Source organism: Hyperolius riggenbachi, chromosome 4 (genome assembly GCF_040937935.1).
Source record: "Hyperolius riggenbachi isolate aHypRig1 chromosome 4, aHypRig1.pri, whole genome shotgun sequence".
NCBI classification, from domain to species: Eukaryota; Metazoa; Chordata; class Amphibia; order Anura; family Hyperoliidae; genus Hyperolius; species Hyperolius riggenbachi.
In genome coordinates, this window is record NC_090649.1 from 35845899 (window position 1) to 35917987 (window position 72089).

Here is a 72089-nt window from a genome sequence, read left to right on the forward strand (position 1 = left end):
TCAACAAAATTGTAATATGCAAATTAGAGGAGTCGGAGTCGAGGAGTCGGTGGAATCCTAAACTGATAGTCGGAGTCGGTGGATTTTTGGACCGACTCCACAGCCCTGCTGGTAAGTCTATAGTAAAATATCGGTAATAGGGCATTTGCTTAGACTACCGATATTGAACTCACGGCACCACAATATGTTCTCCAAAGGACTGTATCTGTATTATTTTTATTTAGTATTATATAGCACTGACATATTCTACAGCGCTGTACATAATGTAAAGCCTTGTCACTTAACTGTCCTTCAGAGGGGATCACACTCTAATCCCTACCATAGTCTTATGTCTATGTATATATTGTGTAGTGTATGCATTGTAGTAGGTTGTTGCAGTAGTCAAGACGGGATATGCATCTACAAGCATTTTGGTTGCCTCCTGTTAAAAGAAGGGACACATTCTGGAAATATTTTTGAGATAGAAGTAGCAGAAGGTAGTTAATGTGTTAGTATCAAACCTGAGGTGAGTTTCCTCACTCTAGGTTTGCTTTAAGGTGAACTCTGGGTGAGTGTTATATGGAGGCTGCCATATTTATTTCCCTTACTTGCTAGTTTCTGGTGTGATTCAGATACTTCTGCAGCCAAATAGATCAGCAGGGCTGCCAGGCAACTGGTATTGTTGAAAAGAAAACATATATGAAAGCTTCCACATCACCCTCATTGGTAAGACATTCCCCCTTTTATCTCTTTCCTGCTCTCAGAAGCCATTTTCTGCTAGAAAAGTGTTTTATAGTTGGAATTTCTTATCAGTGAGGGCCACACTGTAGTCACTTCCTGTCTGAGTCAGGACTGAGTCAGCCACTTACATACCTGATATTTAACTCTTTCAGGCAGAGAAAGAATAAAAGGAACACAGCATAGTTATTTGTGTGCAAGGCACTGTACATACACATGTCTATCTCATAATGTTACATGTCGCTTCGAGTATCCTTTAACCTTTTTTCTTTCCACCAGACCTCATCCTATCCCATGAAGGATGGCCGGAGCCTCGCACTGCATCATTCAGGACGACAGCTCTTCAGACTCCGATGTGTGCTGGTAAGGAGAGTCTGTGGACAGTTCTGCCATCAGTTTCTTACTGGAATAGCAGCCTAGGCCGCAGTATGACGCAGCAGTGTATTCTGGGAGTCAACAGCTTACCCTGAGCCTGACTCATGCTGTTTCTTAAAGTACATCTTTAAGTGAGAGGGATATTGAGACTGACATATATATTTCTTTTTAAACGATACAAATTACCTGGCTGTCCTGCTGATCTTTCATGCATCAGTAGTGTCTGGATCACACACCTGAAACAAGCATGCAGCAAATGCAGTTAGACTTAAAGGGATACTGTAGGGGAGTCGGGGGAAAATGAGCTGAACTTACCCGGGGCTTCTAATGGGCTTCTAACGGTCCCCCGCAGACATCCTGTGTTGGCACAGCCACTCCCCAATGCTCCGGCCCCGCCTCCGGTTCACTTCTGGAATTTCTGACTTTAAATTCAGAAAACCACTGCGCCTGCGTTGCCATGTCCTCACTCCCGCTGATGTCACCAGGAGTGTACTGCGCAGACGCAGACCATACTGGGCCTGCGCTGTGCACTCTTGATGACATCAGCGGGATCGAGGACACGGCAGCGCAGGCGCAGTGGTTTTCTGACTTTAAAGTCAGAAATTCCAGAAGTGAACTGGAGGCGGGGCCGGAGCATTGGGGAGTGGCTGTGCCAACACAGGATGTCTGCGGGGGACCGTTAGAAGCCCCGGGTAAGTTCAGCTCATTTTCCCCCGACCCCTCTACAGTATTACTTTAAGAGCAGCTGATCTGCATGCTTGTTAAGTGTCTATGGCTAAAACTATTGGAGGCAGAAGATCAGCAGGACAGCCAGGTAATGTGCATTGTTTAATAGGAAATAAATATCGCAGCTTCCATATCCATCTCACGTCAGGTGTCCTTTAAGGTGCCCGTTAAAAGTACAATTTTTAAGGAACAATTCAGATTTTAGATCACATGAAAATAAGCTGATGGGTCCAATCAATCCTGAACAAACAAATTACTGATAATTTCCTTAACCTTCTGCCGCCCGCGTCACGCCAGTAGGCGTGGCCGCGGCGGCAGCCCAAGGACCGCCTAACGCCAATTGGCGTAAAGTCCTGGGGCTCTGTTTAGCATGAGATGCGCGCGCATGGTGCGCGCGCATCTCATGCTCGGAGGGCGGAGCTCCGCCCCGCCTTCAGTCTCCGAGCAGCTATTGCCGCTCGGGAGACTGTTAGACGGTGATCATGCCGTCTATTTACTAGGTGCAGCGCTGCGATCAGCAGCAGCGCTGCACTGGGGACAGCCGTGCCCATGGGGGACAAGAGAGCGATCGGCTCTCATAGGCAGAAGCCTATGACAGCCGATCGCCGTAATTGGCGAAAAAAAAAAAAACATGGGGGGAGCGATCAGACCCCACCAACAGAGAGCTCTGTTGGTGGGGAGAAAAGGGGGGGGGGATCACTTCTGTGCTGTGTTGTACGGCCCTGCAGCTTGGCCTTAAAGCTGCAGTGGTCAATTTTGCTAAAAATGGCCTGGTCACTAGGGGGGTTTAGCCCTGCAGTCCTCAAGTGGTTAAAGAGGAACTGTAGTCAGAATACCATAATGAACTATTTTATTTTATTTTTTTACAGTATTCCTGTATACATTATTTAGTGAGTGATTGCCCCTTGTAAAATCTTTCCTCTCTCTGGTTTACTTTCTTAAAGGGGACCAGAGACGAAGCATAGGTGAAAAATGGAAAAAGATTTCATACATACCTGGGGCTTCCTCAAACCCCATAAGCCTGGATCGCTCCTACGCCGCACTTCTCCGCTGCGCTACCTCTATCGCTGGTACCGGGTCCCGTCACTTTTGCCGGATGCAGGCAGTTGTACGCATGCGCAGGAGCTCCCTCCGGCTCTTTACGCATGCGCCTGCGCAGTACAGAGGGAGCGCGCTGCGCTTGCGTCGACTGGCCGAAAGTACGGGACCCGGTACCGGCGGACAGAGGCAGTGGAGGACGGCGGTGTGGGAGCGACCCAGGTTAATGGGGCTAGAGGAAGCCCCAAGTATGTATAAATCTATTTATTTTTCGTCTCTGGTTCTCTTTAAATTTCTCACTGGTGGTCTTTAGTAGCGGCAGGTGATCTCTGTGGAATGTGTGTTTCTGTCAATTTCTAAAGTCAGTAGAAAAAGATCTCTGGTCTCCCAGAATGCTTGGGGGTGGATCATTCCACATAATAAACAGCCTAGGCAAAGCTCAGTGGAGGGGAAGGGCTGCATAGCAATATACAGCAAGAAAAAGGCTATAGGAAGAGTTCCTGATGCTGAAACCAGGATACTTAACCTAAAAGTGGGTATCCTGAATGATTTACTGTATTCTGCTATGTGTTGTTAAAGAGACTCTGTAACAAAATGTTCAGCCTTATTTCTTTTATCCTATAAGTTCCTATACCTGTTCTAATGTGCTCTGTCTTACTGCAGCCTTTCTTAGTTGCACAGTGGCTGTATTATCTCTGTTATATAATCTAATCTTCTTTCCTTTGTCAGTACAGGCAGGAATGTGGAAGTTATACACACCCTCTCCACGCCCCCTCCAGGCTCTGTATGAGTTACAGACTGAGCTTCCCTCAGCCTATCACACTCTGGTTAGCAGCCATGTTTTTTGTTTGTAAACACTGCCTAAAACTGGCAATTACAAGCCAGGATTGCAGCAGGGAGAGGCAGAAACAGCACAGAGGGGCACAGGAGAACATAAGGAATAGAATGGTATGCTTTTTATCGTAAGAATTTAAGAGTACAGATTCTCTTTAAGGTTCCTTTTTAAAAACAAATGGTAGAGCTGTGTTTGTTTTTGTCTTTTTTTTCTTATAAATATGATCACAACGATTTGTGATTGCAAATTGGAATCTTTAATAGTGGGGCTGTGCCATGTGCCCACCCTCCTATCAGACTGCCTTTGCTCCAGTGCAGAATGATATATCATAAGGACCTCTTAAAGTGCACCTGAACTCTTGCACAGGACAGAAGGAAAACAGAGAGAAATGCACCCGATATGTGTTCACAGAGTTTAGCCTGTCTAATTCCCCCTCATCTGTGACTAATCACAACTGTGTCAGCTGGCTGCCTCGGCAGAGCAGCTAAATTGCAAACACGGGATGTTAACCCTACGCCTGCTTTCGTGAGAGCAGGAAGTAGACACACTGCAGATTTATTGCAGGATTTGTATCAGCTGTAACAAAAAAAAGGTTTTTCTGTAAAGGTTATTATGCTGTTGCTTATCTTTTCAAGCAGAGAGGAAGTTCTGAGTTCAGGTCCGCCTTTAAAGCAGCCCGACCAATGACCCCCCTGCAGAGATTTCCTGGCGGCCTCTCCTGTAAAGTTCTTGACTCTGATTCTTCTCATTTTTAGGATCGGACCTGCCGACTTCCAGCACCTCCCCAGTTTCAAATCAGAAGATATTCTGGCTGTTTATTCACCGCGAAGCTCTTTTAATGGGACGATACATTCCGGTATGATTATCCTTCTATTAGCAATTAAAAAGTCAGCGCAGATCGTAAGTGAATCCACTGTTTCACAATATATCGTCTTTCACCAAAGTGGTCATAAAGGTCACATATCCAAGTGGTAGACCGTCCCCCAAAGGATTAGAGGGAGCTTACCAACTGCTGACAACCCACGTTATAAGGTTGTATGTGTCGCATTCAGTGGTAAAAAGGGACCAGGAACCACCCAGGATCCAAGACTTCCAGAAATCCTTATGTTAGTTCAGGTACACCATACAGAAGATCAAGGCCAATAAAACATGCAAATAAACGGTAGATCTAAGTGTAACCCGTTTATTAAAAAACATAGCACATAGCCATAAAAAAAGAAATAAGTAAAATTCAATAAAACTTACATACGGGGTCCAAGCAATGGGAAGCCCGAAACAATATTGTGCTTGTATGCTGGTCCACAACCAGTAAGAAGGTGTAAAAGGTGCCGCCGGTCTCTTCCCCAACCGGTTTCGCAGTCTTGCGTCTTCAGGGGATCAGGGTTGTCAGCAGTTGGTAAGCTCCCTTTAATCCTTTGGGTGACGGTCTACCACTTGGATATGAGACCTTTATGACCACTTTGGTGAAAGACGATTTATTGGGAAACAGTGGAATCACTTACGATTTGCGCTGACTTTTTAATAGCTTTTATATGTGTGGACTTTTGGACTCTGTCCTTTCCTCGGCAGCGATCGAATTATTGATTTCCTTGGCGCTGATTTTTTGCTTTGATGATTATCCTTCTGCTGTGGATTCGGAACTTTGATAGTGTCCTTATCCGAAATGAGTTGCATGCTGAGACAAGCTGTCAAATCCTAAGTCAACAGCGCAGCTCACACTTATCAGGCAATCGCTAGTTGCATTTTATTCGTGTCACTGAGACGACACTGCATTGTGTGGTCTGGATAGCAACTAGATCATCATTCAAACGGAGGGCAGATTTCAGGAGGGTCTCAATGCAAAGTGGTATTCCAGTAGCAGCGAGTGCAGTGATTGGCCCTAATGGTTGAGCCATGGCTCCGCCCTTGAGACCAGCTGCTCCTATTAAAGATAAACTGTAGATCTAAATTAAACACATTGTTTCACTTACCTGGGGTTCCCCAAGCCCCCAGCAGCTGTCCTGTCCCGCGCCGCTCCTCAACGAGTCTCAGTTCCCCCGCCGCTGCTCGGGACCGTACCTCGACTTGTAAGTCGATGCCAGTGCGGCTCTGGCCAAGCGTATCCTTTCTTCGCATTCTAATCTGCAATAGCGGGGAATGCGAAGAAAAGATACGCGTGGCCAGAGTTGCGTAGGCGTAGTGGCCCGGCGGCGAAACCGAAAGTAGCTGGCAGCGGGCGAACGGAGGCTCGTTGAGGAGCGGCACGGGACAGGACGGCTGCTGGGGCTTGGGGAAGCCCCAGGTAAGTGAAACAATGTGTTTATTTTAGATCTACAGTTCCGCTTTAAGAGGCGAGCAAGGAGCAGTATGTGGCTGTGACTGGCGGTGGTCTGGGGCAGAGCCTCCTGCTTGATTCGTAGTTTGCTCTTGAAAGGCTATAGTGTCGGGGTAGCGGTGGGAATGTGCGGTGGGCTGGATGAAATCTACGCCCTGGCAGGAATAACAGATCCCAAACAGGCCATAGATTTCAATTAGCGCACTCCAGAACCGGATAGGGAAAAAAGTATGCGTGTTTGTTATGAATATGTAGTACTACCCACTGGGCGGAGATCATGTACCCTTATAAGACAACAGACATGAGGAATATGGCGACTGACATATTTATTTCCTTTTAAACAATACCAGTTGCCTGGCAGTACTGCTGACCTTTTTGGCTGCAGTAGTGTCTGAGTCACACACCTAAAACAAGCATGCAGCAAATCCAGTCAAACATCTGATCTTCGTGCCTTTTTAGGGTCTGTGGCGTAACATATTAGAGGCAGGACAGCCAGGCAATGTTCCTTGTTAAAAGGGAAATAAATACGGCAGCCTCTATATCCCTTGCAGTTCAGGTATCCTTTAAATTGCTACAGTTCCTCAATGTTAACAAGCTATGACAAAATGCAGACATCAAGTGTTGATTCCGGTGATACCTGTAATGACCAACTGCACATGGTTTATTGCAAGCTTTCGAAACTAAGTGTCTTCTTCAGGCATTATACAGAACTGTACTGTAAGCTACGACGAAGGACTCACTCGTACCCGATATGCGTGAGCTGTGCGGTTGTTTGATGATTTAAAGACATCAATAAATTATAGACTTTTATAGCATTCAGTTGAGTGGATTCTTCTTCTTTACTATATATGGATGGTGTTGCCGGCCTATTATTAACTCCTGAATGGCTGGAATGGTAGAGCGGTTTAATCACAACATATAAATGTATAGCTTGGCATTGAAGATAACTAGAATTTTCCTTTATCTGTTTGTTATTGTTTTATAACTCTGCACAAAACAGGAAGTAAAAATTATTGTTCTTGTACTGCTTACATGTACCTGACTCACCTAGTAAAAAAGAGCCAGCAGTGAACATTGTTGCTCCCCTACAAGTATTGGTTATTGTATAGGTTAGGCGCCATATAGGAGGGGTGGTGTTAGGGGTAAGGGCTAGGGGTCGTCATCAGGAAGAAGGTTTCTTCAAGAAGGGATTAAGTGGAAGTTTAGACTTCAGGAACGGGATAACATTGAGGTTAGGGCAGAATAGGGTTTGGTGTTATATTATGACAGAGATAGGTAACGAATAGCTGTGCTTTGAGGTAGAAAAGAAGAAAACACGATAACACGTTGTATGTTGGTGGCGGCATTAAAGAAAACCTGTAACAACAAAAAGTTCCCCTTGGTAGGGGGAAGCATTCGGATCCTAATGAGGCTTCCCCCGTCCTCCTGTGTCTCCCACGGCGGTCTCACTCTGACCCTCCGAACGGCGGGAATGTAAATATTTACCTTCCCGGCTCCAGTGCAGACGCAGTATCGGCTCTCCGCTCAGAGATGGGTGGAAATAGCCGATCGCTGTCGGGCCGCTCTGCTGCGCAGGCACAAGTCTTCTGCACCTACGTGGTAGAGCGGACCCAACGGGCTTCCCCCTACCGAGGTGAGTACCCACCAGGGGAACTTTTTTTTTTTTTGTTACAGGTTCTTTTTAAGAGAAACAGCGCTAAATTTAAACCTGAAACCCAGTAGATGAGTATGATGGGAGTTTTAGAGAGACCTATTTAGTGTTGGGTGGAGGCCAGGATGAACGAAGAAAAACAAAATCTTGGAATTGGTGTTTAAAGTGAACCTCCGGACTAAAAATCTACTCAGCAGAATTGAAAAGGCTTGGCGTTTCTTTTAACAGTTTCACAGCATCAGAACTTTGTTTTTCTTACCAAAGCATCATTTTTTGCTGTATTTTTATCTAAGCTCCACCCGTCGAAGAAAAAAAGCCCAGGCTTTTTTCCCTGATGCTGTGCAGAGCATGAAGGGATTTGCTATGTTGTTATTCACGTTGCTTAGTAACTGGGAGGGGTGATCAGGACACAGAACAGTTGGAACTGTGTCTCATGCTCCCTGTCACCTCCTTTCAACCAAAAAGATGGCTGCCATCATGAAATCAAACATTTGCCTGTTCTTTTAAAACAGGGTGGGTAAGAGATTATATTACCTATCTATTTTAATAACATAAGTAATGTAACTTAATGAAAGTATGTTTGTTTAGGCTGAAGTTCCTCTTTAAGTATTAATATGCACATTTTTTGTATATTTTTGTTCAGCAGATGAGATGGGAACAGACTCCATGCTCTTTGAAGACATTAGCCCAGTTGACTCCCACAGTCATTCACTGCAGTCGAGTCCAGGCCATAGGCCTGTAGAAGGCAAGCGTGGCCGTAGACCCTACAAACCCCGTACTTCTGACAGGATCTCCCCAGAGAAATCTATCACGAGAGAAAGAAGCACCGTTGACTCCTCCGGTAACATCACCTTAATGACCGAGACGGTCTACAAATGTAACAAGTGCGACAAAACCTTCTTCACCCGATCGGGGTATCGGAAGCACCAGAAAAACCATGCGGATGATGACAGGAACATCTGTGGGGAGTGTGGAGAGGCCTTCGCTGACCAGGCTAGTTTCAATCTACACAAAGAGACCCACTTGAAAGACAAACCTTGGATTTGTTCTGTGTGTCCAAAACGGTTCAGGCTCCAGTCTCATCTGGCCAAACATGAGCGGACCCACACAGGACAAAGACCTTATATATGCAAAGTCTGTGGAAATTCTTTTAGCCAGAGTTCCAATCTGGCCACTCATATGAAAACCCACTTTGGAGGAAAGTCTTACAGGTCCAGAGAGGTTGACCACTCCTTTATGCATGACTCTCAGGTGGTTGCCCTAGAGACTACGCCCACTGGCAAGAGAACTTACCCCTATTCAAAACGTGGTAGAGGATTAGGAAGAAGCTCTCCTCTGGCTTCTCACCGCACAACCTATTCTGTGAAACAGGAGAGAGGAGATGCTGGGCAGATGTCCTTTCCATGCGGTGGTTGTGGCCAAGACTTTAGCAACTGTGACAGTTATATCAGCCACTCTTGTGTCCTTATAAGTTAAAGGATAACTGAATTTACAGCATAACTAGGCTTAGTCAACCTCAGATTGTCCCCAAGCAATGATGTAAGTGTATTGCATTACTGATGTGGCTTTATAGAGATGTGAGGACCCATTGGCTGCCCAGTGTTTACCTAATCAGCCGGTTATACACCATATATAGCAGTGCTGTGGCTGTCTCCAGTTGGATTATGAGCTTTCCCTCTTGTTACACTACAAGGTCCTATGGTATATTTGTGCCCTTCTGCCTATAAAGCCTTTTACATTTAGGTAGAGAGACCACACTCTCTGGCTAGCACCCAGATATGGGAGAAGCTTGCAGACCACCGTTTCCCGGGTATCACAGGATCTTCAATGGAAAGTAGTTTGTTGAGATCCGCACCACTTCTAGTATTCATCTTAAGTTTATGAAATAAAATTAAATACAAACATCAAAAAGAACTGTAAGGCACAACAGTCCACTGTTTCAGGCTCTAGATCTTTCTCAAGTATCTGTTGTGCTTTACTGTTCTTTTTAAAGGATACCTGAGGTGACATGTGACACCATGAGACAGACGTGTGTATGTACAGTGCCAAGAACACAAATAACTATGCTGTGTTCCTGTTTTTCTTTCTCTGCCTGAAAGAGTTAAAAATCAGATATGTAAGTGGCAGTTCCTGTCCCAGTCAGGACTGGGTCAGACTACAGTGTGACCCTCACTGATAAGTAATTACAACTATAAAATACTTTCCTAGCAGAAAATGGTTTCTGAGAGCAGGAACAAGTTAAAAGCGGTCATTAGTTTATAGATTTTAGCTCTGGCATACTTCAATGGATGTGTCGTTGAGCAAAAACAATAAAACAGTAAAAACTTTAAATAACTTTAAATATAAATAAAACTGGAATATCTTAAGTCATTTTTAGGAGGAGGAAGATGGATACAATTGTTTATTTCATTAGTTTATTTTCACCTTGGGTGTCCTTTAATGTTTGTATTGAATTGTATTTAGTAAACTTAAGATTAATACTAGAAATGCTGCGGATCTCAACAAACTACTTTCCTATAAAGCCTTGTACACATATATGAGGCATGTCACATGGCAGGGATTGGACCTCAATCCCTGGGGCAACAATCCAGGGCTGACATTGTACAGATGTGTTACCAGCCTTTAGGCTAGTGAAGTGTTCTGTAGCTATGCGAGGGGGAGGTGGTGCAAGAGTGATGTCACGCGCCGGGCAGGCTGAGCGGGAAGAACAATGCTCTCAAGCGGCACTCAACTTACATGACTGTTGTGCTGATATCGTGCATTTGGCCGCATTTGTACAAATCGTTTGAACGTCTTCTATTTGAATGTGGCCACATTGTGCAGTCTGTCGTTCACTTGCGTGCGCAGTATGCAGAGAAGTTGGTTGCTCGGTTGGTGCACGGAAAATACAGGTCATGCAACCGCTTGGTCGTGCGGTCGGTCATGTCATCGGGTTGCACTTGTGGAAAAGTTAGACATTTGTACGAGCCTTACTTAAAGTCATTTGGGAGTCATTATTAAGAAAAAAAAAAGTCAGATACTCACCTAAGGAGAGGGAAGGCTCTGGGTCCTAATTAGCCGTCTCCCTCCTCTCCCGGCGCTCTCATTGTGGCGGCAGCTCCTCTGTTTGAATCCCCCGATGCGGGGGACTTCAGGAGCCGAGTCCTTCCAATGACAGGCGGCTCCATACTGCGCACACGCGATAGAGGGTGCTCGTACATGTGCAGAATGGAGCAGCCCGTCTTCCGGAGCACTCAGGCTCCTGAAGTATTCCGAAGCCTCTCTTTCATGGCGAAGACAGCAGCATTTGACCAAATTGGTTAAATACTGCTACGGGGATCCTGAGCTGGAACAGGCACTTGGAGGGGAGAGGGAAGGCTCTATAGGACCCAGAGACTTCCCTCTCCTTAAAGAGAACCCGAGGTGTGTTTAAAGAATGTTATCTGCATACAGATGCTCGGTCTACCTATAGAGCCTAGCCTCTGTTGCTATCCCAAACCCCCCTAAGGTCCCCCTGCACTCTGCAATCCCTCATAAATCACAACCTTGCTGTGCGGGCTGTGTTTACATCTGTAGTGTCAGTCTCAACTGCTCCCCCGCCTCCTGCATAGCTCCAGTCCCTGCCCCCATCCCTTCTTTCTAATCAGCGGGGAGGGAAGGGAGGCAGGCGGGGACCGGAGTTCTGCAGGAGGCGGGGAGAGCAGCAGACTGACACTATAGAGATAAACACAGCCCGTGGCTGTGATTTATGAGGGATTGCAGAGTGCAGGGGGACCTTAGTGGGGTTTGGGATAGCAACAGAGGCTGGGCTGTATAGGCAGATCCAGCCTCTGTATGCAGATAACATTCTTCAAACCCACCTCGGGTTCTCTTTAAGTATATGGCTTTTTTTTTTTTAACGATTCTCAATGACTTCAAGTTTCAGTCTGATCTGTGCTCTTTGTTATATCTTAGATAAGACCTTCTGTACAGATCTTTAAATCTTTAGTACAGTATTTTAGAATAATGAGATGGTTTAATAAGATACAGGTTGGTGGAGATGTTTGGAGGGTAAAGGGATAACTTTATTTAAACAACTTCAGCAGTCCAACATTTTGAGATGTAGCAGCTGTGGCAGAGCTGGGGACATCAGCAGAACAGGAGGGGATCCTGAGGGAAATCGAGAGTGCTGAGACCACCTGTATAGGACCGATCTTGCAGGTCCACGAATGCTACATTTTGACTTCATGGGTAAAATAAAATATATTATTTGGCTTGCCCCAGTTAAAATGATACCACACATGCCATATTTCATCAGTAGTTGGGCATGTAGCGAACCATTATAGCCAGCCTGTGCATCTATAGTGATTGGATGCAATTTCTAGGGTGCACAGTTTAGGGGACCCCAGTGCTGTATATATACATTGCTAGGCAACAGTACACCAGTGGGTCCCCGACTGTCGCCCTAGTGATCGCATCTGATGATCTGATCACTATGGGTGGCAGTCATTGCAGGTGTCCACAAATCGTAAAGCTTACCCCGAACTCTTGCACAGTTGTTTATTTCAGAGGTAGTTGCTTAATAAATCCACTTTACTGTGTTCTGTGTTGGTTTAGCCAGATGAAACTGTCTCATCAGCAGCTATGAATAGACTGCAGGAGCTCTGCCAGGATCTCTGCTGAGGCAGCTCTCATACAGTAAACCCTAAGGCTTAACACTTTCAGTGCCTTCTGCAAAAAGTGAGAAGTTAAAGTTGTTTTAGGATTTCCATAATCTGTAATGAAGTATTTTTTCCCCTTAAATATTATCATGCTGTGGCTAATCTTTTATGGAGTAAGTTCTGAGTTTAGTGTAAGGCCAAGTATAGATGGAACAAGGAGTCAATAAGGTAGAGGTCAGTACATCACTACGCAGGGAGGGTGGGGGGATGACTAACACTTTATTTTTTTAGTGTGACTGTCACGTTTATCAAAATTGTTTTGTTTTTTTTTCTTTGTAACTTTTATTTATTTATTTATTTTAAATAAACGTTATTGAGTTTTAATGTATATTTCCAACAATACAAAGATATCTGATATCACACACAGCATCAGACGAAGTGATGAAACAAGCAATGCCCTTTTTAATTTTTAATGAATGATTGCTGCTATTTGCTACAGCAGCAAGTGTTCACTTTTAAAGGATACCCGAGGTGACATGTGACATGATGAGCTAGACATGTGTATGTACAGTGCCTAGCACACAAATAACTATGCTGTGCTCCTTTTTTTCTTTCTCTACCTGAAAGAGTTAAATATCAGGTATGTAAGTGGCTGACTCAGACAGGAAGTGACTACAGTGTGACCCTCACTGATAAGACATTCCAACTATAAAACACTTTCCTAGCAGAAAATGGCTTTTGAGAGCAGGAAAGAGCTAAAAAAGGGTCAATAGTTCATAGATTTTAGCTCTGGCATCCTTCAATGAATGTGTCATTGAGCAAAAACAATAAAATAGTTAAAGCTTACAAAGTAGATTTAAACATAAAATAAAACTGTGAGATAGAAGAAAGATAGATACAATCGTTTATTTCATTCGTTTATTTTCGCCTCAGGTGTCCTTTAAACTGGGTGACAATTGCTGCGCGCATTTGCAAGAGCAGTGGCGGCAGCTTTCAGTGAGTCCCTCGTGCCTTTAAAATCGCAAATAGTTAGGGTAGTAAGCTGGTGTAGTGATTAGCGCTCTCGCCTTGCAGCATTGGGTCCCTGGTTTGAATCCCAGCCAGGTTAAGATCTGCAAGGAGTTTGTATGTTCTCCCCGTGTCTGTGTGGGTTTCCTCCGGGCACACAGTTTTCCTCCCACATCCCAAAAACGTACAGATTAGTTAATTGGCTTCCTCCTAAATTGGCCCTAGACTATAATACATACACTACGCAATACATAATTAGGTTAGATTGTGAGCTCCTCTGAGGGACAGTTAGTTACAAGACTATATTTTCCGTACAGCACTGCGTAAGATGTTGGCGCTATATAAATATTTAATAATAATAGTTAAACACCCCCTACCTGGCCGATATCCAGAGTTTGGCTAATGAGGTGAAGTCCAGAACTGTTACCCAGTCACTGTCACCCAACTAAAGCGCTCGGTGCACTGTAGCCACAAACTTACAATGTGGTCTAAGCTGGTGGCTGGTGTAGCCGACAGGCTGGGCGTCCAAATGACCTGATCTGATTGCTGTCTGCGCAGAGGAAACACATTGGGCAGCTACAGGGTCCTCACATCTCTCTGCATAATTGTTCAGGGGACAATCTGGTGTTTATTTAGGGTAGGTTTTACATCCTCTAGATTGTTATGCAGTTTTGAGAACTAGAAGTTGAACCTAATCCTCCTGTTAGAAGAGGACACATTCCATACGAAGGAGGGAGCAGATGTCACCTGCTGTGCTTCGTCCACTCCTGAAGTCTCCTGCCCCTCCGTTCCTGCCTTCAGTCATTTAAAGAAGAACTCTAGGATCCCCTTAGTTCTGTTTGTTATTGCAACAAGCCTCTTGGTACCATTTCTCCTTGCTTACAATATGCTTTTAAATAAATATGGTTGAAAACATAATTTCAGGTCCTTAAACACTTTGGACCTTGCAGTGAGTTTAAATGGACTTTTAGATTTTTTTTTTAACCCCTGATGTCTAATATGACAAATATCTAGTCCTAGGCAAAGCTTAAAGGGAATGTCCAAGCAAAATAAAAAAAATTAGTTTCACTTACCTGGGGCTTCTACCAGCCCCATGCAGCCATCCTGTGCCCTCGTAGTCACTCACTGCTGCTCCAGTCCCCCGCTGGCAGCTTGCCGACCTCTGAGGTCGGCGGGATGCATTGCGTACATTTTTCCGCATTCCCGCTAGTGCAGGAACATTAACACATACATTTTTACGCATTACTGGTTCAATGCGTAAAAATGTACGCATTGAACCAGTAACGCGTAAAAATGTATGTGTTAATGTTCCTGCACTAGCGGGAATGCGTAAAAATGTACGCAATGCGTCCCGCCGACCTCAGAGGTCGGCAAGCTGCCAGCGGGGGACTGGAGCAGCAGTGAGTCACTACGAGGGCACAGGATGGCTGCATGGGACTGGTAGAAGCCCCAGGTAAGTAAAACTCATTTTTTTATTTTGCTTGGACCTTCCCTTTAAAAGAAACCTAAAGTAAATTTTTTTTCAAAAAAAATTAAATAAATAAAACTGTTTAAAGGGGTTCTGTGGGGGGGGGGGGGGTTGAGGAAAAAAAATGGACACTTACCTGGGGCTTCTACCTGCGCCCTGCAACTGTCCTGTCCTCTACGATCCGCCATTACCTGCCGCCGTTACCGGTCAATTATTTGTCTAACTAGACAAATACAACTGCGCGCATCCTCGCACGCGTCTCCGGGAGATTACTGCGCAGGCACAGTATCCTCTCGGGGACAGGCGCGAGGACGCACACGCAGTTAGCTCCCAGAGGCAGGAGCGTAGCCGCAATTGTATTTGTCCAGTTAGGAGAATAATTGACTGGGGACGGCGGTGGGGAACGGAGGATCGTAGAGGATGGCACGGGCACATGACACCTGCAGGGGGCCGGTAGAAGCCCCAGGTAAATGTCCATTTTTCTTTTCAACCCCGCCTTCCCCCCCAGGACCCCTTAAAATTACCTGGGGCTTCTGCCGGCCCCCTTCAGCCACCCTGTGCCTGCGCCCTCACTGAGCATTCTTCCGGTCCCCCGCAGTGACTCAGTTTTGATTTTCGCGACTGAGCCAGTCAGAGGGCAGGGGGTTGGCCGAAGCCTGGATCTGAGTTAAAAAAATGTTGTTTGTTTCCTTTTTACTTCAGGTTTTCCTGTAGTCTGTGGAGTGCGCCATCACTATCCGCAGCGGCCGCAGTTCAAAGATTTGGCGTATGGAGCGCTCCCGGCCGCATTGCATGCTAGGAGATGCATGCCACAAAGTATTCTGGGAGATGCATGCTGCAATTCATGTGAGTACATCTCCTGCCTTATGGACTAAATGCATTGAGGCAGAGTCTTTGAACTGCGGCTGCTGCGGACTATGATGGCACAATCCACACAGACGGGCTTCCATGAGTAGCCCCTTTTGCCCCGCAATGGAGTCCGCTATTCCCCGGCCCCTCAACAGCATGATTTGTTGCCAACCTCCCTTATGGGGAGGTTCATTGTCAAATGCTCAGTGCCCCTTAGGGCTCATTTCCACTATCGCGATTTCGCAGGCGTTTTTCGCATGCAAATTCGCATAGCAATACAAGTGAATGGGACTGTTTCCACTTGTCAGGATTTTGCGTTTTTCTGTGCAGAAAAAATTCGCATGGCAGAGCCATCAGAATTCGCATACCGCTATGCGAATCGCATACAATGTATTTAATAGGAAATTCGCATGGGGTTTGGGTATGCAAATTCGCATAGAAACAATGTAAAAGCACACCAGCACTGCCATGGTTAAATTCGCATGAAAATTCGCATGGACCCGCATGCAAATTTCGCATCCGCATGCAAATTTTTACCGCGGCGATTCGCACCGCGAAATGCAGCCTTACAGCAATCCTGAAGTCTTTAAGAGAAAAAAAAGATAGGTCTAAACTGTGGTAGTGGAAGTCCAGAGGCTTCCCATTTCTTCCTGCACACTACCATTTTAGGGCTCGATTTTCAGTGCATAAGTTTGACAGTAGATGAGTGTGGCTGTACGGTCTGTGCAGGCACAGCACAATGATGCTCTTGCGCATGACTGCCTTCATTCTTCTGGTTCTGCGTAGACCATACTCGTGTATGCGCAGTACGGACATGCTGGTCCATGACTCGCTGCATCAAATGCGTTTAGAGGGATCCTGCGCTGGACTGTATAAAAGATACAGGAAGCCTCGGGACAAAGCAAGGGCTTCAAATCACTGTAATAATTTTTTATTTATTTTTTTAGCCACTTCCGGATTAACTCTAGGCTTATATATGTTACGGCAAGAACCCGAAGTCTGGCCACTTCGGGTTCTGGCCGGTCAGAATGTGAAGTGGCCAGCTCATGCGGCCAAAGTAAGAAACGTCTATGAATTTCGGGCTTTGGCCGGCCAGAACGCGTTGTGACTTAACGTGGCCGGCCAAGTCCCGAAGCTCACCTCTCCCCACTGTTGCAAGCCTCTCTCAGCTCCGCTACTACAGTTCCCCGCTGTGTCCCTGCTGCTGCCGCCGCCTTCACCGTAGTCGTCCTCATCCCTCTCCTGCATGACCCGGGGCTGGCCTGTATGTTGCCGGCTGCAGCCTTCCTTCTCCAACTTTTCCCCGCTTGGCCGCTCCATCTATCCCCGCTATGCTCAGCGCTCTTCAAGTACGAGCTGTCCCCGCTGTGTCCCTGCTGCCGCCTTCCCCGAAGTCCTCCTCACACCTCTTCTGCATGGACCCGGGGCTGGCCTGTATGCTGCCGGCTACAGATGATCCCACCTCCGCCCTCACAGCTCTCCACGCCATGGACCTGAACTCTTGGACAGGGTAGAAGGAAAACAGAAAAGCACCCTGTATGTATTTAGGAAATTTAGCCTAATTCCCCCTCCTCTGTCACTAATCACCCCCCCCCCCCCCCCAACAAAGCACCCACAGCCATGCACAGCCCCCCAGCAGAGCACCCGCAGCCATGCACAGCCCCCCAGCAAAGCACCCACAGCCATGCACAGCCCCCCAGAAAAGCACCCACAGCCATGCACAGCCCCCCAGAAAAGCTCCCACAGCCATGCACAGCCCCCCAGCAAAGCTCGCACAGCCATGCACAGCCCCCCAGCAAAGCACCCACAGCCATGCACAGCCCCCCCCCCCCCCCCCAGCAAAGCTCCCACAGCCATGCACAGCCCCCCCAGCAAAGCACCCACAGCCATGCACAGCCCCCCAGCAGAGCACCCACAGCCATGCACAGCCCTCCAGCCATGCACAGCCCCCCAGCAGAGCACCCACAGCCATGCACAGCCCTCCCAGCAGAGCACCACAGCCATGCACTGCCCCCCAGCAAACACCCCCCCCAGCCATGCACAGCCCCCCAGCAAAGCACCCACAGCCATGCACAGCCCCCCAGCAAAGCACCCACAGCCATGCACAGCCCCCCAGCAAAGCTCTCACAGCCATGCACAGCCCCCCCAGCAAAGCACCCACAGCCATGCACAGCCCCCCCAGCAAAGCACCCACAGCCATGCACAGCCCCCCAGCAGAGCACTCACAGCCATGCACAGCCTTCCAGCCATGCACAGCCCCCCAGCAGAGCACCCACAGCCATGCACTGCCCCCCAGCAAAGCACCCGCAGCCATGCACATCCCCCAGCAAAGCACCCACAGCCATGCACAGCCCCCCAGCAGAGCACCCACAGCCATGCACTGCCCCCCAGCAAAGCACCCGCAGCCATGCACGTCCCCCAGCAAAGCACCCACAGCCATGCACAGCCCCCCCAGCAAAGCACCCACAGCCATGCACAGCCCCCCAGCAGAGCACCCACAGCCATGCACAGCCCTCCAGCCATGCACAGCCCCCCAGCAGAGCACCCACAGCCATGCACAGCCCTCCCAGCAGAGCACCACAGCCATGCACTGCCCCCCAGCAAACACCCCCCCCCCCAGCCATGCACAGCCCCCCAGCAAAGCACCCACAGCCATGCACAGCCCCCCAGCAAAGCACCCACAGCCATGCACAGCCCCCCAGCAAAGCTCTCACAGCCATGCACAGCCCCCCCAGCAAAGCACCCACAGCCATGCACAGCCCCCCCAGCAAAGCACCCACAGCCATGCACAGCCCCCCAGCAGAGCACTCACAGCCATGCACAGCCTTCCAGCCATGCACAGCCCCCCAGCAGAGCACCCACAGCCATGCACTGCCCCCCAGCAAAGCACCCGCAGCCATGCACATCCCCCAGCAGAGCACCCACAGCCATGCACAGCCCCCCAGCAGAGCACCCACAGCCATGCACAGCCCCCCAGCAGAGCACCCACAGCCATGCACAGCCCCCCAGCAGAGCACCCCCAGCCATGCACAGCCCCCCAGCAGAGCACCCCCAGCCATGCACAGCCCCCCAGCAGAGCACCCCCAGCCATGCACAGCCCCCCAGCAGAGCACCCACAGCCATGCACAGCCCCCTAGCAAAGCACCCGCAGCCATGCACAGCCCCCAGCAAAGCACCAACACCGATGCACAGCCCCCCAGCAAAGCACCCACAGCCATGCACAGCCCCCCAGCAAAGCACCCACAGCCATGCACAGCCCCCCCAGCAAAGCACCCACAGCCATGCACAGCCCCCCAGCAGAGCACCCACAGCCATGCACAGCCCTCCAGCCATGCACAGCCCCCCAGCAGAGCACCCACAGCCATGCACAGCCCTCCCAGCAGAGCACCACAGCCATGCACTGCCCCCCAGCAAACACCCCCCCCCCCCAGCCATGCACAGCCCCCCAGCAAAGCACCCACAGCCATGCACAGCCCCCCAGCAAAGCACCCACAGCCATGCACAGCCCCCCAGCAAAGCTCTCACAGCCATGCACAGCCCCCCCAGCAAAGCACCCACAGCCATGCACAGCCCCCCCAGCAAAGCACCCACAGCCATGCACAGCCCCCCAGCAGAGCACTCACAGCCATGCACAGCCTTCCAGCCATGCACAGCCCCCCAGCAGAGCACCCACAGCCATGCACTGCCCCCCAGCAAAGCACCCGCAGCCATGCACATCCCCCAGCAAAGCACCCACAGCCATGCACAGCCCCCCAGCAGAGCACCCACAGCCATGCACAGCCCCCCAGCAGAGCACCCACAGCCATGCACAGCCCCCCAGCAGAGCACCCCCAGCCATGCACAGCCCCCCAGCAGAGCACCCCCAGCCATGCACAGCCCCCCAGCAGAGCACCCCCAGCCATGCACAGCCCCCCAGCAGAGCACCCACAGCCATGCACAGCCCCCTAGCAAAGCACCCGCAGTCATGCACAGCCCCCAGCAAAGCACCAACACCGATGCACAGCCCCCCAGCAAAGCACCCACAGCCATGCACAGCCCCCCAGCAAAGCACCCACAGCCATGCACAGCCCCCCCCCCAGCAAAGCACCCACAGCCATGCACAGCCCCCAGCAAAGCACCCACAGCCATGCACAGCCCCCCCCCCCCCAGCAAAGCACCCACAGCCATGCACAGCCCCCCCCAGCAAAGCTCCAACAGCCATGCACAGCCCCCCAGCAGAGCACCCACAGCCATGCACAGCCCTCCAGCCATGCACAGCCCCCCCAGCAAAGCTCCAACAGCCATGCACAGCCCCCCAGCAAAGCACCCACAGCCATGCACAGCCCCCCCAGCAAAGCTCCAACAGCCATGCAAAGCCCCCCAGCAAAGCACCCACAGCCATGCACAGCCCCCCAGCAGAGCACCCACAGCCATGCACAGCCCCCCCAGCAAAGCACCCGCAGCCATGCACAGCCCCCCCCCCAGCAAAGCACCCACAGCCATGCAAAGCCCCCCCCCCCCCCAGCAAAGCACCCGCAGCCATGCACAGCCCCCCCGGCAAAGCACCCACAGCCATGCACAGCCCCCCCAGCAAAGCTCCCACAGCCAAGCAAAGCACCCAGCAAACACCCCCCAAGCCATGCACAGCTCCCCAGGTCAGAAATAACGATCTGATTCCCATCGTTTGGATGGGAAATTGCATTGTGTGCTCCCAGCATTAACCACTTAAGGCAGTGGTTCCCAACCCATGTGCCGCGACACATACATGTGTCGCGGCAGCTTCGGGTATGTGTTGCGGCTCTCTCTGAGGGGAGCAGGGCAGTGGAGGGAGAGCTGTGGGCAGCAGCGGAGAAGGGGGCCATCTCCCCCCCCCTTCTCTCACCTTATGGTGCTCTGCCTCCCTCGCTCTCCCCTCCGATACGAAGTGTGGCGGCGCTTTGCAGCGGGCGGGACTTACCTTCCGTGTCGCTCCAATCGCCAGCCGGAAGTTCTGGTTCTGCAGCCGCTGCTCTGGTCTGGATCAGGCCAGAGTAGTGGCAAATCATCCCGCGGTGGCGACGAGACCAGACGGAGACACGGAAGGTAAGTTCCGCCCCTCTGCCAGCCACCGCACTTCGTTCCGGAGGAGAGAGCGAGGGAGGGAGAGCACCCTGAGGTGCCACTCTCCTTCCCTCGCTCTCTCCTCCTGGGGGGGCACCTGGCTACATATACTGGGCACATATATCCCTGGCTACATATACTGGGCACATATACCTCTGGCTACATATACTGGGGACATATACCGGGGACATATACACCTGCCTACATATACTGGGGACATATACCCCTGCCTACATATACTGGGGACATATACTCCTGACTACATATACTGGGCACATATACACCCTGGCTACATATACTGGGGACATATACCCCTGCCTACATATACTGGGCACATATACCCCTGCCTACATATACTGGGCACATATACCCCTGGCTACATATACCGGGGACATATACACCTGCCTACATATACTGGGGACATATACCCCTGGCTACATATACTGGGCACATATATCCCTGGCTACATATACTGGGCACATATACCCCTGGCTACATATACTGGGCATATATACCTATGGCTACATCTACTCGGCACATATACCTCTGGCTACATATACTGGGCACATATACCCCTGGCTACATATACCGGGCACATATACCCCTGGCTACATATACTGGGCACATATACCCCTGGCTACATATACTGGGCACATATACCCCTGGCTACATATACTGGGCACATATACCCCTGGCTACATATACTGGGCACATATACCCCTGGCTACATATACTGGGCACATATACCTCTGGCTACATATACTGGGCACATATACCCCTGGCTACATATACTGGGCACATATACCCCTGGCTACATATACTGGGCACATACCACAGCTACATATACTGGGCACATATACCCCTGGCTACATATACTGGGCACATATACCCCTGGCTACATATACTGGGCACATATACCCCTGGCTACATATACTGGGCACATACCACAGCTACATATACTGGGCACATATACCCCTGGCTACATATACTGGGCACATACCACAGCTACATATACTGGGCACATATACCCCTGGCTACATATACTGGGCACATATACCCCTGGCTACATATACTGGGCACATATACCCCTGGCTACATATACTGGGCACATACCACAGCTACATATACTGGGCACATATACCCCTGGCTACATATACTGGGCACATATACCCCTGGCTACATATACTGGGCACATACCCCTGGCTACATATACTGGGCACATATATCCCTGGCTACATATACTGGGCACATATATCCCTGGCTAAATATACTGAGGACAACTGGCTGTTTGTCATTATGTGCATTTACTGGTGAAAAGCTGTCTCTTATTATGTGCATTTACTGGTGAAAAGCTGTCTCATATTATGTGCATTTACTGGGGAAACGCTGTCTCTCATTACGTGCATTTACTGGTGAAAGGCTGTCTGTCATTACCTGCATTTACTGGTGAAACGCTGTCTCTTATGTGCATTTAGTGGGGAAACGCTGACTCTCATTACATGCATTTAGTCTACGTGTCACGGAGATCTGAACGTTTGGTTTGATGTGTCACGACTCCAAAAAGGTTGGGAACCACTGACTTAAGGAGCACGGGCTTAAACCCCCCTAAAGACCAGGCCATTTTTTACAAAACGGGCCACTGCAGCTTTAAGGCCTAGCTGCAGGGCCGCAAAGCTCAGCACACAAGCATGTTTTTTTTTTTTTTTTGGTTTTTTTTTTTTTTTTTTTTTACACAAATATTTATTCCTTTAATTTTGTAATAAATGTTACTTTTCTTTTTTTTTTTTTTATACTGTTCCCTCCCTCCGCCAGCCAATCAGTGCGATTGCCTGTCATAGGCTTTAGCCTATGACAGCGGATCATATCCCAGCCTCCAGAGGGCCCCTTTCCGGAGCTACCATAGGAAAAAATAGGCAGTTGCCCCAGGGCCCTAGAGCCTGTAGAGGCCCCCAAGGTGTCCCTCCCCATCTTAAATGTTGCTCCCCAGGGACTCTGCAGAGTCTGTTAAGTTGGGAGGTGATTGGGGGAGGATCAGCAGCCACCTCAGGGGCCTAGGAGGGAAATTTGGCTGCAAAAAAGGGCCTCTAATGGCACTTTTTGGTTGGGGGGTGTCTGTTTGGGGGCCCCCAGGCTAATTCTGCCCTAGAGCCCAATTGTTCCTTGAACCAGCCCTGCCAGAGGGGCAGCCGTGTCACACACTGTTACAGTGTCATACACTGTTATTAGACAGCAGTTTCGCCGTCTAACAGTCTCCTAGCGGCGATCGCCGATGGGAGACCTGATGGCAGAGCTCCGTCATTCAAGCGGAGTTGCGCACGCGATCTCCTGCAAAACACGCCCCCAGGACTGCTCGCCGATCGACGTTAGATGGTCCTGGGGCTGCCGCTGTGCTCACGCCAATTGGTGTGAGGTGGTCCTTAAGTGGTTAAAGGAATCCTGAGGTGAAAGGGTGAAAGTAAACTGATGAGATTGTTACTATCATCCATAATATGAGATTGTGTGTGTGTGTGTGTGTGTGTGTGGGGGGGGGGGGGGTTAGAATCCCAGAGTTTATTTTCTTTTTAAAGTGAACCTCCAGACTAAAAATCGACTCAGCAACACTGAAAAGGCTTGGTGTTTCTTTAACAGTTTCACAGCATCAGGACTTTGTTTCTCTTACCCAAGCCTCATTTTTAGATGCACAGAAGAAAACTGCCCGGGCATTTTTCCCCTGATGCTGTGCAAAGCATGATGGGATTTCTGATGACGTTGCTCTCGTTCTGCTGTTTTGGTGCAAATTTCTTTTTCTTACATTTTGAATTTGACAATTGAAGCCTAGCGTGTGCAGCTGGGAGGGGTTATCAGGACACAGAACAGTTGGAACTGTGTCTCATGCTCCCTGTCACCTCCTTTCAACCAAAAAGATGGCTGCCTCCATGACAAACTAACTAATGTAACTTAATGACAGTATGTTTGTTTAGGCTGAAGTTCCCCTTTAAAAGCTAAAAATGTACGTTTAATGTTGTATTGTCTGATATGACTGATATAGTCTTCCAGTGACCCAAAAGCTAAAATATATGAACTAGTGACCTTTCTTTATCTATGCCCTGCTCTTCGAAACTGCTCTCTACCAGGCAACAGTTTAATGGCTGTAAATTCAGTGGGGGTTATGCTATAGTCGGACTAGGTCCTGACTGGAGAGAAGCTGTCACTTGCATGTCTGATGTTTAACTCTTTCAGGCAGAAAAAGAACAAAAGGAATGCAGCCTATTTATTTGTGTGCTTGGCACTGTACATACACGTCTACAGTGGGGTGCGAAAGTTTGGACAACCTTGTTAATCGACATGATTTTCCTGTATAAATCGTTGGTTGTTACGATAAAAAATGTCAGTTAAATGTATCATATAGGAGACACACACAGTGATATTTGAGAAGTGAAATGAAGTTTATTGGATTTACAGAAAGTGTGCAATAATTAATTAAATAAAATTAGGCAGGTGCATAAATTTGGGCACTGTTATTTTATTCATTCCAAAATCTTTAAAACTAATTATTGAAACTCAAATTGGCTTGATAAGCTCAGTGACCCCTGACCTACATACACAAGTGAATCCAATTACGAGAAAGAGTATTTAAGGGAGTCAATTGTAAGTTTCCATCCTCTTTTAATTTTCTCTGAAGAGTAGCATGGGGATCTCAAAACAACTCTCAAATGACCTGAAGACAAAAATAGTCCAATATCATGGTTTAGGGGAAGGATACAGAAAGCTGTCTCAGAGATGTCAGCTATCTGTTTCCACAGTTATGGAACATATTGAGGAAATGGAAGACCACAGGCTGAGTTCAAGTTAAGGCTCAAAGTGGCAGACCAAGAAAAATCTCGGATAGACTGAAGCAACGAATGGTGAGAACAGTCTATTGCGGTTCGCGAAAGTTCGCACGAACCAAACTTTTGCGAAAGTTTGTGTTCGAGGTTCGCGAACCGAAAATTGGAGGTTCGAGCCATCTGTACTGGTAGGCTGTGAGAAACAATGATGCAATGCTAGTGGGGTGGACACTGGTCACAGAAGACATGCTGATTGACTGATGTGTGCTGCAGCAGGCCAGGTGGGTGAATTTAACTGCACTCTGCTGCTGCTGCTGCTCTGCATTGGGATGCAACAGGAATGGCACACAGGGGCTGCCTAATACTACTATTTGGAAGCTATCATACATGGCTATCTAATACTACTCTATGGGGGTTCACATGGCTACATAATACTACAATTTAGATGCCTATTACTGCTGTTTAGAGTCACACATGGCTACCTAATATTGCTATTTGGAAGGCACACATAGCTACCTAATACTGCTATCTTGGGATCACATGACTAACATACTGTTACCTGATACATACATAGATACTTACAGTGGGATGCGAAAGTTTGGGCAACCTTGTTAATTGTCATGATTTTCCTGTATAAATCGTTGGTGGTTATGATAAAAAATGTCAGTTAAATAAATCATATAGGAGACACACGCAGTGATATTTGAGAAGTGAAATGAAGTTTATTGGATTAACAAATAGCATGTAATAATTGTTTAAACAAAATTAGGCAGGTGCATAAATTTGGGCACTGTTGTCATTTTATTGTTTCCAAAACCTTTAGAACCAATTATTGGAACTGAAATTGGCATGGTAAGCAAAGTGACCCATGACCTACATACACAGGTGAATCCAATGCTGAGAAAAGAGTATTTAAGGGGTCAAAATTTCCCTCCTATTTTTATTTTCTCCGAAGACTAGCAACATGGGGGTCTCAAAACAACTCTCAAATGACCTGAAGACAAAGATTGTTTACCATCATGGTTTAGGGGAAGGATGCAGAAAGCTGTCTCAGAGATGTCAGCTGTCTGTCTTCACAGCTAGAAACCTATTGAGGAAAAGGAAGACCGCAGGCTCAGTTCAAGTTAAGGCTCGAAGTGGCAGAACAAGAAAAATCTTGGATAAACAGAAGCGACGAATGGTGAGAACAATCAGAGTCAACCCACAGAGCAGCACCAAAGACCTACAACATCATCTTGCTGCAGATGGAGTCACTGTGCATCATTCAACCATTCGACGTACTTTACACAAGGAGATGCTGTATCTGAGAGTGATGCAGAGGAAGCCATTTCTCCGCCCACAGCACAAACAGAGCCGCTTGAGGTATGCTAAAGCACATTTGGACAAGCCAGCTTCACTTTGGAATAAGGTGCTGTGGACTGATGAAACTAAAATTGAGTTATTTGGGCATAACAAGGGGTGTTATGCATGCAGGAAAAAGAACACAGCATTCCAAGAAAAACACCTTCTACCTACAGTAAAATATGGTGGTGGTTCCATCATGCTGTGGGGCTGTGTGGCCAGTGCAGGGACTGGGAATCTTATCAAAGTTGGGGGACGCATGGATTCCACTCAGTATCAGCAGATTCTGGAGACCAATGTCCAGGAATCAGTGACAAAGCTTAAAGGAATACTATCGATTGAAACTACTTTTTTTTTTTAATACTCTATATTAGTGTACACATTACCACTAGTGCTAGGGGCATTTTATTTATTCACCCAGGTCTCTCTCCCTCTATTTCTGCTTAAAAATTCATTTCTCACACAGCTCATAGTAGTTTGGGTCACCCTGAAGCTGCTTGGTTACTCTGTCACACAGCTCACAAATATATTTCACTGTGTCACTCACAGCATGCAGCAGACATGAGGAGAAATAGGCTGATCTGAGGTGGTAACAGGTAACTAAATGAGCTGGAATATTGCTGGAATATAACTAGCTATACCACTAGTCTGTGTTTACACTCAGACTGGCTGCCTGCTTGAGGTGATTCACTCCAGGCTGCATCCACTTCACAAGCTGCTGAGAGGGGCAGACCACTGTCTACAATTAGCATTATTAGTATCTTTATCAGTCAAGAGAAGCTAAGATAAAAAACACACATTGCTAGAATCTTTAACCCCTTACCACCATATCAATAAGATTCTTTCAGCAAGGTGATAATTAAACTATAAACTGAGGAGTTGATAGCATCTCCCCTTTGCAGAGACATGGTCTAGCCCTCTGGGAGCAGTCAGTATTAGATACATTTTGTATCCAACACTGACGCCAAAACTGACGGAGGATTTTACAGCTGAGAGGAACAGCTGTGTGAGGAATCAAATTGCTCCTAGTACTTATCCTAATGTGTGCTACAACATACAGCATTTAAAAATAAATGCATACATCGATAGTATTCCTTTAAGCTGCGCCAGGGCTGCATCTTTTAACAAGACAACGATCCTAAACACTGCTCAAAATCCACTGAGGCATTCATGCAGAGGAACAAGTACAACGTTCTGAAATGGCCATCTCAGTCCCCAGACCTGAATATAATTGAAAATCTGTGGTGTGTGTTCATTCAAACCTGAATGAACTAGAGATGTTTTGTAAAGAGAAATGGTCCAAAATACCTTCAACCAGAATCCAGACTCTCATTGGAACCTACAGGAAGCATTTACGGTGGGTTGCAAAAGTATTCGGCCCCCTTGAAGTTTTCCACATTTTGTCACATTACTGCCACAAACATGAATCAATTTTATTGGAATTCCACATGAAAGACCAACACAAAGTGGTGTACACGTGAGAAATGGAACGAAAATCATACATGATTCCAAACATTTTTTACAAATAAATAACTTCCCGGTAGATAATGTCGCCCAGGGATAGGGATGACACCTCAAAGAGGTGTGGAGTATACAAGTGAAGCACGTTGGTGGAGGCGCCCAAAAGTATGTTATAGCAACAGCTAGATAATTTTACTCATAAAATTGGATAAAAATAAAAATAAGTAAATAAAAATATATATGGTATGATGAAGAGGTCTCTTACCTCCAAAGAAGGCTCAAGTGGGTAGAAAAATGAGTCTTTATTAAAATAACGGTTTTACTGTAGGCAACACGTTTCACGGGACTCAGGTCAATAAAACATATAACCTAAAATAAAACATTTTTTTACAGCAATTTGCTCATAAAATTAAAACAAAACTCTGCACGAGTGGAGATAACTTAGTCGTGCAGAGTTTTGTTTTAATTTTATGAGCAAATTGCTGTAAACAAATGTTTTATTTTAGATTATCTGTTTTATTGACCTGAGGATGCGGGCTGAGTCCCGTGAAACGCGTTGTCTACAGTATAACCATTATTTTAATAAAGACTCCTTTTTCTACCTACTTGAGTCTTCTTTGGAGGTAAGCGACCTCCTCATCATACCATACATATTTTTATTTACTTATTTTTATTTTTATCCAATGTTATGAGTAAAATTACCTAGCTGTTGCTATAACATACTTTTGGGCGCCTCCACCAACGTGCTTCACTTTTTTCAAGATGGCTGACAAACAGTATCGGACTGGGAGTTGGTAAAGCGGAGGAAATCCACTTACTGGCCAAGCAGCAGTAATCAGGTGTTGCTGCTCACAGTGAAGACTTGCTGCAGGTTTCTATAAGGAGTGATAACAAAGGGTTACTGCTGCTTGGCCAGCAGGTGGGTTTCCTCAGTTTTTCTAGCTTCCAGTCCGACACTGCTGACAAAGGCCTCGATTCATAAAGCATTTCCGCATGAGGAAATGCTGAAAACGGCTCACTTTACCGACCACACAGCCAAATCTGTATTCATAAAGGCTTTTTCCGCATGAAAAGCCGACATCCACGAGCAGAGTGATAAATCACCGCCTTGCGCGGTGATTATCACAGCAAAAGTAACAAATGTCAATTCATAAAGATTAGAGGTAGCGGTATGCGGACGGGTATTACCGCTACCTCTGATGTGGCGAGAAGCGTGCGGAATCCGTTGCAGTGAATGGGACAGACCTCCCAAGCAGCTGCAGAGAGAACACTGCACGGAGGGATTCCGCCTGCTTCTCCTGTTTCCGCATGTCTCCCGACAGCCTAACGCCTGCCTACAGCGGAGTATCTCCGCACGCCTGTCACAACTAGCTACATTTTTATGAATTACCACCCTGAAGGCGGAAATACCGACAGCGGTGTTTCCCCGCTCGACTTTCCCCGCTCGCAGGCACTTTTATGAATCGAGGCCTAAGTCTATGCTGCAGCAGAGTCCCCGGCAGCGGCCGGATACATTTGCTTGCCGGTTGCTTGAGCAACTGGACGGAAAAGCACAAACCTCCCTCCATGCTAAATAAATACAGAATGTCCAGAAACCTGTTCTAGCTTTCCTGTTGCTCATAGCGGCATTCCATGGTACTCCGTGCACGGACGCCGGAAAGCAGATAGGAGCGCCATGAAGGCTAAAAGATGGAGATGGACACTCGCTGGAAACTGGGTAAATATTTTAATCATGACAAATCCCCCCAAAACAGTCTCCGATATGCCCTCAGTCATGCCGGTTAGTTGAGACCTCCGGTTGCCTGAGTTCTGGATAACAGGGACTTTGCTGTAAACGACTCCACATTAACCACCCTGGCGTTCTATTAAGATCGTCAGGGTGGCTGCGGGAGGGTTTTTTTTAAATTAAAAAAAAACTATTTCATGCAGCCAACTGAAAGTTGGCTGCATGAAAGCCCACAAGAGGGCGCTCCGGAGGCGTTCTTCTGATCGCCTCTGGCGGCCAAAAGTAACACGGAAGGCCGCAATGAGCGGCCTTCCGTGTTTTGCTTACTTCGTCGCCATGGCGACGAACAGAGTGACGTCATGGACGTCAGCCGACGTCCTGACGTCAGCCGCCTCCGATCCAGCCCTTAGCGCTGGCCGGAACTATTTGTTCCGGCTGCGCAGGGCTCAGGCGGCTGGAGGGACCCTCTTTCGCCGCTGCTCGTGGCGGATCGCCGCAGAGCGGCGGCGATCAGGCAGCACAAGCGGCTGGCAAAGTGCCGGCTGCGTGTGCTGCACTTTATTTGATGAAAATCGGCCCAGCAGGGCCTGAGCGGCACCCTCTGGCGGTAATGGACGAGCTGAGCTCGTCCATACCGCTAAGGTTGTTAAAGTGATGCTGTGCATTCTGTCAGCTGTGACTGGATTTGTGACGTCGCAGAGTGGCTCCAGGTGGAGGAATTCCAGTCAAGCTATTGCCAAAGAAGTAAGTTATAATTGTCCGTGTTTTCAATGGCAAACAGGTAAAAATGTTCGAGTGGACAGCAGGCAGGTCTTGATGTGTTGTATAATGGACATCATAATGAGACCCCTAGATAATATTGTCTTTAATGTGAGTTATTTTAAAATCTGCACTTAGTGTTTCTTTTCTCATAGTTCACATCCTACACATGAACTGTTAGTGGCCACAGCAAGGGGAAGGGCTTTAAAGCTATTTGGATAAACCCTCTAGGGGACATTTTAAAGAGGAAATTGAACCTAGGATTGAACTTCATCCTAATCAGTAGCTGATACCCCTTTCCCATCAGAAATCTATTCCTTTTCTCCAATAGATCATCAGGGGGGTGGCTGATATTGTAGTGAAACTCCCCCACCTGCGATGTCAAGACCATGACCCCGATAGTTTGTGGTCTGTGAACCTCGTTGCACTGTGGGAAAAATATTGATTTTTCCAACTGCCAAGGAAGCAATATCTCACTCTGTTCATAGAACTCTCAGTTACAAACATTCCACACAGATCACTCGGCAGAACTAAAGATGTCATTGTCAGTGAAAAATTTCATAATGTAAAACAGGGAGAGGAAAGATTTCACAATGGGCAAACACTGACTAAATAATCTAATAACTAAAAAATAAACAATTGTATTAACTGTTAACTCTAACTTACAAAGCTCTCCACAATCTCTCTCCTGTGTACATCTCCTTACTAGTTTCCAGATACCAACCCAACCACAATCTCAGATCTGCACATGACCTTCTTTTGTCCTCTCTAGAATCACCTCCTCGCATTCACGTATACAAGACTTCTCATGTGCTTCACCTCTCCTCTGGAATCCTCTGCCACAACACATTTGCCACTCCTCAACCTTTGATATCTTTAAACATGCCCTCAAAACTCACTTTTTCCTTCAAACATACGCTCTACCTTTGGCCTAGGACAGTTCACCTGTTGACCCCTGGCCAAGTTGTACTTCTTAACAGATAACCTAAAACTGCCTCTAGGTTTGAATATTATAAACTACCCCCCTTCTGTTCCCCCCCTTATTCCTTTAGATTGAAAGCTAGCAGGGGAAGGGCTCTTTCACCCTTTGGTGTCTTGGATTTTAAAACACATTTATTCATATTAATTATGTCACTGTTATTAATAATTCTGTACTTTGGACCAACTCTGTATTTTGTATACTGGTGTATACCTTTGTCTGTATTATTATGTACCCCATATTTCTTTCTTACTTTGTACAGCACCACAGACTATTTTGGTGCTTTATAAATCAATAATAACAATAATAATAATAATAGTTATTTTCACTACAGTTACTCTTTCAAGCAATATCACAACCTTATAATGTGGGCCATGTGGTGAACGCTGTTGCTGGTCTATATTGGGTCAGCCTATTAATCTGGTGAGTGCAATCTGTTTTTGTATGTGGATACTGTGCTTCACTATGCTTCACCATAATTTAAGAAGGTATTGAAAAGTGGATGGTAGAGACTGAACTATGGAACAGAATTGAGGCTTTTTATATATATTTGACTGTTGAGCGTTGGGCTGATAATGAACTTTTGCATGCGGTTAATCTAACACGTCTTTTGCACTGTCATGGTCTCCTCTCTCCCCGCCGGCTGCTTCTTAGTCCTGGGGTGCATGTATGATTTAATGCAGAGGTCAAACACTAGGGGCACTGTGGCACATACCTTTACGTGACCACAATAGGCCTCTAGTATTTGGCCTCTAGCATTTAGGAGGTCACACATATGCCATGGGACACAGCGGTGAAGAGGGAGAAGCAGCCAGCAGGGAGAGAAGAGAGCAGAAACACGCCATGGACAGGTGAGAGTAGCTTTATTGGCCATCAAACACCGCAAGCGACGTGCTCCCGATCCCTCCGCTGATTTTACCGAAATTTTCTATGCTGTGCCTATTATGACCAGAAATTTGTCAATCGGGAATCGCTTGCAGCATCGATTTCTAGAAGATGCGATCAAGTGATTGATATCAATGCAAAAAAATCTGGGAGATGTGTGGCCATGCTACATCTAAAATGAAGACTTATCTGGACCTTCTGAGCCTGATGCAAAAACAAAGGGTAGACCAAAGTTGGAACAATGTCCTCTCCAAAGAGACATGCAGTGGACCAAGTGTTTATAGACCCACAACATTTATTTTTTTATTATTTATTACTCCAATGACGGCCCTGCTCTGCTTAGTTAATCTCCCTGGTCGTTTGACTATTTCCAGATTTTAGAGTCAAAAAGCGGTTACATTTTTTAGCATGCTTTTTGATCCTAAAAACAGGAAAAAAATCACACCACAGAGAGATCAGCAGTAGCCCAGCATTTACTCACCTCCTGGGATCCAGCACTGCACTTCTCTCTCTGTCCTCCGGGTGGCGATGCAACCCTATAGTAAGATTGCCAACTGTTCTAATGATGATGAACGGCGATCTCACCAGGGGGATGCAGAGCCTCTGAAGACGAAGGAGAATGGCTGCCGGCGTCTGTATCCCGGGGAGGAGAGTTAAGACGCTCTCTGTGCGCTGCTCTGTGCATAGAGTGCCCGGCAGCTACCATAAGGCAGGCTCGGGGTTACCACTTCCGGCTGCTTTTTTCCACCCCAAGCCTGACTCGGGGATACCGCCAGGGAGGTTAAAACAGATCTCCAGCCTAAATGTAAAATCTAGCAGCCATCCTGTAAAGAAAAGTTATAGTTACCTGCGCTGCCTTGTCCCTCGAAGCCGTCCCAAAGACCCCGAATTGCCCGACTTCTGGCACGTAGCTTCACCTCCCCAAAGAAAAACACCAATATGTTTACTGCAGTAAACATCTTGGTGTTTTTTTTTTACCGGGTAGGGAGGGAAGGCGGGGCCATGCTCCAAAACTTGGGTGATTAGGGGTCTTTGGGATGACATCAAGGGACCAGGCAGCGCAGGTAACGAGGGCCGGATTTACTATAAGGCACTGTAGGCTTGTGCCTATAGGCGCCTTATGTAGGAGAGGTGGCTTCCCTCCCCAAATGTCCCCCTACCCATTTGGGGGGCTAATTAATAATGGGGTGAGGGTTAAAACTTGGGCAGGAGCACATCTGGCTCCTTATACTTGGGGGGGGGGGGCGCACCTCTACTACATAGATTAATGGGGTTACCATGTACTTAGGGAAAATCTGGCTACCTGGGGTGTGGCCTAAATTGAGCAGCGGATTAGGGTACCAGAATGCCTGTGCCTATGGGCTCCTGAACTGTAAGTCCAGCTCTGCAGATAACTATAACTTTCTTTAACAGGAAGGCTGCTAGATTTTACATTTAGGCTGGAGGTCCGCTTTAATATTTGGTGTTTGACAGATACAGCATATCATATCAACACAGAAGGTCTGCGAAAATGAAGATTCTCAGATAAAACAAAAGAGTGACACAGAGATCCCAAGTGTAGTATGTACTGGTAGTAAAAGAAGAGAAGAGGTTACCTCACAGGCAACCACTGATAATGCAGGTGGGGAGATTAGACCTGACCCCACTCAGGAGTAAGAAGTCGCTCTCTGTAGATAGGAAAAAATGGGGGGAAAAAACTCCCCTCCACCAAGGGTGTCCTTGTACAATGTTATAAGAATACAGAGGCACCAAAAGAATAAAAGTATCTAAAAAGTTTAAAAATAGAGGAGGCAGTGGTGGACTTACCTCCTCCAAGCAGATACAAGATAATATTGACTTAAAGAGTAACTGTCAGGCTGCAGAAGCTAATTTAAACCTCTATTCTCCTGTGTTAAACAGTTTAGACAGAAGCCAAAAAGACATTACTAAAGATAAAAATCTCTCTTACATTTAATGTGTTCTTATCAGCAAAGCTAAGCTCCTAAGGAGGACGCAAGCCGCATTCCATACTGCAAAGCATTCTGGGGCCCTCCCCTCGGCTGCTAAGGAGAAGACGGGATCAAGTTTCAGCAGCTTCTAACTCAGTCCAGCCACAGCACAGATAAATCTCCGGGGCAGAGTACACTGCAGGAGTCAGCTATTGTTCCTAGCCACATGGCTCATTAATATTCACTGCACACTGTGTTATTCTGTACGAGCTGTTCTGTGATCAGAAGCAGGCAGGACATGACGACACATTTGGCTTCACAAACATGGAACCTGCCATGGGCTGTCAGGAGCATCATTCTCTGCATATACTATATAAATATTCTGTGAAATCCAAACGTGGACAGTGAAATGCATATGTAATGTAAGTACAGCCAATCTTTAGCTACTGATATATGTGTTTATTTTCTCTGAGACCTTATACCTAACAGCTCCTCTTTAATATCAATAAAGCAGTTTATTTATACACTCCACAAGATCCTACAATGCGTTTCGAAGGATTGACCCCGCTTCTTCAGATCTGTAACTCAGCCAAGCGCCTCTGCGGAAATTAAGAGAACACACTCGGCATATGTTGCTGCATGGCATTTTATTGCGTTGCTCATAAGCAGGTTATATGAAAATCATAAGGTTACAGATTACATTGTAGAATGAGAAAAGCCCATTGTAGCAGTCATTATTTACCCATAATCAGATTTCACTACATAAACTCCCCTATGGCTGTGGATGGGGATGAGCAGGGGTGTGTAGGGGGCTCGGGCTGTCTATGTGGGGGACCTCGCTTAAGTCACCACCTCTCGCTGCAATTTTAGGGAACTATCGACCTTCCGATTGAAGAGATTGGATAGCGTTGATGGATTCTATTTGAAATGTTCAAATTGGTTACGTTTTCTTTTCCATGTATGGGCCTGATTCCTCCCGTAGGATTCCTTCCGATTGGAATTGTCAGATCAAAAAGTCGATTGTTTGCTAAAGTTGTATCGTTAATGGCCACTTTGAGGCATAGGTAGGGGAGGGTTAGTGTGAGAGTACAGGTTAGTAGACTATCAGTATAATTACCAATATTCTACTATCAGTATTATTACTATTGGTGCCCATTTTTCCTAATGTACACCGATTGGCAGAGTTTAGTGCATACATGGAATGAAGGCACCTAGAAAAAAAGGGTGCAGGGGATTGCCGCTAGAAAAATTTTGGTAAAATTACCGATATTCTGCTACTGGATTTTGATAGTAAAATATCTGTAATATTTACTGATATTTTACTATGGTTAAATGTAACCCTCTCCCACAAAACCCTCCGCTGGTGGTGCCTAACCCTAAGCCCCCTTGGTGGTGCCTAAACCTATGACCCCCCTACCCCCTGGTGGTACTTAAAGGGGCACAATAGCGACATTTTTTAAAATGTAAAATATGTGCAAGCATTTACAAATTAAAAAATATGTTTTTTTCCAGAGTAAAATGAGCCATAAATTACTTTTCTCCTATGTTGCTGTCACTTACAGTAGGTAGTAGAAATCTGACAGAAGCAACAGGTTTTGGACTAGTCCATCTCTTCATGGGGGATTCTCAGGGATTTATTTATTTTCAAAAGCACTTAGTGAATGGCAGTTGCTGAGAATCCCCTATGAAGAGATGGACTAGTCCAAAACCTGTTGCTTCTGTCTGATTTCTACTACCTACTGTAAGTGACAGCAGCATAGGAGAAAAGTCATTTAGGGCTCATTTTACTCTGGAAAAAAACATTTATTATTATTATTATTTGTATATGTTTGCACACATTTAAAATTTTACAATTTTTCGCCAAAGTGCCCCTTTAAAGAGAACCTGAACTGAAAAGAAAAATCAAAATAACTATACACACCACAGAACTGGAAGGGATCACTGTAAGAATAAAATGGTGAGCTTCTGAGAGGAACTGACAGTGAGGTTAGTATTTAATATTCATTTGCAGCTACGTCATGTGTTTATTTTAAATAATTGTGCTCGCTGCAGGTTCTCTTTAAACCTAGACCGATCAGCCCCCCCCCCCCCCTGGTGGTGCATAACCCTATAACCCTAAGACCCCCCTCCCGATAAGGCCTAAACCTAACCCCCCGGTTACATCTGGTTTTAAGACCACTGGTGGTGCCTGACCCTAAACCCCCTTCTGGTGCCTATACCTAGCCCATCCCCCCCCCCCCCCCACCACCACCACAACCACCCAGTGAATTTTGGCACCTAAATGCACCAAAATTTACCTTCAAAGCTGCATATCACGGCTAAAGAAGGTAAAATTTGGCGCTAGCAGCAATCGCCGTATGCCCAAATGTCCCTATCATGCCACTTAATGTGGCTTTTATCATAGGCGCCTATGACAGCGCTGTTTTTTTCCTTAAGGGCTCCTGCGCCCTTTTTTCCTGCTTTGGAGTTTTGTACCTCCCTGTCTGAGCTCTGACAAGGAGTGTGCAGAGAGTGATGGATGTGCACCCTCCCAGTTCTTGAGTCATCAGAATGTCTATTAATTGGATACCGGAAGGATGGGGGCTGACAGTGAGCTGTGGGGCAGGAAGCTGCTCGCTTGCACTCCGTCAGGTAATGAGGGGAACTGCAAAGGCAATGGGCTGGTTCTAGCTAAGTAAAGAAAAGACAGGAGATCCCCATTGGAGTGGAAAGTAAAGGACTGATTTGCTTTTGGGGTACCTATCCACCTAAGAAGTCATGCCCCATTATAACTGTATGCCTAGTGTTTGATTACTACAGAAGGGGTTGAAGCCATCTTTGTTGAAGCACCTCCGGCAATCATTGTAATTATGGTGGTGAAAGCAACGATAGAGTGGCATTATTCCATTTAGATCTCGCCATGCTGGCAACACATTAGACTGCAGCTCTCCATCCACTAAACTGACATCATTTTTATATGGAAACCTATAAACAAAAGCCTTGTCCTGAAGAAGGCCAAAGTGTTTCGTGAGACGGTTGAGTATGCTGTATGGTCCATTTGGTTTGATGCACCTGTCCACACACGGGGAGAGTAGGGTATAAAATACCACACAACTTGCTTTTGGGGGCCGGTTCAGAAAATCCTCCATTGGGGAAACCTTCTGTCCTTGTGCCCCCTGCACAGGGGAGACATTCTGTACTTTTGTCTTCTGCACAGGGGAAATATTCTGTCCTTTTGTCTTCTGCACGGGGGAAATATTCTGTCCTTTTGTCTTCTGCACGGGGGAAACAGTCTGTCCTTTTGTCTTCTTCACGGGGGAAACATTCTGCTTTTGAGCCCCCTGTACTTGTGTCCCCGGCACGGGGGAAACCTGCTGTTCTTCTTCCGGGAACAAGAGACGGTACTCAGCATGGTCTCGTAGATCTGTTCCGCTCTTGTCAGTGAATGCGGTCAGTATTATGCGATCCCCAATGTATATTTCATTGTTATCTACAGCATTCTTCAGATAGTAATAGTTTTCATTATTAATTGCAGTAAAAAAACTATCTGGTATACTGATTACAACATTTTTGTCTTTTTTGTCACGTGGACATTCATTCTCTGTCAGTTTCACAACGTAGGCATGCTGGGGGATGGAGCTGAAAAGTTAGAAAGTATGCTGTTAATGCCAGTAGGAACTAGCAGCAGATTCAATAAACATTCAGTGCTTTATGTAGTTCAGTGTAGTTCAGACATCACAAGGGACTCAGCGAACCTGCATTAGGTGTTCTTTTTTCAAATGTACTGCTGGGTAAAATATTTCCATTCTTACCTGGGCCATATTGAAAGGTGGTTGGAGCAGGGCAGTTTCTAGGCCATAGAGCTCCATAGAGAGTATATAGATTGTGCCCCCCCCCCCCCCCCAATAGACGAGGGCACACTATTGCAAAGTGGTAGCCAGAGAAGCCCCCAGTTATTAGGTAGCCCCAAATATAGCTAGCCGGAGATGGCACTCAGCTCAGTATTAGTTAGCCAGAGGAACCCCTGCACCCTGTATAGGTGGCAAGAGAGGCCCCTGGTATTATAAGTAGGGATGCTCGCTAGATTCCACGGAATTCTAAATTCCGTGATTCCGGCCGGAATTGGGTCAATTCCGATTCTGGAGATCGGAACCGAATTGCTATAGCACTAAAACAGAATTCCGCGGAAAAATGCGGAATTCCGCCAGAATGCAAATTTTAAGTTAGCCAATCACAAGGAAGAAGCTTCTAAGTGTATTTCTGACTGCAAAACGGAATTTCGGCACAAATAAGAGTCTTAATGAGAACCAACCAATCCTACCTTAGCAACCAGCTCCCTAGCTACCTGTCTCAGCAGCTATCCCACCCATTTTGTATATAATAGAGAGACGTGCAGCCAGGAAGCTTGTGGGTTTCAGTCTAGTGTGGAGAGAGGAGAGACAGACGCAGACCCATAGTTGTTTTACATAAAACAAGTATTTTTCAAGACTGTGTATTAATCAAAAGTCTTTTTAAAGACTCTGTGACTGTTAGAGAGAGAGAGTTAGAGTGTCAGCTATAGTAGAGAGATTGTAGTGTAGTGTGTTAGTAGTTGCTTGCTGCTGTGCAGAGCCAGCCAGGCCGCAGGCTTAGTGTTTGACAGAGTAAGAGTGAGTTAGCTGTGTGATTTAGTGATTTGTTTGATTAGTGATTGATTAGTTGAGTGAGTGTAGTGATTTATTTTTTGTTTTTATTAATTTATTTTTTGTTTTCTTTATTTTGTGTTTTGGATTTATTTTCTTTATTTCACCCCCTTATTTTGTGATCTGTTCTTCTCATACGTACGTACTACGTACCCCTTCCCCAATAAAGTTTGTGGCCCCAAAAAATGGAGTGAAGCCGAAGGAAGCAGAAAATTCCGGCCACTCCTGCAGGGACATGGAGTCTTGGACGTTCACGTCAAGTACGTGATCAGGGTGAGGGTGGCAGCAGGAAGCGTTTTCCCCCTGGTCAGAAATGTCTTCCCTGTGTACGCAGCAGGCTCAGCAGCATGCAGGAAAATTCTGTCAGAGCAGGAGGCGAAGACAATTGTGGATTATTTACATCAGGATTCACAACCCTCTACCCAGGAGGAACTTGAAGCTAGTTGCAGCAGCGCCAGCAGTGGCCGCCAGGTTCCTCATGACCAGAACCCAACCACAGCTGCTTCTTCTGTTGATGATGACGAGCTTGTTTCCTCCCAGTACTCCGCTGAGTCCATTCCAGAAGTACAGCACACCATCGCTGAGACTGGGAGAGATGTGCAGAATGTTTGGCATGAGGCATTAGAGGAGACCATGGGACCAAGCTCCCAAGAAGTGGTGGGTTCTGTGGTGACAGAAATGGCATTGACCACTGTGTTTTCTTTATCCAGTGGCACCAGTCAACATCACCAACACCACCAGTCAACTACAGAGGTGTTTGGTGGCCAGGTGGAGGGTCCAGAAGACTTATTGCACTGGATGATATTTTTGATGATGATGATGATGATGAGGTGAGTGATAAAACGTATTTGCCACCTGTTCGTTTAGACAGTAGCAGACGTGAGCAGCAGCCTGTACAAACAGAGCAGACGGTTGGCCAGCAGCCTGCTTTCCTGTCTGTCAGTACCCGCCACCAGTCCAATGCCGAACATCAAGGTGCTAGAACAGGTCGCACTACTGCTGGACGTGCACGCACGTCCCCTGCATGGAAGAATTTTATTGATGCCGAAGAGGATGAATCCAGGGCAGTCTGTTGTGTGTGTCGTAAATCGGTGAGCAGAGGCAAATTTTTTTCCTAGTCGTCCGAGTCCTGTCCCTATCCAACCTGACTTCAAAGTCCTCTGCATGCCAGGCTGGTAGAGGACTGCCGACCTTGCCGGCAAGCACTTCCTCATCATCATCCTTGTTGGTTGAATCACCAGTGTTCCAGCATCAGGCCTCTGTGCGAGAAATGCTACAGAGGAAGCGGATGCTCCCTGCAAGTGATCTGTTTGTGGTTAAAAATAATACGCTCCTGGCAAGGCTGTTGGGCCAACAGCTGCTGCCCTACCAGTTTGTGGAGTGTGCCCCCTTCCGCAGACTGATGAAGAGTGTTGCTCCACAATGGTGTATCCCCAGCCGCCATTATTTTACCAGGAATGCTATCCCTGCCCTGCACCAGCACATTGTGGAGTGCGTCGGCCGGTCAATGGATCACGCTGTTGGTGGCAAGGTGCACTTCACCATGGATAGCTGGAGCAGCAGGCATGGGCAGGGAAAGTATCTGACTTTTACCACCCATTGGGTCACCCTCCATGGTGCCGCTGAGGAGGGCGCAATATCTGCGGCATCTCAACTGGTGGTGCCGCCACATGGGTTGAAGGGAAGGCCTGTTCCACTTCCCTCTGCTACCTGTTCTGTCCAAGGCCAGTCTGACTCCACGAAGACTTGACACAGGTGTAGTAGTGTCTGATAACGGTGCCAACATGCTTTCCGCCATTTCGCTGGGTGGCTATACCCACTTACCTTGCTTGGCCCACGTCTTCAACCTTGTAGTACAGAAATTTCTACTAACTTTCCAAGGGTTGAAGGACGCTGTGGCCTCAGCGCGAAAAGGGTCAGCCCACATCCGTCGCTCCGCAACTGCCACCGCGGCCATGAAACTGCTGCAGTGCCGCCATAGCCTGCCGCAGCACAGGCTTATTTCCATTTGTCCAACGCGGTGGAACGCCACACTCCACATGCTGGAGAGATTGTGGGAGCAGCGCACTGCGGTCAGGCTATACCTGTCTGAGGCATCTTCCACCAGAACAGGGCCACTGGACTACATTACTGGGGACCAGTGGCAGCTGATTGGACAGGTGTGCAAAGAGTTGGAGCCATTTGAGCAGGCAAAAAAAGTGGTCAGTGAGGAGCACTGTAGTATATCAAAGGTGCTCCCTCTTGTCTTCACCATGGAAAAAAACTCTTGAAAAAGTCCTCAAACGGGGGGAGGAAGCCCTACTGAACAGTGGCCAGTCAGGTGAAGGAGTGAGTGGGCATGTTCCAGTCCTGGATGAGGAGGCAGAGGTTGTGTAAGCGGAAGAGCCCATTGTCCGGGGGTGGGAAGAAGATAGCGGAGCTGGATCATGATGTCGATGACAGTTCTGACAGCCAGGAAGAGGTGATTCATGGCAGACATCTCTTCCCCATGGCTGCACATATGATCCAGTGCCTAAAGAAAGACTTCTTAAAAGTTTAAAAGCAAGGCTGGACATGTGGGTGGCCACCATCTTAGATCCCGGTGCAAGGGGAAAATGCGCCAGTTCATAACCCCTCCCAAGCAGACGCCATGATGAGCCAGATCCGGGATGCCCTTTATCATTGGGTAGAAGATGCGTTTCCTACACCTGTACCCCGGCCCCAAGCTACCAAGCCTACTAATCACACTCAGCAAAAGTCTGGTGGTCCCACTCCCAGCACCAGTAGCAGCACCAGTAGCCAATGTGTGAATCTGCTGAGTATGCTGAAGGCATTTTACCAGCCAGTGCCAGATACTCCTTCTAGCAGCAGCACCACCAGCGGAGAAAGTGATCACCACCACCGCCAGTGGCTGGCCCGTATGGTGGATGATTACTTGGGGTCAGCCAGTGCTCCAGACAATATGGAGACTAATGATGACCCCATGCAATATTGGACCAAACAACTGGATACCTGGCCTGAACTTGCTCAATATGCACTGGAGGTTCTTGCATGCTTCGCCGCCAGTGTTCTTTCTGAGCGAGTATTTAGCGCTGCAGGTGGAGTGGTCACCGACCACCGGACCCGTCTGTCCACAGACAATGTGGACATGCTAACATTCATTAAAATGAACGAGTCATGGATCAGTGACAACTACAAGGTCCCTCTCACTGATTCCACAGAATGAGTCCAATACTGTAATTGCTGACATTTTTTTTAGGACTGCCGTGGAACCACCTCTAGGTCCCATGGCCTACAACAAGTCCTGCTGCTCCACATAATGTTTAGGACTGCTGTGGAACCACCTCTACGTCCCATGGTCTACAACAAGTCCTGCTGCTCCACATAATGTTTAGGACTGCTGTGGAACCACCTCTAGGTCCCATGGCCTACGACAAATCCCGCTGCTCCACATAATGTTTAGGACTGCTATGGAACCACCTCTAGGTCCCATGGCCTATGACAAGTCCTGCTGCTCCAAACAACACTTGTAAATGACCGCCGTGGAACACCATGGCTTACGCGACAACTCCTGCAGCTCCAAAGCACAGTTATAATGACCACTGTGGAACACCATGGTTTACACGACAACTCCTGCTGCAAAAAAAACAAAAACAAATGAACGGTGGAACAGCCATTAGGTCCCAAGGGCTACCATTTAGCACAAAAGAGGTTTCAGTTCCGCGAAAATGCAATGGCGACGAAATTTACCGCTGGCGGATTCCGCCAATGCCGGCGGAATGGAATTCGGACCTTCCTATCATCCCTAATTATAAGTCAGAATCAGCCCCCAGTATAGGTAGCCAAATGAGCCCCCAGTATTAGGTGACACCCAGTGTAAGAGGCTGGAGTATGAATTGTAATTACTCACCTGATTGCTGGCCCCACGCGGTGTCCCTGGCGGCTACAAGCTCCTCTCTGCTCTTCCAATATTATATGATGCATATTACATATGAAGTAGAGGGAAGAGAAAGAGGAGCTTGGAGCTGCCGGGGACACCATGTGGAGCCACCGATCGTGTGAGTAATTAACAACCGACCGCTACCCTAGCCAGGCAGGTAGGCAGAGGAAGGGGGCCCACGTGGAGGGAGGGATGATGTCGATCTCCCTCCCCACTGCTTCCCGTAGGACAATTATCCAATTAACGTACGACGTATCTGCTCGGCAGGGAAAGGGTTAATCTTAGTTTGCGAGTTAAAGGACAACTATCAATTATGGTTTTTTTTTATTTTTTTTTTTTTAAACTGGGATGGGAATAGCTTGACTGGTTGTTCCCAGGTACTGCTGTATATCTCCCCCTGCCAGAGCCGGGACAAGGTCCTCCAGCACCCAAGGCTGAGACACCAAAGTGCGCCCCTCCATCCCTCCTACCCCAGCCGTCACACACTGATTGCTATTAGACTAAGAGGCACCCCAGGGCCCCCAACTTCTTAATCTCTATTTATCTGGCTTGCAGTTACTGCCATGTATCCCCTTTTCTTATTTCTCTCTGCTTCAAACACTATGGAGGAATGATAGCTGAGTGAGTTGTGTGCCCCCTCCTACACTGCGCCCTGAGGCTGGAGCCTCTCTCGCCTCTGCCTCAGACCGCCCTGCACCCCCTCCTACACTGCGCCCTGAGGCTGGAGCCTCTCTCGCCTCTGCCTCAGACCGCCTTGCGCCCCCTCCTACACTGCGCCCTGAGGCTGGAGCCTCTCTCGCCTCTGCCTCAGACCGCCTCCACCCCCTCCTACACTGCGCCCTGAGGCTGGAGCCTCTCTGCCTTGGCCCGGCCCTGCCCCCTGCTTATCTTTCATTTCATTTTATCAAATTCCTTTCACAATTCACTGACAAAGGGGTTCCTGACCAGGGTGTTGGACCAGTGTGAATATTGAGGGGGGAGGGGGGGACTTAATCACTCTCCCTACATGTGTAAACCCTGTGTGTACTTAATACCTTTTGCAGATGACAGGTTTCACTAGAAACTCAAATTGAGAGGGATATGGAGGCTGACATGTTTGTTTCCTTTTAAATAATACACATTGCCAGGCTGTCTTGCAGCTGCTCTGCCTCTAGTACTTTAAAGGGACACTTAAGTCAAACAAAAAAAATGAGTTTTTTACTCACCTGGGGCTTCCAATAGCCCCCTGCAGCTGTCTGGTGCCCTCGCCGTCTCCCTCCGATCCTCCTGGCCCCGCCGGCAGCCACTTCCTGTTTCGGTGACAGGAGCTGACAGGCTGGGGACGCGAGTGATTCTTCGCGTTCCTGGCCACAATAGCGCCATCTATGCTGCTATAGCATATATCATATACCATATAGCAGCATGGAGGGTGCTAATGTGTCTGGGAACGCGAAGAATCACTCACGTCCCCAGCCTGTCAGCTCCTGTCACCGAAACAGGAAGTGGCTGCTGGTGGGGCCAGGAGGATCAGAGGGAGACGGCGAGGGCAGCGGACAGCTGCAGGGGGCTATTGGAAGCCCTAGGTGAGTAAAACAAATTTTTTTTTTTTGACTTAAGTGTCCCTTTAAGCCGTAGACTCTGAACAAGCATGCAGATTAGGTGTCTGTGACTGTGACAAATCTCACAACAAGATTAGCTGCATGGTTGTTTCAGGTGTGTGATTTAGAACCTATTTTTCTGCAGCATAGGAGTCCCCCAGAATAAATGAAATATGTGTGGGAAGTTCAGTTACACGCAGGCAGCAGTAGTGACGCTAATATATGTGCCCCCTAACTTCAGATCCCCCCCCCCCCCCGAACCAGCTGCTTTACATACCAGTGCCTTGTTCCAGCGATGGCTGCAGCCTCTCCACAGTTCAAGTATTCTCCGCTATGGGGGGATCGGGACTAATGTCATAGATGTCGGTGACGTCATCGACATCATGATGTCGGTCCCAATCCTCCCCACAGCTCAGCGGAAAATAAATATGGCAGCTTCCATAAGTCTCACACCTTGGGTTCCTTTTAAGCTGCAGCTGTTAGTTTTGTCTCTCTGAATGAGCTGTCCAGATAAGATCCCCAGGCTTGAGGTTTGGCTGTCTAAGGAGAATCATGCACTGACTTGTGCAGAGAGAGCAGGAGGAAGTGTACAGTGGGATGCGAACGTTTGGGCAACCTTGTTAATCGTCATGATTTCCCTGTATAAATCGTTGATTGTTACAATAAGCAGGAGGAAGTGTACAGTGGGATGTGAAAGTTTGGGCAACCTTGTTAATCGTCATGATTTTCCTGTACAAATCGTTGATTGTTACAATAAAAAATGTCAGTTAGAGAAGTCAAATTAAGTTTATTGGATTTACAGAAAGTGTGTAATAATTGTTTGAATAAACTTATGAATAAAATGTCATGTTATTGATTCCAAGACCTTTAGAACTAATTATTGGAACTAAAATTGGCTTGGTAAGCTCGGTGACCCCTGACCTACATACAAAGGTGAATCCTGTTATGATAAAGAGGGTCAATTGTAAGTTCCCCTCCTCTTTTAATTTTCTCTGAAGAGTAACAACATGGGGGTCTCAAATCAACTCTCAAATGACCTGAAGACAAAGATTGTTCACCATCATGGTTTAGGGGGAAGGATACAGAAAGCTGTCTCATAGATTTCAGCTGTCTGTTTCCACAGTTAGGAACATATTGAGGAATTGTAAAACCACAGGCTCAGTTCAGGCTGTTAAGGCTCGAAGTGGCAGACCAACAAAAATCTCAGATAGACAGAAGTGATGAATGGTGAGTCAATCCACAGACCAGCACCAAAGACCTACAACATCATTTAGCTGCAGATGGAGTCACTGTGCATCGTTCAATCATTCAGCGCACTTTACACAAGGAGATGCTGTATGCAAGAGTGATGCAGAGGAAGCCTTTTCTCTGCCTACAGCAGAAACAGATCCGCTTGAGGTATGCTAGAGCACATTTGGACAAGCCAGCTTAATTTTGGAATAAGGTGCAATGGACTGATGAAACTAAAATTGAGTTATTTGGGCATAACAAGGGGCGTTACACAGCAATCCAAGAAAAACACTTGCTACCTACAGTAAAATATGGTGGTGGTTCCATCATGCTGTGGGGCTGTGTGGCCAGTGCAGGGACTGGGAATCTTGTCAAAGTTGAGGGACGCATGGATTCCACTCAGTATCAGCAGATTCTGGAGACCAATGTCCAGGAATCAGTGACAAAGCTTGTAAGGGGTCGGGGGAAAATGAGTTGAACTTACCCGGGGCTTCTAACAGTCCCCCGCAGACATCCTGTGCCCGCACAGCAACTCACCGATGCTCCGGCCCCGCCTCCGGTTCACTTCTGGAATATCCGACTTTAAAGTCAGAAAACCACTGCGCCTGCGTTACCATGTCCTCAATCCCGCTGATGTCACCAGGAGTGCACTGCACAGACACAGACCATACTGGGATTGTGCTATACATTCCTGGTGACATCAGTGGGATCAAGGACACGGCAACGCATGCGCAGTGGTTTTCTGACTTTAAAGTCTGAAATTCCAGAAGTGAACCGGAGGCGGGGCCGGAGCATCGCGGAGTGGCTGCGCGGGCACAGGATGTCTGCGGGGGACCATTAAAAGCCCCGGGTAAGTTCAACCCATTTTCCTCCAACCCCGCTACAGTATCCCTTTAAGCTGCGCCGGGGCTGGATCTTTCTCTAAACACTGCTCAAAATCCACTAAGGCATTCATGCAGAGGAACAAGTACAATGTTCTGGAATGGCCATCTCAGTCCCCAGACCTGAATATAATTGAAAATTTGTGGTGTGAGTTAAAGAGAGCTGCCCATGCTCGGAAGCCATCAAACCTGAATGAACTAGAGATGTTTTGTAAAGAGGAATGGTCCAAAATGCCTACAACCAGAATCCAGACTCTCATTGGAACCTACAGGCAGTGTTTAGAGGCTGTAATATCTGCAAAAGGAGGATCTACTAAATATTGATTTCATTTCTTTTTTTGTATGCACCGGCCTAATTCTGTTTAAACAATTATTGCACACTTTCTGTAAATCCAATAAACTTCATTTCACTTCTCAGATATCACTGTGTGTGTGTCTCCTATATGATAGATTTAACCTGCTGAGCGGTCTGGACGAGCTCAGCTCGTCCAACACCGCCAGAGGCTGCCGCTCAGGCCCTGCTGGGCCGATTTTCGTAAAATAAAAAGCAGCACACGCAGCCGGCACTTTGCCAGCCGCGTGTGCTGCCTGATCGCCGCCGCTCTGCGGCGATCCGCCGCGAGCAGCGGCGAAAGAGGGTCCCCCCAGCCGCCTGAGCCCAGCGTAGCCGGAACAAAAAGTTCCGGCCAGCGCTAAGGGCTGGATCGGAGGCGGCTGACGTCAGGACGTCGGCTGACGTCGATGACGTCACTCCGCTCGTCGCTATGGCGACGATCTAAGCAAAACAAGGAAGGCCGCTCATTGCGCCCAGAATAAACAAGGAAGGCCACTCATTGCGGCCTTCCTTGTTTATTCTGGGCGCCGGAGGCGATCGGAAGAACGCCTCCGGAGCGCCCTCTAGTGGGCTTTCATGCAGCCAACTTTCAGTTGGCTGCATGAAATAGTTTTTTTTTTATTTAAAAAAAACCCTCCCGCAGCCACCCTGGCGATTTAATCAGAACGCCGGAGAGGTTAACTGACATTTTTTGTCGTAACAACCAACGATTTATACAGGAAAATCATGACGATTAACAAGGTTGCCCAAACGTTTGCATCCCACTGTATCTGTTATCTTCAGCAAATAAATATTCTCATTTATGTGTGAAATCTGATACCAAGGCAGGATTTCTGACTTTAGGTGGCCATACATCTATCGACTTGGTTGCGGATCCACCACCCGATTTGATAATTATGATCAAATCGGAGGAAAATTGGTGCCACCAAGAGCATGCCTGAAATTGGTTGCATGTGTTGATCAGATATGCTGCAAGGTGCTACCACTGTGGTAGATCAGGTGCATAGCGGTGACAGGAGCAATATCGGGACGAGCAACAAAACTCCTGGCGTTATCCTCTCTAATGTAAAATGTACCCCCGCCCCCACCCCTTCCCCACCCCCCCCCCCCCCCCCTTGCCCGGTGCAACATATTATAACTATCCGTGTCCGCCACTGGCTCCGGGCTCCGTCCGTAATCCACATACATGCTCCCAATGTGGTTGCTGCAGTAACATTGGCACGTGTGTCAAACGTTTATGCCGGTAACCATGTGAGGCAGATTGAGGACGGAGCCTGGAGAATGTGATGATGTGACTTGCAGAGGGACCACCACGCAAGTGTGAATGTTCCCTGCCATATATGGAGCTTCCTTCACCAATACTAGGAAAGAGTGTTTTCTGTTCCCAATGTGATTTGTTTAGGCAAGGATCAGCACAAGGCGCCAGCATGTTGGCACAGACAGTGAGACAAAAAGACATGTTTGACTTTTTCTACCCAGTAAGATGTACTGCTAAACCTCAGAACATTTCACTCTAGAATCTCTCTTAAAGGAGCAGGGGTGTAACTAGAAATCCCCGGGCTGGGGGGGGGGGAGCGGTCGCAGCATGAGGGGAGAGCATTGGACATCGGAGGAGGGGGGGCTCTCCCCTCAGCGCGCTCCCCTCCAGCATCAATTACATTGTGAGCTGCGGTGAACAGCGGGCAGCAACACCTACCACCATCCGGAGGTCTCCGTTTTCTAAGAGCCTCGCACTGCTTCCTGTTTAAACAGGAAGTTTTGTCAGACACTGAGAGCAGAACCTCTCTGTGTGTTGCTGCCTGCTGTTCACCGCTGCTCACAATGTAATTGATGCTGAGGGAAGAGCCCGATGTGAGGGAGGGGAGGGGACCGTCCCCCCTCCCAGCCGTTGTCCAATGCTCTCCCCTCATGCTGCGAACCCTCCGCCTCCCCCCAAAACAGCTCCCCCCCCTCCCGCGGCTGAAAGGCTCACATCCCCTATTGTTACGCCCCCTGTAAAGGAGAACTGTGTACATAGATAGAGGATTCTATATTGCAAGAATCTAATCAATATAATCATTTCATACACACATAAGAGAAGAAATCATAGTTACCGATTAAAGGCATAATATACCAAAGAACTTTGAATATGTTCTGTCTTACTGCACCACCGCTGAAATCACCGGTCACAACCTTGACACAGCCCAGTAGACACAGAGCAATGATAATACGTTCCATCTTCACCTACAATATATGAATTTAGTAGAGTTAGTGAGCTGAGATTCTGTAACTGCTGCTGTAAACTAGATACATTCTTCATATCTACACTAGTGATATTTAAAGAGGAATTCCAGTGATAGTAATGTACTAAAAAAGTGCTTCATTCTTACAATAATCATGTATAAATGATTTAGTCAGTGTTTGCCCATTGTAATATCTTTCCTCTCCCTGATTTACATTCTGACATTTATCACATGGTGACATTTTTACTGCTGGCAGGTGATGTAGCTGCTGCTTGCTTTGTTGGCAGTTGGAAACAGCTGTAAACAGCTATTTCCCACAATGCAATGAGGTTCACAGACAGGAAACTGCCAGGCCCATGGTCTTCAGAGTTTCTTGTGGGAGGGGTTTCACAACAATATCAGCCATATGGAGCCCCCTGATGATCCGTTTGAGAAAAGGAATATATTTTTCATGGGAAAGGGGGTATCAGCTACTGATTGGGATGAAGTTCAGTTCTTGATCACGGTTTCTCTTTAACCTCCCTGGCGTTCTATTAAAATTGCCAGGGAGGCTGCGGGAGGGTTTTTTTTTAATAAAAAAAAAACTATTTCATGCAGCCAACTGAAAGTTGGCTGCATGAAAGCCCACTAGAGGGCGCAATGAGCGGCCTTCCGTGTTTCGCCTTACCTCGTCGCCATGACGTCAGCCGCCTCCGATCCAGCCCTTAGCGCTGGCCGGAACTTTTTGTTCCGGCTACGCTGGGCTCAGGCGGCTGGGGGGACCCTCTTTCGCCGCTGCATGCGGCGGATCGCCGCGCTGCAGCGGCGATCAGGCAGCACACGCGGCTGGCAAAGTGCCGGCTGCGTGTGCTGCTTTTTATTTGAGCCAAATCGGCCCAGCAGGCTCCGGCGGTACTGGACGAGCTGAGCTCGTCCAGACCGCCCAGCAGGTTAAAGAAAACCTGCAGTTAATAAAAAAAAAAACCTCTAGGGGATACTTACCTTGGGAGGGGGAAGCCTCTGGATCCTATAGAGGCTTTCCCCGTCTGCCTCTGTCCCACAGTGGCAGCGCTAAAAGCCCCTGAACAGCAGGCATTTAAATGTTTACTTTCTCTGACTCCAGCGCAAGCGTAGTAGCTGCTCTCTGCTCGGGCTCAGGCAGAAATAGTTGAGCCCGATTGAGTCCGCTCTACTGCGCAGACACAAATCGATTGGGCAGTAGAGTGGATCTGATCGGGCTCAGCTATTTCTGCCTGAGCCAATCGGGAAGCTGCTACTGCGCCTGCGCTGGAGACGGGGAAGAGAAATATTGCAGGTGTTACTGTGCCTGCATCTGTGGTTTCTGGGAGCCAGCGCCACCACTGTGGAGGATGGGTAAATAAAATAATTAGTAGAAAAAAAGTACCATCCAAAAAAAGCTTATTTTCTGGTGAAAAAAATCCCAATATATAGATAATTTCAGTGTGATAAGTAATGATAAAGTTATAAGTGAATAAATGGGAGGAGCATGATGTGACAATTGCTCTTGTTTTAAGGGAAAAACGGTGGTTGGGAAGTGGTTAAAATAAGCAATGCTACTATAAATAAAACCCACCTATCTTATTTGCCCAACATATTATGCAGCGCTGTGACAACATTTAAATGATGTTCCTAGTACAATGTATGCCGTCAATATATTATGTGGAAATTAATTATGTGGTGTATTTTTTCTGTGTTTTTTTTTTTGTGTGTGTATCTTATCAATTGTAAGCCCTTATGTACTAAAATAACAGTAATATACCCTCATGACATATATATTAAAAATAGCCAAGTCCCTAAGGCAACTACTAATAGTTAATTAATTAATAGATTTTTTTTTTCCAATTTGTTTGCTTGGTAACTGGAGTGGAGTGGTAGGGGTTTGGATATGATTTAATTCATTAATTTTATTAATAAGAAAATCTGTGGTGTGCAATTCAACTTTTTGCCAGTTGATGGCTTTACCAGGAAGTGTTTTGATGTTGTTTTTTATTTGTTTTGTTTTTTTCACTTTGATTCACATTCATTCTTATGAATGGACATGGCTCGTGATCGAATCATGTCCATTCATTACAGGCACTGTGATTGGTTCCAGGAAGCTTAGCTTCCCTTCTCCAATTGCCAAAATGGAAAATCACAGGGGGGTGCAGGGCTGCGGCCCGAGCATGCGCACACACCACCGCTTAAACACTGGATGAGAATACTCATCCAGTTTGACTTTAAGAGCACCTATCTGGACAAGAATACTTTTCCAGATAGTCTTAAGTGGTTAATATGTATGTCAAGAAGGTATATTACTGTTTTTTGTTTTTTTTAAACAAGGTGCTTGTAATTAGTGATGAATGCAAAACTGAAAAAATACACCTTTATTTCCAAATAAAATATTGGTGCCATACATTGTAATAGGGAAATATTTGAAGCATTGCAATAACTGGGACAAATGGGCAAATAATATAGGTACTATACCACAAGAGGTCAGCGCTCACAGCTTAAACAAACACAGCACCCTTTTAACAGGCAATTAACGGGCAATGTATAACCAGTTCGCCTCCTCTACATATAAAGTACACAGCACAAGAGGTAGCGCTCACAGTTATTTCACCATCAAAAAGATCCACGCATAGGCAATATAATCACAAGACAATCAGTGTTTGGGATCAGTCAATAAATATCATGACCTAAAAGACTAAAATAACTGAAGTCTATATATAAAATTATATATAAAATTGCATCTCCATTGTGGAAAACTTCTTGCTGCCAGGGTAAATGCGAAGACCTGCCTCTTTTCAGACAAATATGGACCTCCTTCAACACACTTCGTGTGTCACTCACCGGACTATAAGACCAAACAAGTGGTCTCTATTAACCTTGGGACAGTTCCCGGGTCGTCCCCCACCTCTCAGGCAAAATGACACGTCTGTTCTTCCTCCACAATATCCTGTATGACAGCTTGTTCTTGCCAATAACCTCAATGGAAAATTCTCCACATAGTGTAATACTGCTTAAAAAAGTTTAAAAAAAGGTGAAATAACTGTGAGCGCTACCTCTTGTGCTGTGTAAATAAAATAGGTAGGTTTTAATTACAGTAGCATGTATTATTTTAAAACTATAATAGCCGAAAATTGAGAAATAATGATTTTTTTCCCCTTTTTTTATTACTATTCCCCTTAAAATGCATTTACCATATAATAATTCTTAGCGAAAGATACCACTCAAAGAAAGCCTAATTGGTGGCAAAAAAAACAAGATATAGATCATTTTGTTGTGATTAGTAGTAGTAAAGTTATTGGCGAATGAAAAGGAGGCGCACTGACAGGTGAAAATTGCTTTAGTACACAAAGAGGAAAACCCCCTTAATGGTGAAGTGGTTAATCTTTATTTATAGCACCTTAGTGATATATTCATCATTTGTTTCTAGACAAGCTAGACTTTCTTTGGATAATTTTTCCTAGGAATTATTTTATTTCATATGTAATTTAAAGGGACTCCGAGCAGTGCAGAAACTATGGAAAGATGCATATCATTTTAAAGCTCTCTTTCTCCTCTTTCCAATGATATATAAACCACCACCCTGTGCCTTTTAATTTTCGCTATTTTCGCGATCGAAAAGAGGAGAAAGAGAGCTTTAAAATGATATCCATCTTTTCATAGTTACATTGTATTACACAGGGCGACTTTTTCTGCTGAATGGAGCTGCTGACTTTGAGAAAAAGTCGCCCTGTATAATAGAATATAACTATGGAAAGATGGATATCATTTTAAAGCTCTCTTTCTCCTCTTTCTGGCGACACCTAAATCGTCACCCTACGCCTTTTAGTTTTCTCTATTTTTGCGATCGAAGTCGCGGCCGCGGCAATTTCGATCACAAAAATAACGAAAACTAAAAGGCGTAGGGCGGTGGTTTATATATCATTGGAAAGAGGAGAAAGAGAGCTTTAAAATGATAAGCATCTTTCCATAGTTTCTGCACTGCTCGGAGTCCCTTTAAAGGTAAAACAGAGAAAAAATAGAGTTTCTCAGTTTTCACCTATTATTATTTTTAAATAAAATTGCTACCATAGATATGTATCCCATTTATTATAAAACTCAAATGAACAATGTATGGTGAAGATAACTTCGAAATAACGGTATATTTTTCTAAATGATGTCGTTTTTTTCCCTCGTAGCACTACAATGATAGTAAAACATGTCTAAAGGGTAGTAAAAAGTTTTTAGAAAGCATTATTAGTTGCTTCATTATGCAGGGGTTCTGATTTATATGTTATAGAAGGTGGCAAAACAGTATTTCTATAGTTATAGCCCCTCTTTTTGTTAAAGCTAGCTATGGTCATCCAGGGATCCCCAGGTTTTATTTATAGCTTACCCGGGGTTTAGTGGAGCTTTCCCTGGTGTCTAATGGTGCCCGTCTATGTTTTGGAGGTTAATCTAGTGGTCCCCACATTTCCTTTAAAATCACACTGAAGCAAAACTTATGAGGGACACATCACTTTTTCAAATTACAGATACGGAAGGGTCTCAATCTTCCAACTGTAATATTAAATACTTAACGCAGGAAGAAGTGAAGGCAAGACTAAATAAATTAAAAATAGACAAGGCACCTGGCCCGGATGGCATGCATCCTCGGGTCCTAAGGGAATTAAGTTCAGTTATAGATAAACCCCTTTATCTTATCTTTTGTGACTCTCATTCAACTGGCAGAGTCCCAGTGGATTGGTGTACAGCCCACGTTTTCCCATTATTTAAGAAGGGCAAAAAATCAGATCCGGTAAATTATAGACCTGTAAGCTTAACATCAGTTGTGTGAAAACTATTTGAGGGGTTACTAAGAGATATTATACATGACTTCATAGTAGAAAATAATCTTATTTCTCAGCATCAGCATGGGTTTACTAAAGACAGGTCCTGTTTGACTAACATGCTCAGCTTTTATGAGGTAGTGAATGCTAATGTGGATATTGGGAATGATGTGATATACTTGGACTTTGCAAAGGTCTTCGACACTGTTCCCCACAAAAGTCTGGTGCAAAAGATGAGGATGCAAGGACTGGGGAAGAGTCTGTGTGCATGGATAGGGAACTGGCTAATGGACAGAAAACAAAGAGTATTGGTCAATGGATCATATTCAAAATGGGCGACTTTTAGCTGTGGGGTCCCACAAGGGTCAGTACTGGGTCCAGCGCTCTTCAATTTATTTATTAATGACCTAGTAGATGCAGTAGAAAGTAATGTTGCTATTTTTGCAGATGATACAAAATTGTGCAGAATCATCAACTCTCAGGAAGATAGTGTCATATTGCAACAAGATCTGGATAGGATGGCTATATGGGCACATACATGGCAGATGAAATTCAATGTTGAAAGATGTAAAGTCATGCATTTTGGTCGTACCAATGGTCTAGCACCATACAAAATAAATAGATTACAGTTGGGGACATCAAGCTTGGAGAAGGACTTAGGAGTACTCATCGACAACAAATTACATAATCGTATTCAATGCCAAGCCGCTGCAGCTTAAGCTACTACAATTTTGGAATGCATTAAAAGGGAAATAAAAACTCGACATGCTAGCATAATATTGCCCCTGTTTAATTCTCTAGTAAGACCACATCAGGAATATGGAATTCAGTTCTGGGCACCACATTACAGGAAAGATATTGCAGTTTTAGAGCAGGTGCAGAGACGAGCAACATAATTGATGTGGAATGCATTGCCACAGGAAGTAGTTATGACAAATTCTATACCTGCGTTTAAATGCTTTCCTTGTGTTGAAAAACATCCATGGCTACAATTACTAGGTACTGCCTGGTGACGTTGATCCAGGGATTTTATCTGATTGCCATCTGGAGTCGGGAAGGAATTTTTCCCTTTTGGGGCTAAATGAACCATGCCTTGTAAGGGTTTTTCGCCTTCCTCTGGAACAGGGATATGTGAGGGAGCAGGCTGGTGTTGGTACTGCTACTTTGTTCTCTTGGTTGAACTCAATGGATGTATGTCTTTTTTCAGCCCAAATAACTATGTAACTATGTAATTGATATGAGGGATGGAAGGTCTCACTTACCAAGAAAGGTTAGATAAACTGGGTTTATTTAGTCTAGAGAAAAGACGCCTTAGAGGGGATCTAAGTAACATGTTTAAATACATCAGAGGGCAATATAAAAGCTTGGCGGATGAGCTTTTTGTCCCTAGGCTTTTACAAAGCATAGCAAATAGTGATGTAGGCAAACAGCTCGCCTGCATAGGAGAACAGCTCACCTGTGAACAGTTATGGCCCTGTACTACTTCCGAGTCGCTGTCTCTCAGTAGTACACATGCCCTGGACCAGACATGTTCAGTAGTGTGCATGCCCTGGCCCGGCGGTGCACATCCTTGATTGGATGCCTGTGGTAGGGCACGCTTTGCACATGTGCGTGATGTCACAAAGCGTGGCGGACCACAGGCACGCAATCAAGCACCGTACTACTGAACATGTGTGGCCCAGGGCATGCGTACTACTGAGAGACAGAGACCCGGAAATAGTACAGGGCCTTTACTGTTCGCAAGCGAGCTGTTCGCCTACATCACTAATTGCAAATGGACGATCACAAATTATTTGCAAACTTTTCAGGAAACGCTCGCAGCGCGGCCCCCTAGGCTCAATGTGTCAGACTCTAATCAGCGAATCAATCCAAAACACCTGCAAAGGATTCCTATTTCATATAGTAGTTTCACCTTTTACCTTGAATTACTGAAATAAATTGACTTTTGCACAATATTCTAATCTATGCATATAAGACAGTACATGAATAACTTGTCTTCTGTTCCACTGTCACATACAGTAGGTAGTAATTTATCTGACAGGTTTTGGACTAGTCCATCTCCCCTATAAGGGATTGTCAGGGTTTTCCTTACTATCAAAAATACTTACTGAATTGCAGTGCCTCAGTGCAACTGCCATAACAGTGCGCAAGCAAGCAGGGAGGCTGGTTGGAAATAAATGTCAGAATGCCATATTTGTCTACCACTATGAACTCTTGCAGCACACCAGTGGCGTAGCTCAAGATTATGGCGTCCCGTAAGAAAACTTTTCACTCTTGAGCAATGTCACTTGCCTCAACCCTGTAGATATGAGTTAAAGCTAATGGGAAGCTGATAAATAAGAAAAAATGAACAGATAGTTATCTAAGGAGAAGGAAGGCTCTCGGTCTGGGTTAAGCGCTGCCCCCCCCCCTCCTCGTTTGAAACCCCCGCCGTGGGAGGCTCCCGAAGATGGGCTGCTCTGAAGACAGCCAGCTCTGTACTGTGCCTGTGCTAGCTGCTCTCTTGCATACTCACACATTCGCAGTATGGAGCCTACCGTCTTGGGGGAGCCAGCACTGGAACACGGGACTGTTAGAAGAGCGAGAAGGCTCCATAGAACCCAGAGCCTTCCCTCTCCTTAGGTAAATATCTGTTTTTTTGGGTTTTTTTTTAGCTTCCCATTTACTTTAATTGGGCAGTTTACATTCTCATGCAATCTAAACAGCATATAGTCCATTAAAACTGATACAAAGTGGGTGGAGGAACACAAAAAAGATTACAAACAGTGAACACCTCAAGTACCTCCTGGCCCCCCTTAGCTTCAGTGCTCCATAGCAGCTGCTGTGGCTCTTGCTCCACCCCTGCAGGACACATTTGCTAGTATAGCTACTTCATGACAAAGTACGTATATACACATCCATTGTATTTGTGGCCAATGCACCACCAGTTTGTTACTAAATGTGGCACATGTGGTGACGTTTTAACCATGACGATTTGTAGAATACATTTTGGTGTGTCTTACAGCTTGGACCCCCGTCACATAAAAAATAGGTAGAGACAAACTCAATCAAAACATAAAAATTAATTTTCAAAATTATGATCAAACTTGGGAAAGTTGTAAGAACACTACAAGAGACATATGCGGTAACATTTTAACTGTGATAAGTGGTAGAATACAATTTAGAGAGCTTTTGGTTGAGGCCCATGTCTTGTGCATTCTTTTTAGTCACAAACTGAATCAAAAGCAATTAAATTTTTGCATATTCTGTACCAAAATAAAAGTCTTGTAAAATGATAACAAAGTTACAGAATATAAAAGAAAAAAAAAAATATATTGTTACCTTAGGAACATGGCTTTTTAAATATGTATGCCATGAGGGTATATAACTATTATTTTTGCAAATAAGGTCTTGTAATCATTGATAGTGTATAACGAGAAAGACAAAAATAAAAGAACCGAAAATGACACCTTTCTTTCCAAATACAATAAGGTCACCATACAAAATCTAACCAGGATAAATAAGCAAATACAATTTTGTGGGTTTAGCTTATAGTTAGTACTGTTTATTGTAAAGCTATACTGAATGTAAATGGAGAAATAGTGTTTTATTCTATTTTTTCCCTTATTTTCCCTTTAAAATGCATAGAAAATGAGGTAATTACTAAGCAAAATTATCACATGCTAAAAGCCTAATTTGTCCTGAAAAAAACAATATATAGATCATTTAGGTGTGATAAGTAGTAATAACGTTATTGGTGAATGAATGGGAGCAGCGCTGATATGTGAAAGTTTCTCTTGTCCTGAAGTGGATAGTGAGCTGAGGCTGTTGTGTGTTGGAGTGCAGATGTTAAATTACTCACCTCAGTTCCGGCTGTTCCCTTTTAGGCAGCAGGATAGTCTCTTCTGTCAAGCAGGGTGCAAGGAGAGCTTCTGTCAAGCAGGATGCAAGGAGAGCTTCTGTCAAGCAGGATGCAAGGAGAGCTTCTGTCAAGCAGAATGCAAGTAGAGCTTCTGTCAGCCTGATCTCTGTCTGTTCCTTTTAAATGCTTCACCCTGCAGCCAAAGGAAGGAAGGGGGAGGCGTGTGTGTGTGGGTGTGGGTATGGAGGGGGGAGCCACATTGTAGTAGAGATAAAAATACATAATGATATTGTAAGACTGGTGTTGGTCACACTCGACCCTTGGTGGGCGCTTTGAGGACCCACTTCTTCTCCCTCTTCCCACCCGCATGCACAGTAGCGCAGGGAGCAGGTGTAATATTTGTAAAAGGATTGACTCTCAATCACCAGCATATGATTAATAAATTGTATTGAATATCATTTGAGAAATGCAAGGATATATCTACATAAAAAGAGCGTATACACCAATATAACACAATAGTGCACAGCAAGTGGGAGCAGACTGAAACTCCTATGGGCAGCAACCAGGAAGCAGCTTAATACTGTACCCTCTGATTAGAGATGGCCAGAACCTCCGATTTTAGGTTCGTGAACTTCCGCAAAAGGTTCGGTTTGCGCGAACTTCCGCGAACCGCAATAGACTTCAATGGGGAGACGAACTTTGTAATCTAGAAACATTTATGCTGGCCACAAAAGTGATGGAAAAGATGTTTCAAGGGGTCTAACACCTGGAGGCGGGCATGGCGGAGTGGGATACATGCCAAAAGTCCTGGGAAAAAATCTGGAAAGCAGTGTTTTAAGGGCAGACATCACATTGAATGCTAAATTGGAGGCCTAAAGTGCTTTCAAGCATCTTGCATGTGTATACATCAATCAGGGAGTGTAATTAGAGTACTGCTTCACACTGACACACCAAACGCACTGTGTAACGCACCGTAAATAGCTGTTTGTGTTGTGACGGCCGTGCTGGACTGGTGCGCAACATGGCCAGAGTGCAGGCCGTGGCAGTTTTCCAGCCCATATGGTCGCCGGGCTGTGGTAGCTCAATGATAGAACAACAGTGACTGTCCAGCTGATCAAATTTGGTCTGTCCACAATGAAGCAACAACCTTATTATCTTCTTGTATGTAGGTAGGCATAGGTAGATGTCCCAGTATAGGTAGATAGGCATAGGTAGGAGTCCCAGTATAGGTAGGTAGGCATAGGTAGGAGTCCCAGTATAGGTAGGTAGGCATAGGTAGGTGCTCCAATAGTTAGCCAGGCATAGGTAGGAGTCCCAGTATAGGTAGGTAGGCATAGGTAGGTGCCCCATTAGTTAGCTAGGCATAGGTAGGAGCCCCAGTATAGGTAGGTAGGCATAGGTAGGTGCCCTAGTATAGGTAGGTAGGTAGGCATAGGTAGGTGTCCCCGTATAGGTAAGTAGGTGCCCCAGTAGTTAGGTAGGCATAGGTAGGTGTCCCAGTATAAATAGTTAGGCAGGGCCTGGCTGGCACAGTAATAACAATTACCAAGGTCCAGCTGCAACAGATAGGGCTGTATAATGCAGTGTCAGTGGGCAACACAAAAAAAAAACACATCAGGAGAGCATTAGCTCTCAAAAGAGCTGTTGTGGGGTGCTATTTTAGCAATAACAATCAGCCAGGAGCAAGCTAACAAGCCTACAAGAGCCTAACTAATCTTTCCCTATGAGAGTCTGCCAGCAGCTGTCCCTTCTCTAATTAATGCAGGCATATGAGTGAGTGTAAAAGCCAGCGCTGCCAGCCTTATATAAGGGGGGGGGGGGTGTCTCCAGGAGAGAGTGTAGCCTAATTGGCTACAATGTGCCTGCTGACTGTGATGTAGAGAGAGGGTCAAAGTTGACCCTAATGGCGCACTATGGGGGCGAACCGAACTTCCTGGGAAAGTGTGCCTTTCGCTGGCGAACGCGAACCACCAAAAGTTCGCCTGGAACCATTCACAGGCGAACCGTTCGGGCCATCTCTAGCTCTGATGAAGAGTCACTCCAAAACAGCACGGTCAGGGTATATTTTCAGTATGGGGTCATGCTGTTGTTAGCCCTTTATTGTTGCTCTACTGGTTGTATGTAATGACACTTTGCTTCAGATGACTATGATGCTGTTACAACTTTGCTGTATTTTTTTCTTTTTTATCTATATAGCACCGACATCTTCCGTAGAGCTGTGCATAGTACAAAATAAATATTGGGGAATATAAATACATGAGAAGTTCAAGACACTGTACAGTCATGACAAGTACAAATACATACATAGTTAAAGAGGAACTGTCGAGAAAATCTTAACATTTAAAACACATACAAATAGGAAGTACGTTTCTTCCTGAGTAAAATGAGCCATAAATTACTTTTCTCCTATGTTGCTGTCACTTACAGTAGGTAGTAGAAAACTGACATTACAGACAGGTTTTGGGCTAGTCCATCTCTTCATGGGGGATTCTCAGCATGGCCTTTATTCTTTATAAAGACAAAAAAAAAAACCTGAAAAAGGTTTATACAAAAGTGCTGGCCAGGCTCCATGCTTGCGGTACACTATTTTGGCAGTTGGTCGGAGCAACTGCCATTCACAAAGTGCTTTTAAAAATAAAGAAAACCCTGAGAACCCCCCTATGAGAAGATGGGTTGTATGTGTTTTACATTTTAAGATTTTCGCGACAGTTCCTCTTTAATGTGTAGTTTGAGATATTATAAAGTTTGTACATGTGCATATGGTAAATTACAGCAGTATGAGAAACTCCTGAGGAAATTCTTCGGACTGGTTATCTGGCAGTTGTGTGCGTGGTGTCGCTGCCGGTTTTGTCAGCTTTGTGCCCACTGGCTCCTTGTAACTGGCTGAGGACTCGGACCTCGTGCGTGATGTGCTGGTGCTGCTTAACCCACTGCTGGACGCTTGAGAGGTCATCCAATTAATTATCTGGTCCTGTTCTTTTGGATTTGTGAGGGTTGATTTCCTGGACAACATGGGCGGTATTGAGTGGGTTTTCTTCGGTGCTCCACTGTGGCCTGTACGTGAACCGTCAGGGGAAACACCTCTTCCCTTGCCCCTCCCTCTTTCACAGGATTTCTTCTTCATTTCACTTATCCTTAAAGTACACGCTGACTGGCAGCAGTACAGTGGCAGTACAGAAATGCTATACAGTGGCAGGTGAGCGGTGTACTACTATTCCCAGCAGCGATAAAGAGCACAATGCTATACAGTGGTGGGTGAGCGATGTGCTACTGTTCCCAGCAGAGACACAGAGTGGCAGTAAACACAATGTTATATAGTGTGGGTGAGCGGTGTACTACTGTTCCCAGCAGTGACACAGAGCACAATGCTATACAGTGGTGGGTGAGCGGTGTACTACTATTCCCAGCAGCGATAAAGAGCACAATGCTATACAGTGGTGGGTGAGCGATGTACTACTGTTCCCAGCAGAGACACAGAGTGGCAGTAAACACAATGTTATATAGTGTGGGTGAGCGGTGTACTACTGTTCCCAGCAGTGACACAGAGCACAATGCTATACAGTGGTGGGTGAGCGGTGTACTACTGTTCCCAGCAGAGACACAGAGTGGCAGTAAACACAATGCTATATAGTGGTGGGTGAGCGGTGTACTACTGTTCCCAGCAGCGACACAGAGCACAATGTTATACAGTGGTGGGTGAGCGGTGTACTACTATTCCCAGCAGCGACACAGAGCACAATGCTATACAGTGGTGGGTGAGTGGTGTACTACTGTTCCCAGCAGAGACACAGAGTGGCAGTAAACACAATGCTATATAGTGTGGGTGAGCGGTGTACTACTATTCCCAGCAGCGACACAGAGCACAATGCTATACAGTGGTGGGTGAACGGTGTACTACTGTTCCCAGCAGCGACACAGAGCACAATGCTATACAGTGGTGGGTGAGCGGTGTACTACTATTCCCAGCAGCGACACAGAGCACAATGCTATACAGTGGTGGGTGAGCGGTGTACTACTGTTCCCAGCAGAGACCCAGAGTGGCAGTAAACACAATGCTATATAGTGTGGGTGAGCGGTGTACTACTGTTCCCAGCAGCGACACAGAGCACAATGCTATAAAGTGGTGGGTGAGCGGTGTACTACTGTTCCCAGCAGCGACACAGAGCACAATGCTATACAGTGGTGGGTGAGCGGTGTACTACTGTTCCCAGCAGCGACACAGAGCACAATGTTATACAGTGGTGGGTGAGCGGTGTACTACTATTCCCAGCAGCGACACAGAGCACAATGCTATACAGTGGTGGGTGAGCGGTGTACTACTGTTCCCAGCAGAGACACAGAGTGGCAGTAAACACAATGCTATACAGTGGTGGCTGAGCGGTGTACTACTGTTCCCAGCAGCGACACAGAGCACAATGCTATACAGTGGTGGGTGAGCGGTGTACTACTGTTCCCAGCAGAGACACAGAGTGGCAGTAAACACAATGCTATACAGTGGTGGCTGAGCGGTGTACTACTGTTCCCAGCAGCAACACAGAGCACAATGCTATACAGTGGTGGGTGAGCGGTGTACTACTGTTCCCAGCAGCGACACAGAGCACAATGCTATACAGTGGTGGGTGAGCGGTGTACTACTGTTCCCAGCAGAGACACAGAGTGGCAGTAAACACAATGCTATACAGTGGAGGCTGAGCGGTGTACTACCGTTCCCAGCAGCGACACAGAGCCCAATGCTATACAGTGGTGGGTGAGCGGTGTACTACTGTTCCCAGCAGAGACACAGAGTGGCAGTAAACACAATGCTATATAGTGTGGGTGAGCGGTGTACTACTGTTCCCAGCAGCGACACAGAGCACAATGCTATAAAGTGGTGGGTGAGCGGTGTACTACTGTTCCCAGCAGCGACACAGAGCACAATGCTATACAGTGGTGGGTGAGCGGTGTACTACTGTTCCCAGCAGCGACACAGAGCACAATGTTATACAGTGGTGGGTGAGCGGTGTACTACTATTCCCAGCAGCGACACAGAGCACAATGCTATACAGTGGTGGGTGAGCGGTGTACTACTGTTCCCAGCAGAGACACAGAGTGGCAGTAAACACAATGCTATACAGTGGTGGCTGAGCGGTGTACTACTGTTCCCAGCAGCGACACAGAGCACAATGCTATACAGTGGTGGGTGAGCGGTGTACTACTGTTCCCAGCAGAGACACAGAGTGGCAGTAAACACAATGCTATACAGTGGTGGCTGAGCGGTGTACTACTGTTCCCAGCAGCAACACAGAGCACAATGCTATACAGTGGTGGGTGAGCGGTGTACTACTGTTCCCAGCAGCGACACAGAGCACAATGCTATACAGTGGTGGGTGAGCGGTGTACTACTGTTCCCAGCAGAGACACAGAGTGGCAGTAAACACAATGCTATACAGTGGAGGCTGAGCGGTGTACTACCGTTCCCAGCAGCGACACAGAGCCCAATGCTATACAGTGGTGGGTGAGCGGTGTACTACTGTTCCCAGCAGAGACACAGAGTGGCAGTAAACACAATGCTATATAGTGTGGGTGAGCGGTGTACTACTGTTCCCAGCAGCGACACAATGACTGGGTGTCCCTGGCTAGCCTGGCTGGAGAGAGAACTACCCTGCCTGCCTACCCAAAGCTAAACCCACAGACAAATGGCGGAGAAATGACGTGGATCGGGTATTTATTTACCCGAACCACGTGACCCGTTCGGCCAATCAGAGTGCGTTCGGGTCCAAACCACGTGACCCGTTCGGCCAATCACAGCGCTAGCCGAACGTTCGGGGAACGTTCGGCCATGCGCTCTTAGTTCGGCCATATGGCCGAACAGTTTGGCCGAACACCATCAGGTGTTCGGCCGAACTCGAACATCACCCGAACAGGGTGATGTTCTGCAGAACCCGAACAGTGGCGAACACCGTTCGCCCAACACTAGTGCGAGCCAGTGTTTGTGATTTTAAATGGTTGGTAAAGTCAGCTGTTTTGAGCATTACCACATGCGGGAATGCTTTATGAATAGAGGCCATTGTATATTATCGTTGATTTGCTTTATTCTCTTGCTATTCTTCCTGTGTATGACCCGGCTTGTCCCTCACTTTAATTCTGTCTCATCCTTATCTGTACTGCAGTCATCTGATACTAGTTTATGATCTTAGCCTGTTTTACGACCCAGTCTCTGTCTCAGCCTTTTGTATAGAGATGTAGCGACCGGTTCGCCGGCGAACGGTTCCAGGCGAACTTTGGGGGTTCGCAGTCGCCTGGACCAAGCGAACTTTTGCGGAAGTTCGATTCGATCCATAATGCACTATGAGGGTCAACTTTGACCATCTGCATCACAGTAAGCAGGCACATTGTAGCCATTCAGGCTACACTAAGCCCTGGAGCCCCACCCCACCTTATATAAGGCAGGTTTGCCGGCCATTACACTCACTCGTGTGCCTGCTAGAGACAGACTAGGGACAGCTGCTGCAGACTTGTTCTCCTAGGGAAAGATTAGTTAGGCTCTTGGTCTTGGCTTGCTCCTGGCTGATTGTTATTGCTAAAATAGCACTCCTCAACAGCTCATTTGAGAGATAATGTCTTCCATATGTGTTTTTTTGTGTGTGTGTGTTGCTCACTGACATTATACAGCCCTATCTGTTGCAGCTGGACCTTGGTAATTGTTATTACTGTGCCAGCCAGGTCCTGCCTAACTATCTATACTGGGATACCTACCTATGCCTACCTAACTACTGGGGCACCTACTAACCTATACGGGGACACCTACTTACCTACCTATACTAGGGGACCTACCTATGCCTACCTACCTATACTGGGTCTCCTACCTATGTCTAGCTAATTACTGAGGCACCTACCTATGCCTACATACCTATTCTGGGACTCCTACCTATGCCTAGCTAACTACTGGGACACCTACCTATGCCTACCTGCCTATACTGGGTCTCCTACCTATACCTAGCTAACTACTTGGACACCTACCTATGCCTACCTACCTATACTTGGTCTCCTTCCTATGCCTAGCTAACTACTGGGACACCTACCTATGCCTACCTACCTATACTGGGACTCCTACCTATGCCTACCTACCTATACTGGGTCTCCTACCTATGCCTAGCTAACTACTGGGACACCTACCTATGCCTACCTACCTATACTGGGTCTCCTACCTATGCCTAGCTAATTACTGGGACACCTACCTATGCCTACCTACCTATACTGGGACACCTACCTATGCCTACCTACCTATACTGGGACTCCTAACTATGCCTAAATAACTACTGGGACACCTACCTATGCCTACCTACATACAAGAAGATAATAAGGTCGTTGCTTCATTGTGGACAGACCAAATTTGATCAGCTGGACAGTCACTGTTGTTCTATCATTGAGCTACCACAGCCCCGCGACCATATGGGCTTGAAAACCGCCATGACCTACACTCTGGCCATGTTGCGCACCAGTCCAGCATGGCCATCACTACGCAAACAGCTATTTGCGGTGCGTTACACAGCGAGTTTTGTGTGAAGCAGTACTCTAATTACACTACCTGATTGATGTATACACATGCAAAATGTTTTAAAGCACTTTAGGCCTGCAATTTAGCATTCAATGTGATTTCTGCCCTTAAAACGCTGCTTTGCGTCACATCCAGATTTACCCCCGGGACTTTTGGCATGTATCCCACTCCGCCATGCCCCCCTCCAGGTGTTAGACCCCTTGAAACATCTTTTCCATCACTTTTGTGGCCAGTATAAATTTTTCTATTTTTCAAAGTTCGCATCCCCATTGAAGTCTATTGCGGTTCGCGAACTTTTCCGCGAACCGAACCTTCCGCGAAGGTTCGCGAACCCAAAATCGGAGGTTAGCGACATCTCTACTTTTGTACCGCAACCTTCTGATCTCACGTTTATGACCCTTGGCTATCCTCGAATTTCCGATGTAACGATTGGGTGCTGCAACTCTCTGCAGAATCACAAATAATACAGATGCTATACCTGATTATGTGGTGATCTGCAGTATCACCAATAATACTGGTATAGTTGGCTGAGAGTAAGGTGTGGTGTTTGGTGCAACAGTAGGGTAGATCTCACCAGAAGGGCTGGTGAGTAATATCTGCAACACCAGTGCTAGACCTCACCAGGGGAGCTGGTGGGTACTAGCTGCAGCAGTATAGACTTTCTCCAGAGGAGCTGGAGAGTCTATCAACACAAATAACAATACCTTTACCAGAGGAGCTGGCAAAGTACTAATAACACTTTTGGTGTAAATGCATGATAGAAGCAAAGCCTAGCCTCCCCAGTTACCTTACCCCATGAACCTGAAATAATACACACGACCACCAGCATGGATTTAATAGGCCAAAGCAGCCCGTTTATTTACCAAAATACCAAACTATAAACATATAACTTTTTAGAGAGCTGAGGTAAGGGATCCGAGATATCAAACACATTGCATTTAACATTAACTGGCAGACAGCCTATAACCGGCCCCCGCCGCGGTCACCGGCTCAGGGACGGCTGCATGCCACCGAATTACTATCACCTGCTGAGATGCTAATCTGGTGATTTGCACCTGAAGCAAATCCCCCCAGAAAGACCACGAACCTTCGGAGCCCTTAACCCTCCACCCACGAATCGACGTGACCCCTCACAGCAGAGAGGCCCACACCCTCAAAGCTCTCTGAATGCCCTCCTCTATTGCTAAGGCCCACAAATCCGTTCCAATCTCATTGAGGTGAACCCCATCTCTGCTGAGAAGCAAGTGAAGGTCACTCTCCAACTCAACGTGTCTGATAGCTACCCCCCCATTCTGCGTCACGAACCTCGCCACCTCCTTGTTCAGCTTGACCCTAGCCTTATTAATCTTGGTAACGGACCTCGCCAATCTCCACGAGGACCTGGCTACCACATCAGACCATACTACTATAGTAGCTGGAAATTCCCGTTTCAGTCGTAACACATCAAATTTGATGTCACGAATGATGGCCCTGGTTGATCTGGAAGCTATGTCATTGCCCCCGACGTGCAGAACGAGCACGTCCGGAGCCCTGTCCCACCCAGCGTATCTGCTAAATTTTGGCCAGACCCTGGCCCATAACATGCCTGGGAAACCCAGCCAGCGAATGAGAACATCCTGCCTAGGGAAGCCAAGTTGGCGCCCTTCAGGGCGAACCGCAGCTCTTCTCGCACCCCTAACAACGTAGGAGTGCCCGAAGATCCACACCAATGCCGGGTTGTCTGAAAAACAAGAATGAACAAGAAAGCAAACTAAAACCCCATCAACATCACTAATGGAGTCTTAAATCAAGTGTAACCTAACGTAGGACCTATATCTGCTTGAATCCCATCTGCCTATCCTCTTGACTACTTCCTCACCGAGGCCCCATCGCGCCGCCTCCGTCGCCGCTCCTATACGGAAAGAGTGGGAGGAGAATTCCTCGGGAGAGAGGCCCGCCTTAACTAAGCACTTTCGCAAAACAGCTGAAAACTGGAAACGCGTTAGAGGGGAACCGTCGGTGTGCGCAAGGAAAACCTGGGCCGATCGCGGCCTAATCTGCAGAAACCGCAGAATATTCTCCCTGGGGCACAACAAGCCCCCGATCTGGAAAAGAGTAATGACCTTCCCTTTACCCGCCCGGTCTGTTTTTGACTGACGCAAGGTGATGGACACCCCATCGTCCTGGACCGCAACGTCGCAGGCGAGGATACCTCCCCCCGCAGCTTTTGACTTGCTAACCAACTCCCCTACTCTGAATGCCCCGAAAAAGGCCAACACGAATGCAGTACTAAAGAGTACCACCTCATTTTGTCCCGAACAAACACCCTGCAGGGCCATAACCACCTTACTCAAAACCTCCAACGTGACTGGGCGCCTGGAATCCCTTCTACCCGACCCCACTCTGAATCCTTTCATCGCCTGCCCAACCCTAAAATCCGTGGTTACGTCCCTTTGACCCCTAAACTTGAACAAAAAGGCCAATGCCGCCAACTTTTTTGACATGGCCGCCGCAGATGTGCCCTCCGCAAAATTATTCCCCACAAAGTAAAGGAGCAAGCACGACCGGTCCTCATCCGTAGTGCAGCCCCCAACTTGCGCCATCAGAGCGTCCCACGCCTTCCACACCGGCGCGTACGCTGCCCATGATGACTCAGATACTGCCCGAACGGAATCGTCCACATCCTCTCTGGACAGAGAACCCCACTCTCTTCCGCTGAAGGGGCTGCTGCCCGGAACCTGTCCCACTGGAATCGAGAGAGGGCATCAGCAATGATGTTGTCTACCCCGGGCAAATGCGCCGCAAAGATACAAATATTGAAACGTAAACACAACAGAACCAAGTGCCTCATTACCCAAACCACTGGCGGCGAAGATGCTGAAAATTTGTTCACTGCCTGCACCACGCCCAAATTATCGCAATTGAAGCGAATGCGTTTGTTAGCCAAGATCCCCCCCCACAGTTCCAGAGCCACAACTATCGGAAACAGCTCTAACAACACCAGGTTCACCGTGAACCCAGCCTCAACCCACGAAGGGTCCCAGGGAGAAGCGCACCACTTGCCAGCCATAAAAATACCAAAGCCATGAGATCCCGACGCGTCCGTGAATAACTCGATGTCAAAGTTACTCACCTCTTCCTCCATCCACAATGACCTGCCGTTGAAATCGTGCAAAAAGGTTAACCATACCTTTAAATCCTCCCTCATGTCCCGCGTCATTCGAACGCGATGGTGAGGCGAAGAAATTCCCGCTGTGGCGTTAGACAAGCGCCTGCAGAAAATGTGCCCCATCGGCATAATCCTGCAAGCGAAGTTTAGTTTGCCGAGCAGAGATTGAAGGTCCCACAGGGTGATCTTCCGTTTCTCTACTGCTTTCTGGATGGTTGCCCGGAGATCCTTAACCTTGTCAATTGGAAGGCTGCATTCCATAGCCACCGTGTCAATGTGAACCCCCAAAAACTTCAAGGATGTGGTAGGGCCTTCCGTTTTAGCTAATGCCAGAGGAATTCCGAAGGAATCGCAAATCTGGTACATTGTTGCCAGGGAAGAAGGGCAGTCCGATGAACCTGCCGCACCCATAAAAAGGAAGTCATCCAGGTAATGTATGACTGAGCGAACACCTGCGACTTCTTTTACCACCCACTCGATGAAACAGCTAAACTTTTCGAAAAATGAACAAGAAATTGCACAACCCATGGGGAGGCAAAGGTCAACAAAATAATTACCATCCCAAACAATCCCTAGCAAACGAAAGCTGGAGGGATGGACCGGCAGTAGCCTAAAAGCCGACTCAATGTCTGTTTTGGCTAAAAAGGAACCCTGACCCAGCCTCCTAACCCATCTCAGGGCTACGTCAAATGACGTATACACTACCGACGTGTCCTCTCCCGACAAACCGTCATTGACTGACGAACCCTTCGGAAAAGACAGATGGTGTATGAGGTGAAAGGATCCTGGCTCTTTTTTGGGGACCACCCCCAGTGGTGAAACAATTAAACCTACCAGTGGGCAATCCTTAAACGGTCCCGCTACCCGTCCTGCCGCCATTTCCTTCGCCAGCTTAGATGAAACGACCTCCGGAAATTCAAGTGCTGACCTAAGATTCCTATGTGAACCCCCGCCCGTTGCCGCAGAATGACTAGGTATAATAAAACCCTCCGAAAACCCCTGCCGCAAAAACAATGCGTCCTCGGCTCGCGGATACTCACAAAGGAATGGCTCCATCTTTTGAACCCTCACCGGGGTCTTCCCTCTTGTTTCCAGCATCCGATGCTCTACGCTTCTTCTGCTTATAACATCTTGCTGCTGGGTGTGCTCCACCGCACCCTGAGCACTCGTGTTTAAATCGACACGAGGACCCAAATCTGCACGTGCCGTCATTAAATTGCCAGCACAAACCCTTCGCCCTATTTCCTGCCTTACCTGTGACACCTTTACTATCTTGTCCCCGAAAGGACTGCTGCCCTGTAGCTGGAATCATCAAACTCATCCAGAGCTCTATGTCCTTATGGTTCCAGCACACTGAAGGTCGAACCGCCTTTCTCTGCCTGAATAACTGATCGTACTTGAGCCAGGCATCCCCCCCATACCTCCTGTAAGCCTCCCCGATTGCGTTCTGATAACAGAAAAGCGCAGAACAGCACTCAGGGTTCTTCTCCCCGATAACACAGGCCAAAATCTCGAAAGCCTGTAACCAGTTTTGAAACGTGCGTGGTATCAAACGATACCTGCGCCGTTCCTCCTCCTCTTTCTTAGATTCAGTGGATTTTAGCTTATCCAAGTTGAACTTGGCAAGTTGCAACAGCGAGAATATTTCCACAAACTCACCTTTCCAGATACGCTCACGAACTTCCGCCTTCAGGTGAATCCCTAACGGTCCCGTAAGGCACACATACATCTCTGATTTCGCCGCATCTGCCATCCTAATTGAATCCACCTCCCCTGCTATTGAAACCTCCCCGGCCACCTCAATGGTCTGTACTGCTACTTCTGAGCTAGGCAGCCCCGCCGGTGCCCGCACCACTGTTGATTGAACCTGGGAAACTACCGGACCCGCTGCAGCTGGTTGCTGCAGAACTGACCCTCCCCCACCTAGCGGTGGTAGATCTCTCTGAGGGGGCACCCAGGGGGAGACTGGTGTCTGTACCTGCCCAGCCCACGCCCCCACAGGTGAACCCAGTGCTGCTGAGGGGCCCCCCAACAAATTCCTCATCCCTGCCATGAAGGATTCCAAGGCCGGGATAATCACTGCTTGTGCATTGCCCCCCCCAGCCTCCCCCAATCTGCGTCTGCCCCCCGTGCACCCCTGAACTACCCCCATATGACATGCTGGTAACATTCGAAGAGTTAGAGGCCTCACCTGGTGGCGCAGGTACTCCCACCTGCCCGACCGCTGCTCCGGATCCTGCCGATGCAGATGCCCCTTCATCCTGGCTTGGCGCTGCGTCATGCGACCCCCCAGCGGCCGCACCCGACTGGCGCGCCGCGTGGTCTCCCTGGCTGCTCCCTCGCTGGCCCCTGTCCTCCGGCCGCTCACCCTCCGACCTGGCTGCCGCTGTCTCCTCTCCTCTGCCGGCGGACGATCCATTCGCGGAAGACTCTCGGGCCCCCGTCCTCCCGCTCTGTGAGGAGGAGGTGCCCGCACTGCTCGCTCTGCCACCGCCTCTCTGTTTGTTGGAGGTGCGCGCGGCCTGGTGTGAAGAGGCCGCCGCCCCCGTCTTGGCCCCCGTCTTGTCTGCCGCTCTTCCCCCTCTGCCTCCTCCCGCCGAGCCGCTCTTGCCGCCCTTCCCGCTGCTGGACCTCCCGGCTGACCCACCTGCCGTTGCCTTCTTAGCAGGGGGCGCCGGAGGTGCATTCACAGGGCTCCCGCCCCTTCGCTGCGACCTCGAGGTCGCCTCTGGGCTGAGCTGTTCCTGTGGCCTGGAGGTTCTCCGTCCCAGCTCCTGTTGCTGGCCGCTCGTGCTGGGAACCGCCGCCATGGCCGCCATCTGAAGCTGGACCCACTCCGGTCCCCTGGACGCCGCCTCCGCTCGGATCCTCGCAACCAGGGCCTCCAAATCCTCCATGCTGCCAGGCAAGTTGTGTCCTCTCAGCTTTCCGTCTCGAGCCCGTCTGTTTAACTCCACCCCCCGCCTTCTTCAAACTACCTAATCACTCCGCCTACTCCTTCCCAGCCTCTGCCCACTAACTTAACCCTGTACTTCCTGGCAGGCTACTCTATCATGTGCGGCCTTGCAGATTCCTCTGCGCTGCACTTACAGGCCTTTTCTGAGGTTCTGTTTGGGTTCAAGGTGCGTTTTTAGTTTCTGGGGGGGCTCAGCGCACCTCTGATTGGAGGCCATTCGAAGGCGGCCTGGTGTTGCGCTGGTCCACCTTTTGCGCAAAGTACTAATAAAGAAAGAAGTTCGGCTTTACCTTACCAGAGGAGCTGGTAAGGTATTAACAGCTCAAATGACTGAATAGTATAACTAGACCTTGCCAGAGGAGCTGGCAAGGTAATAACAGCACGAGTGACTGAATAGTTTAGCAAGACCTTGCCAGAGGAGCTGGCAAGGCACTATTAGTCACTGGAGCTTAAGCAAGTGAGTCTGAACCTCACCAGAGGAGCTGGTGGGTTCAATGGCCAGAGCACCTCACCAGTGGCTAGGGCCCACTGGTGAGTAGAGTAGTCAGACAGGCAAAGTACGATAACAGGCAGGCAGAGACAGTACCAAAATGGCCGGCAAGAGAGTAGTTAATATCAGGCAGAGGTTCAGCAACTAAAGTCAGAAAGGCAGAGGTACAGAATCGTTTAGCAATTGCAGGGTCAGAGAGAAGCCAGAATCATACACAGGTTATCAGAATACAATGTAATAATAACTAACTATAGATAGATGTATATCGCAAACACTGCATACACATCTATCATCAACAGGAACCTCACTAGGTCTGAGCGCTAACACTAGTGTATTCGCAACAGCAGACGAGTTGCCAATGATCTGTGAAGGCTTAAGAAGCCGAGGAGAGCCCAGCGCCACACCCCCTAACAATCAGCCAATCCTAGCGGCGCGAGTCACTCCTGACGTCAGCCGACCGGCAGGTCAGCTGACGCGCTTTCCTCCAGCATAAAAGTCCTGTCTCCGCACAAGCCCGCGAAATACAGAGACCCTATGAGCAAGAGACAATGCCGTTCCCGGTGTGCTGGACACCGCCGGGACGGATAAGGCCTGTGAACAGGGAACAAAGGCGGCTGCGGGTATAACATGGGTATCCGCAGACGCCAAGTTTACAGATGTTACATCCGATTTCTATATTATCAAAGTATCTTGTGTTCAAAGTATCTGGTGTTCAAGCATTACAATCTTCTTCTAAATGATTTGTACCATTGCCAATATCAATGAAGTATTGGAAAACATACATGCTCTATGTTAATACTGTTCAGGGCTGTGGAATCGGTACAAAAATCATCCGACTCAGTTTGTGAAACCATTGTCTCCGACTCTGGCTCCACCTCCAGGTAACCCAAAATTGCTCCGATTCCTTGACTCCGACTCCTTAGTCTAATACTTACC

General features: G+C 47.2%; 1 protein-coding gene and 1 long non-coding RNA gene across 4 annotated transcripts in view; one reads left to right on the forward strand and one right to left on the reverse strand.

The window, feature by feature from the left end:
- Nucleotides 1-11042, forward strand: part of LOC137570333 (zinc finger protein 664-like) — a 13744-nt gene extending 2702 nt beyond the window's left edge. For 2 of the 3 annotated variants that reach the window (XM_068278979.1, XM_068278980.1), the window contains exons 2-4: nt 997-1080; nt 4447-4547; nt 8300-11042. In XM_068278979.1, the coding sequence (XP_068135080.1) occupies nt 1019-1080; nt 4447-4547; nt 8300-9132 (996 nt within the window). In that variant the 5' untranslated portion in view covers nt 997-1018 and the 3' untranslated portion in view covers nt 9133-11042. The remainder of the gene's footprint in view (nt 1-996; nt 1081-4446; nt 4548-8299) is intronic. The other variant, XM_068278981.1, reaches the window with a different exon arrangement.
- Nucleotides 11043-35921: 24879 nt separating this feature from the next.
- Nucleotides 35922-57084, reverse strand: LOC137570334 (uncharacterized). Its single transcript, XR_011031002.1, has 3 exons — nt 57023-57084; nt 48260-48389; nt 35922-37182 (listed from the first exon to the last, which is right to left on the reverse strand). It is a non-coding gene; the product is annotated as an uncharacterized lncRNA (long non-coding RNA).
- Nucleotides 57085-72089: the final 15005 nt, after the last annotated feature.